Source organism: Schistocerca gregaria, chromosome X (genome assembly GCF_023897955.1).
Source record: "Schistocerca gregaria isolate iqSchGreg1 chromosome X, iqSchGreg1.2, whole genome shotgun sequence".
Classification (NCBI taxonomy): Eukaryota; Metazoa; Arthropoda; class Insecta; order Orthoptera; family Acrididae; genus Schistocerca; species Schistocerca gregaria.
The window spans coordinates 629995912-630057292 of NC_064931.1; the positions used below are offsets into that span (position 1 = coordinate 629995912).

At 40.2% G+C, this 61381-nt stretch overlaps 1 protein-coding gene across 1 annotated transcript; it reads left to right on the forward strand.

The window, feature by feature from the left end:
• Nucleotides 1–15562: 15562 nt before the first annotated feature.
• On the forward strand, nucleotides 15563–40162 carry LOC126298737 (uncharacterized). Its single transcript, XM_049990175.1, has 6 exons — nucleotides 15563–16076; nucleotides 16392–16624; nucleotides 17677–17895; nucleotides 32427–32612; nucleotides 38351–38591; nucleotides 39341–40162. The coding sequence occupies exons 1-6, from the start codon at nucleotides 15973–15975 to the stop codon at nucleotides 39438–39440; spliced, it is 1083 nt and encodes a 360-aa protein (XP_049846132.1). The 5' UTR covers nucleotides 15563–15972; the 3' UTR covers nucleotides 39441–40162.
• The last annotated feature ends 21219 nt before the right edge of the window (nucleotides 40163–61381 follow it).

Sequence of the window (61381 nt, forward strand, 5' to 3'; positions counted from 1 at the left end):
TTGAGTGCAATGTCTGCCACCAGGAATATTCAGAAGGAAAGTTTCACAGGATTGGAAACAGAACCCATTATACTCTGTTGTGGAATTCTGCAGTAGTGACTGGACAAAGTAATATTGTTTTTTGTGTTTTGTATATTCTTGGTATAAATAATTTCTTTTATGTTATGTGATAAAAATTGTTATAAATGACTTCTTTATATTTAACATGATAAAGAATGAAATTCTCACATGGTCTGTCTAGTCACAACTGGTAAATGACACAGACCTAGTAATAAAATAATTAGTATTATCCCTGATATCAGATCTTTGAAGTAGCCAAGACCTCAGAAGTGTTCATACACTTACCACATCATGTTGCTCCAGGTAATCAATATAGCTTATGTTGCAAATATGAGTACACAGGTTTATGGTTTACTGAATGGGAACTCCATAATAGTAGGTGATGTATTCACATGAGAACCAGTAACCTGTGTGTTGATGCATTAGCCGTGTTGACGTAGACTACCACAATATCTAGTTTTTGAAACCCACTTGATATCTGAAGATGTGGCTCCCACTGTTTTATAAATATACTAGCTCAGTACCCAGCATTACCTGTGTATGTATTTATTCCATTCTTCTATTACTCCATCTCCTCTTTTTTTTTTTCCCCTTTCTCGGTCCATATCCTCAAACCCCTGTCCAAATGCTCCTTCTCCCCTATCAATCTCCTTCCCCTCCCCCTCTCTTTTTACATCTCCTCCACTCCCCTCTCTCTGTCCATCTCCTCCACCCCCTTCTCTCTGTCCATCTCCTCCTCTCCCCTTTCTCTGCCCATCTTCTCCTCTTCTTTTTTTTGCCCATTTGTCCTCTTCCCTTTCTCTGCCCATCTCCTTGTTTTCTGTACATGTATCCATATCCTCCTCCCACCTCACTGTCTGTCCATCTCCTCCACCTCCCCTCACTCTCCACATTATCAGCCCACCTCAGTAGGAGGATGGTGATAATTACCCCCACAGTGTGTCTTTCTAGATTGTAACAAACATGTGCATCAAATTTGGTTGGAATCAGTCCAGGGGCCTTAGGATGAGCTTCTTACCCTTATCTTTGCCATGTACAAACATATCAAATGTATTTCATATATATTTAACTTGTTTCCCACATATTTGTTTGCATTTTTCACCTGCATCTCTTGCAAATTTCACCCTATAGTGTCATTGTCATTCAGCTTCATGTTTATGATGTTATAACTCTGGATCTATGTGTCATACAAAGATACAATTTTGCTGGTACAGTCAGTGCTATACGTCAATACCGTCTGCAAAATATATTGGGAATACATTTACAAGTACAGAGTTCGCAGCTCATAGTCTTGCGGTTGCGTTCGCGCTACCCGCGCACGGGGTCCTGGGCTCGATTCCCAGTGGGGTCAGGGACTTTTTCCTTCCTCTAGATGACTGGGTGGTGTTGTGTCGTCTTCATTCTCATCATTCATTCCCATTATGGTCGGAGGAAGGCAATGGCAAACCACCTCCACTAGGACCTTGCCTAGTACAGCAGTGCGGGTCTCCCACATCATCTCCTACTCTCCTCACAGTATGAGATCACATCATCATTACAAGTACAGAAATAATAAATTAAAATGTCATGCTTCATGTGAGAGTTTTATTGCATGAACAGTGTAACATGTAGTAAGCAATAAACTTTTTTACATTCATCATTGTGTGAGATTTGTTAGTGAGAAAAAATTTCATTAAGGTTTGAAATTATGTGTAAAATTTGTTGCAACAGTAAGTACTCTCATTCTCAATAATGGGTGACTTAAAGTATGGGCATCAGTGTGTCATAGGCTATACTGTTTTCTCTGTCCCATCCCTTTAATAGGTTGATGGTTCTGAACCCCACATTGATTCTTCGTAGACAGTAAGTGATATGTGTACCAAGATTGGTTGAAATTGTCCAATGGTTTAGAAGGAGATTTGGAGCATACCTATATTTTTATACTTATAATATATATGGATGCAGAGAGCAGCCATGAAATTGATAGTTGATTATTGCAACATGCTCTTTTATCTTCATCCTGTGGATCTGAATACAGTGTTGGATAGTGTGACTGACAGTCTCTACTGTCAACAGCCAGCACAGACTCTACTGCCTATATTCAGTTCATTGCACAACCTTGCTCTCTTTTGGAGAGGGTTGATGCTGTCATATTCCACCAGTATCAGTTACTTACCTGTGTTGACCTGATGTTCAACCAGATGAAGTGAGCAATTACCCATGAGCACAACTGTATTGTCGTTGTGCCACATTCTGTACCACAGTTGTGCTGTCGTTGTGCCTCAGCAGCTGCTACTGAACATTGAGAAATTGTTGTCAAGTGCTACTCCATTCCACGTATGTCATAACCTTCTGATAGACTCTACTCTTCACTGTTTTGAAGGAAAGCAGACACTCGAATGAGCTTAGCTGCAGGATATTGGACTAGGCCACTGAGCAGAGGGACCACCAATCTCCAGTCTCACTCTTCTTGAATATTGGTACATCAAAGTACAACCGGAAGGCCAAAGACATTAAAGACTAGAGACCACTCCACTGTATCCAGTAGCTCGAGTGCACCCATACAGAAGTACAACATATCAAAGCTGCTGTAAAGACAAGAGAAAATAAATCTTTGAAGGTACATAGTTCCTGCTGTGGTTTGATAGATATGGACAATGATTTTCAGTTACATCTAGGCTGAAATGGTCACATGCACAATTTTGATAACTATAGGCTGAGATACTTGAAGGTACAACCTAAGTGCAGAGGTATTTCAGCCACATATCTAACTTGTGATGATAACTAGCTATCACCATGTTTATTGATATCATAAAGAGGACAAGAAATAGAAGATGCCCCTTCTCAAAACCAGTAGAGAAAAGGCCATTCCCAGTTCCTCGTTTTCCATCAATTCAGGTAATTTTGTTGATCCAATGACTGATAGAACTGTCTCACATGGGTAATCGCAAGATCAAGGAGGATGCTGTTTTCCAGCATCCTCTCCTAGGAGATCAGAACTTACTGATGCTTGTCCAAATCACGGAGTCACATAGAGCATCCCAAAAACACCTAGTAACAGGTGTAGACTCGGACCAAGTAGACTATGTCTGAGTGAAAGCCTGTGGGATGTGCCAGATCTGCTCTCATGAGGACCAGGATGGAGCCTGTGAAGAATCAGGAAGACACTCAGTGGCTTCAGAAGGACAACCTTGGGTAGGTAGCACAGCTAAGATGCTTTTAGCCTATTTGGGCCTAGTGCTGGAGACCATAGTTGAAAGGCAGCTGTGTTTTCTTCATCAGTGATGGGCTTCCATAGCGCTTGTAAAGTGAGGGTGTCGAACTCAAAAGCTACCACGGGCCAAATAAACAGTTTCAAATTTGGTCTTCATAGCAATGTAAATTTAATTAGAAAAATATAGTACAAAACACAAGTAATTAATATAACCCCAGTGGGTCAGGAATAGGTTCATCACTAATTGCTTTGTTAATTAATATTGTTTACTCATTCACCAAGCAGCTACAATAGCTTAACTGTTTGAACACTGCTGCTGGCACCAATGGAAAACATCATGATGTCATAGTCACAAAAACTACTGACTTGTATCAATATGTATCAAGCAGACATAGGAAGTAAACTGACACAGCTACAATGACAAAGATTTTGGTCAATATTGAACTATTGTTTGTGCGTGAACCCACAGCAGGTTTTTTTCAGTTTTCCAAAACAAACACAGTTGCTCCACAGTCTGACAGCAGTGTGTACTGAATGGAGGAGTCTGCAGAACACCTGAGTGGGATCTTCTTTTATATTTGTTGTGTTGTCAGGTGCCCAGTGGACACATTCATTTCAATAACACAATATATCAACAGAGTACCTCGGCATCATCTTCAGGTGATACGTGAAGAATGAGCATCTATGCTACATATTGCCTCCTTTATGGTCTTATCGGTCTTCACCCCTTCCTCCATCGCCAACCTCACGCCCAAATGGGTGGATAAGTGGGGGCCATGCCGCCACCGGAAGCTGGGTGTGAGGTCTGGACTCTTAGTACCCCTGGCTGTGTTGGGCGCAGAAAGTCTCTCTTGATGACACTGTGATTTTAGTTGGCTGTGTGCTAGGACCCAAGCTTTGTTGGGAGTGAATGCAATGTCTCATTTGATCAGCCTGTCAGCCACTCATATCTCAATTGTTTCATTCAGAACACCGTCCAAGAACGACCTAAGTCTGTCATAGCAATTACGTATTTTCATACTTCGTGGAGTCCCCTGCAGCCTTGCAGTGTTCTGCAACTGCAGATTTTGTTGGTTGCTCGAATTTAGTGCATCTTCTGTGTTCGTGCATCTTTCTTCGATTGTTCATACAGCCTTCCCGATATATGCCTTACCACATTTACATGGAATACGGACAGTAAACACATGGTTTATGGCGCCCCAAGTAATCTTTCACTGTACCTAACCATCGAGTCAGGATTCTGCTGATTTTGTTTGATACTCTGCCAGTGTATGGCAGATACACCTTTTTCTTTTTCTCCTTGTTTCCTGTCTGCTCATCTTGTACTTTCTGCCTGAAAGCACGTCGGATTTGTCTCTTGTCTTATCCATTCTTCTTGAAAATGTGTTTAAGGTGGTTAAGCTTCCTTGACAAACTTTCTTCCTCTGATATTGGACGCACCCTGTGTACATAGCACACCCTCACCTGTGAAGGATTGTGGCAGATGGCAGTGTGGAGATACAAATCAGTGTGGGTGGCTTTCCTTTACACACTGTGTTCTATAGTGTCATTCATTCTCCTCTTTACTAAGACGTCGAAAGGAGAGTTCGCCATACTCTTCCACTTCCGAGATGAATTTGATACTGGACTGCAGGGAGTTCAGATATTGAGGAACTCCTCAAATCTTTCACTCCCATGTGGCCATATAACAAATACGTCATCAACATATCTGAAAAAAGTATGTACGTGACAGTGAAGCTGTTTCCAGAGATTTCTCTTCAAAGTCTTCCATAAACAAATTTGCCACAACTGATATCAGATGACCCCCATGTTGATGCCATTCATTTGTCATTAATAGACACCCACTGAAGAGAAAGAATGTTGATATAAGGACAAAGGGAAAGAGATCAGTTATTGTTGGGTTGAAATTCTTCTTGATCAAATTGAGGGAATCAACAAGTGGCATAGTTCTTGCACCTGTTGAATGAAATGTACAGAGTTCCCAATGTGATGCTGTCATTTACTGACGTTGGGGCTTAATACTGCTGTTAGATGTTTAGCCAGTTGTTACATTCATGTGCTTATGTTGTTCACAGTAGGACATAGAGGAACATCCCATTTGTGAACCTTTGGTATGCTCTAGGCTCTAGCCTTCATGGTGCAGCAGCTCGTGGCCAAAGCTTCTTGACAATTTTCTTCAGCAGGGACCCTACACAGGAGCTCAACAGTCTTCTTCTTCACTCTGTTGGTCGGATCTCCCTTCAATTTTCTGTATAGCGAATCCTCGAGAAGGTCATACATTTTGCAGTTGTACTCTGACAATTGTATTAGTACAGTGGCATTTCTTCTGTTCTAGACTGACTGTTTCAGGATCGTTATACGACAGCTCTTTCCACTTTTGTGATGTTCGTCTTCAGTGGGATGGTTCTAGTGATTGCATGGAACATTTCCTAACATATCTCTTTCACATTGTCGCTAGGGAAGGTGGAAATTACTTGTTCTATACGACTGATGAAATCTGCCACAGGTATAGCAAGCAGTGTTGGTGCAAAGTTAAGTCTCTTTTCCAGAACTGATTTTGCTGCAGAGTCAAAGTCTTTCCGCATGATGTTGATTACTGTTTGTCATTGTAGTTCAACTTGCAGCTGTTGTTCTCTTGGTGCCACATGTTTAAACTTGGAGACTTGTTTGGTAGTGGCACTGTGTCGAGATCAGTCCAAATGAGCCCAAGAAACAGCGTCAGCCCACTCCCAGGAAGCAACATGTGTACCGGATCCTTTCCTTTACAAGTGCCAGACTAGCTCTTCTTGTGATCCTGTGGGTGGTCGCTGTTTTTATATAGTGGGCAATCCTTGTGAATGTTGGTATTATGCTGTGACCACCACAGCTCGTCGGCAAGGTGAGAGAAACTGAGTAGACACGAAGTTTATCTTACTTTTTAAGTCTCTGATGCATCTGTGTGTGACCTTAGGCTTTCCAGGCGAATCAGCTATTGTCGGGTTTACTGCCGTGTGCAGTTGTTTTCATAAAACGATATTTTGGCAGCGTATCTACTCACTATTTTCAGGTGATACCTGTAGAATGAGCGTCTTTGCTACATCCTACCTCCTTTATACTCTTATTGCCCGCCACCCCTTCCACTATTGAAAGCCACACGCCGTGATGGGTGGAATGGTGGAGAGGAGGAGGGGGGGGGGGAGACCCCTCCGGCAGCTAGGCCTGAACCTCTGATCTCTCAGTACTCCTGTGGCCTGCATCAGGGAGCTGAAGTCCCTCTCAACCGACACTGTGATTTGAATTGGCTGAGTGCTGGATCCAAAGATTTGCTGAGAGTGAGCTCGGTGTCTCTGTTGATCAGCCCATCAGCGACTCATATTTCAATTGCCTCCTTTGGAACACAGTTCCAAAATGACGAGGTCTGTCTTATCATATCCGATTCTTCATACTTCACGGAGTTCCCTGCAGCCATGCAGTCTTCTGCAACGGCAGCTTTTGTTGGTTGCTCGAGTCTGGTTTGTCTCCTGTGTTCCTTACATCTATCTTTGATTGTTCATACAGTCTCACCGATACAAGCCTTACCACATTGACATTGAATGCAGGCGATAAACGTCTGATTTATGGAGTCCCAAGTCAATTCACTGTACATAATAGGGCACACACTTTTGAAGATGGACGGAAAATTCATTTAATCTTACAACGAGCCAGGATTCTGCCAATTTTGTTCGATACTAGCCAGCGTACAGCAGATACGCCATTGCCTTCTCCTCCTCGTCGTTATCTGTCTGCTGGGCTTGTACTTTCTGACTGAAAGCACGTCAGCTTTGTCTCTCGTTGCATACATTCTTCTTGAAAACGTGCTTAAGGTGTTTAAGCTCCCTTGGTAGGCTTTCTTCATCTGATATTGTACCTTCACACTGTGATATCACATTACGAAAACGACTACACACTGCTGGACGCACGACAACAGTACAAACAGTTGATTCACGGGGAAAGCCTAAGATCAAACATCAGATTCCTCTATGGGGAGGAAATGCATCAGAGACTAAAGAAGATGGATAAACTTCGCGACAGGAGAGAGCGTCTACTCACTTTGAGATATGTGGACCAATCTCGGTGGAGTGCTGCTACCAAACAAGTCTCCAAGTCTGACCTCTGGCAGCAAGAGAACAACAGCCGCAAGATGAGCAACAATTATGAAACATAATCAACCTCATGGGGAAATACATTGATGATACGGCAAAATCAGTTCTGAAAAAAGGACTCAACTACACACTAACACCGAGTGCTATACATGTTGCAGATTTCATCAGTGGTATAGGACAAGTAATTTCCACACTCCGTAGCGACAATGTGAAACAGATAAGTCGGAAAACGTTCCGCGCGCTCACTAGAGTCACAGTCTAAAATACAGGATGTTAAAAAAAGGTACGGCCAAACTTCCAGGAAACATGCCTCACACACAAATAAAGAAAAGATGTTATGTGGACATGTGTCCGGAAACACTTAATCTCCATGTTAGCGCTCATTTTAGTTTCGTCCACCTACGCTCAATGGAGCATGTTATCATGATTTCATATGGGATACTCTACCTGTGCTGCTAGAACATGTGCCTTTACAAGTACAACACAACATATGGTTCATGCGCGATGGAGCTCCTGCACATTTCAGTCGAAGTGTTCGTACATTTCTCAGCAACAGATTCGGTGACCGATGGAATGGTAGAGGCGGACCAATTCCATGGCCTCCACGCTCTCCGGACCTCAACCCTCCTGACTTTCATTTATGGGGGCATTTGAAAACTCTTGTCTACGCAACCCCGGTACCAAATGTAGAGATTCTTCGTGCTCGTATTGTGGACGGCTATGATACAATACCCCATTCTCCATGGCTGCATCAGCGCATCAGAGATTCCATGCGACGGAGGGTGGATGCATGTATTCTCGCTAACGGAGGACATTTTGAACATTTCCTGTAACAAAGTGTTTGAAGTCACGCTGGTACGTTGTGTTGCTGTGTGTTTCCATTCCATGATTAATGTGATTTGAAGAGAAGTAATAAAATGAGCTCTAACATGGAAAGTAAGCGTTGCCGAACACATGTCCACATAACATATTTTCTTTCTTTGTGTGTGAGGAATGTTTCCTGGAAGTTTGGCCGTACCTTTTTGTAACACCCTGTGTATATTAGACTTTGCTATAGTCGTCCCACCAAAGACGATAGTTACGAAAGTGGAAATAGTTGCCATTCGAGAACTGTGGAACGATCCCGAAATAGTCATTCTGCCTGCGGACAAAGGAAATGCCGCTGTACTACTTCCGCTGTCAGAGTACAGTCGGAAAATGTATGACTTTCTCAAGAACGCAGCATACAGAAAATTGAAGGGAGACACAACCAACAGAGTGAAGAAGACTACTGGAGCTTCTGTGCCAGTCCCTGCTGAAGGAAACCATCAAGAAGCTTCGGCTACGAGCTGCTGCACACCAATGCTCTATGACATACCAAAGGTTTACAAATCAGATGTTCTCCTGCATCCTGTTGAAGCAACACAGACACACCTGTGTACTGGCTGGCTAAACATGTAATGGCAGTATAGAGCCCCCTACATTGGTAAATGTCAGCACCACATCAGAAACTTTGAAGATGTCATTCAACAGGTGCAAGAACTACGCCTCTGGACCAGGACCTTATGGTGAGCTTTGGTGTGGTATCCCTCTTCACCAGGGTGCCACTTACTGATTCCCTCAAGGTGATGGAGCATAATATCAACCCAACAATGTCTAATCTCTTTAAATTTGTCCTCACATCAACATTCTTTCCCTTCAGTTGCGACTATTATGAACAAACAAATGGTGATGTCATTGGGTGCCCTCTGTCACCGATTGTGGCAAACTGGAAGCAGCTTCAATGTCACGCACATGCTTTTTAGATATGTTGATGGCACGTTTGTAGTGTGCCCACATGGGAGTGATAGCATTCAGGAGTTCCTCCAACATTTGAACTCTCTGCAGCCTAGTATCAAATTCACAATGGAGGTAGAAGAGAGTGGCTTACTCCTCTTTTGGGCGTCTTAGTCAAGCGAGAACAAATGGCACTATAGGACACAGTGTGTACAGAAACGCGACCCTCACTGATTTGTATCTCCACTCTGCCACCTGCCATCATCCTTCACAGTTTGAAGATGCACTACTTACACTGGTACACAGGGCCCGCCCAATAGTGGACGAAGATAGCCTACTAAGGGAACTTAACCACCTTACACACGTTTTCAAGAAGAATGGATGCAACGAGAGACAATGCCAACGTGCTATCAGGCAGAAAGTACAAGCCCAGCAGATAAATAATGATAAGGAGGAAAGTACAATGGCGATCTGCTGTACGTTGGTAAAATATCAAACAAAATCGGCAGAATCGTGGCTCAACATGGCATTGAATGTGTTTTCCATCCATCTCCGAAAATGCATGTCCTATTATGTATGGTGAAAGATGACTTTAGGCTCCATAAATCAGGCAATTACCGTCCGTATTCCATGTAAATGCAGTAAGGCTTATGTCAGGGGGACTGTATGGACAATCAAAGAAAGATGCAAGGAACACAGAAGACACACCAAACTTGAGCAGCCATCAAACTCTGTGGTTGCAGAACACTGCATGGCTGCATGGGACTCCATGAAGTATGAAGAAACAGAAGCGCTAAGATAGACCTCGTCATTTTGGAACTGTGTTCTGAAGGAGGCAATTGAAAGATGAGCCGCTGATGGGCTGATCAACAGAGACTCTCAACAAAGCTTGGAACCCACCACTCAGCCAATAGAATCACAGCGTTGGCCAAGAGTGACTTCCGCATCCGACACAGGGACCAGAGTTCACAGGCGGCCTTCAGTAGGATTGTCCCCCTCAGCACTCCACCCGGCGCAGTGTGTGGCCAGCAATACAGGAAGGGGTGGTTGGCGATAAGAGTATAAAGGAGGTGGTGGCGAAGATGCTCTTTCTGCAGGTATCAGTAAAACCTAACATCTGTCATTTTTTTATTTTTTGGGTCCCATGTGTGGTAGTCGCTTGTCATAATATTCACTGCTAATTGAGGTTTGTATGCCTGTGTGTAAGGTGATGCAACATTAACATACCATTATACTGGCACGATGGGTCACATAAATAATCTTTAAGGGCCATATACAGCCCACAGGTTGTGAATTATATACCCTTTCTGTAGAGGAAGCAACTCATCACTGGTACACTGGTATGACCATGATGTATTGCAGGCCTTTTGGGAAAGAAATTCAACAAGTTGCTGAAGCCTGTAGCAACAGTGGGCTCTAACTAGGTCATGTCTTCCAGAAAAACCATGCAAACACCAAGTGTGGTCCTCATTGTGGACCTGCAAACACTTCGTAAACTGCAGCTGCTTTTGTTGATTCCATTGTCTTGGTGGTTCCATAGGAAAGTGAAATGATGTAGGTTATACCTTTTTGTAGCCTTTGCATTCTGTCAGATGTCTTCTTTATGCAGTCCTGGATGCAGCATTACATAGATGAACTGCAGCTGGTTCCAAACTTCTGTCAAAGATGGCATCTTGTTGCTGATATTGGAACACAGATTACAGTAGTACCAAGAGGTACAGTAGCACCTAGGTGTCCTTATCATGCGTCAATGCATTTGGCTCCTCTTCAGGTACTGTAGTGGAATCTTTGGACATAACGGCACATTGTACAACCGAGCAGACACTCTGGGGAGAGCTTGTACAGTTAAATTGTATATGGAACAATGCGTAAAATTTCATCCATTCCTTATATACCTAAGTGGTGTATGTTCTATCAGACATGTCTGACGGGTCATACATCACTCAGATGTATACATTTCTGCAAGAGCTTGACCTCTCCTTGACTTTGGTTTCATGGGGATGCACTAATATCGACCAAACTTCTACAGGAAACAGCAATCTGCAAGTAGGAGGTTAACAGACGAGGGACAATATGTTGCAACATGTGATTATGTTGAGGATTTTGGTCGGACAGAAAATGTGTCCAGATGGCCAGGGCAGTTAAGGCAATCGTTCTAGAGAACTGGAGCAACCGGATTTGTGTCCCAGTCCAGCACAAAGTTTCAACTTCAGTCGTTGTATTACCACAATACCCATGTGGCTGGAAGTCATAAGTTTCCCACCCATTCTTTCCCTTTACTTCCCGATCTTCTATTTCGTATTAATTAGTCTGTTTCTTAGCATTTCTCAGTGATTTAAATGTTTGTTGCCATCTAGATTTTTTATTATTCGCTAAACTTTTCCTGTTTTTGCACGCCCATCCAGCTTTCTTTCATGTTGAAGCATTTTTTCTTTGATATATTTTTATTCTTTATAAGTTCAAATGGAAATGACATTTCTAAGATGATACATTTTCTCAGTTCAGCTAAGCTTGGGAGCAGTAATCAGGAGAAACTTTGTCCAAGAAATCATTCCAGCAACATCCAATGAGTTTAGAATAATCACAGAAAATTTATCAAGGTGAAATATGAAATGCAGTACTTCCTGATTAGTACTGTCTTCTTCCTCCATAACTGCATAAGTTCACGACATAATAATTTCTATACAATTTTCTAAAATGTATTCTAATCAATTTGACCTGTAATCTTATTTTTAATTGAAACACCACATTTGTATTTGTTTTCCAAAATCAGCTACATGTAATAACAGTTACGAATTTAAAAATAGTGAATGCACATGCCTGTAGGCTGTAATTGAAGGAGAAGTATGGAGGATGCTTTAGTCCACTGTCGATGTAGAATGGGTGATGATACAAAAAATATACAAGGTATTTAAGAACTCTCTTGTACAGAACCCCAACGAAAATATGTTAAAACTGAAAATACTGTTCTTCTTATAACCATTCAGTTTACTGGTTTAATTTGTTACTGGAACTAATATCAACAAATAGACATGACTGCTTTGAGGACATCTATGACCATGAGGTAGCTGTAGCAACAATTATTGCCAAAGTACAAAGGGTAACTAAAACAAATATAAAGATGTATAACTTTAGTAAACTGGATGAAGAGGCGTAAGTAGTGTTGTATCTCAGTAAGGAGCTTGAAACGTTTATTTTGGGAGAGGAGGATGTAGAACTGTGGCTCAGGTTTAGAAGAATAGCTTACCATGCACTGGCTAGAAGTGTAGGAATCCCTAGTAGAACAGTTCATGCTAGAAAGGACCCTCCATAGTATACAGTCACTGCAAAAATAAATTTATTCACAGAGACTACTACATAATAGGTGTAAAACAAAGCATGAGGCTACAGATAAGGAGATCTACATCAACATGGATATTCTGCAAATCAATCGAACCACCTTCACAATTCCCTATTATTCCAATCTCGTATAGCGCGCGGAAAGAACGAACACCTATATCTTTCCGTACAAACTCTGATTTCCCTTATTTTATCGTGATGATCGTTTCTCCATATATAGGTCGGTGTCAACATAATATTTTCGCATTCGGAGGAGAAAGTTGGTTATTGGAATTTCGTGAGAAGATTCTGTCGAACGAAAAACGCCTTTCTTTTAGTAATGTCCAGCCCAAATCCTGTATAATTTCAGTGTCACTATCTCCCATATTACGCGATAATACAAAACGTGCAGTCCTTCTTTGAACTTTTTCGATGTACTTCGTCAGTCCTATCTGGCAAGGATCCCACACCGCGCAGCAGTATTCTAAAAGACGACGGACAAGCGTAGTGTAGGCAGTCTCCTTAGATGTGTTACATTTTCGAAGTAACTGCCAATAAAACGCAGTCTTTGGTTAGCCTTCTCCACAGCATTTTCTATATGTTCCTTCCAATTTAAGTTGTTCGTAATTGTAATTCCTAGGTATTTAGTTGAATTTACGGCCTTTATATTTGACTGATTTGTCGTGTAACCAAAGTTTAACGGATTCCTTTTAGCACTCATGTGGATGACCTCTAACTTTTCGTTATTTAGGGTCAACTGCCAATTTCCGCACCATACAGACATCTTTTCTAATTCGTTTTGCAGTTTATTTTGATCTTCTAATGACTTTATTAGTCGATAAACGACAGCGTCATCTGCAAACAACATAAGACGGCTGCTCAGATTGTCTCCCAAATATTTCATAAAGATAAGGAACAGCAAACTGCCTATAACACTACCTAGGCTAACGCCAGAAATCACTTCTGTTTTACTCGATGACTTTCCGTCAGTTACTGCAAACTGTGACCTCTCTGACAGGAAGTCACAAATCTAGTCACATAACTGAGACGATATTCCATAAGCACGCAATTTCACTATAAGCCGCTTATGCAGTACAGTGTCAAAAGACTTCTGGAAATCCGGAAATACGGAGTCGATTTGAAATCCCTTGTCAATAGCTCTCAACACTTCATGCGAAGAAAGAGTTAGTTGTGTTTCACAAGAACGATGTTTTCTTCGAGGTAATTCATACTGTTCGAACACAATATATGTTCCAGAATCCTGCTGCATATCGACGTTAATGGTATGAGCCTGTAATGATGTGGATTACTCATACTACCTTTCTTGAATATTGGTGTGACCTGTGAAACTTTCCAGTCCTTGGGTGCGCATCTTTCGTCGAGCGAACAGTTGTATATGATTGTCAAGTATGGAGTTAATGTATGAGCATACTCTGAAAGGAACCTAACTGGTCTGGACCAGAAAAGTTGCTTTTATTTAATGATTTAAATTTCTTCACTACTCCGAGGATATTTAGTTCCACGTTACTCATGTTGGTATCTGTTCTTGGTTCGAATTCTGGTATATTTACTCCGTCTTCTGTTGTGAAGGCATTTCGTAAGGCTGTGTTTAGTAACTCTGCTTTTGCACCACTGTCTTCGATAGTATCTCCATTGCTATCGTACAGAGAAGGCATTGATTGTTTCTTGCCGCTAACATACTTCCCATATGACCAGAATCTCTTTGGATTTTCTGTCAGGTTTCGAGACAAAGTTTCATTGTGGAAACTGTTATAAACATCTCGCATTGAAGTCTGCGCTTGCCGGCCGGGGTGACCGAGCGGTTCTGGCCGCTATAGTCTGAAACCGCGTGACCGCTAGGGCCGCAGGTTCGAGTCCTGCCTCGGGCATGGATGTTTGTGATGTCCTTAGTTTAGTTCGGTTTAAGTAGTTCTAAGTTCTAGGGGACTTATGACCCCAGCAGTTGAGTCTCGTAGTGCTCAGAGCCATTTTTTTGAAGTCCGCGCTAAATTTCAAGCTTCTGTAAAAGACCGCTAATCTTATGGATTTTGCGTCTGTTTAAATTTGGCATGTTTGTTTCCTTGTTTCTGCAACAGTGTTCTGCCCTGTTTTGTGTACCAAGGAGGATCAGCTCCGTCGTTTAGTAATTTATTTGGTATAACTCTCTAAATTGTTGCCGATACTATTTCTCTGAATTCAAGCCACATCTGGTCTACATTAATTTGGAAGGAGTGTCTCTCAGGAAGGCGTCAAGTGAATTTTTATCTGCTTTTTTGAATAGGTATATTTTTCGTTTACTTTGGCGGATTTGGGGGTCACAATATTCAATCTCGCTGCGACAACCCTGTGTTCACTAATCCCTGTATCCGTTCTGATGCTCATTATTAACTCAGGATTATTTGTTGCTAAGAGGTCAAGTGTGTTTTCATGCTGCATGAAACACATTTGGCTGTCAAGAAAGCATTGCCTGAAGCCTTCGATTACTGTATCAGAATATAGTCAAAGGATCTCTCAGAAAATCCAAAGATATTGCTGTCATATATAAATGCTTTTAATGGTACCAGTGTCCAGCGATTCATGGATGGGACAGTAACTGAAATTGAGGTTACAAAGCAAAAATGCTGAACTCCATTTACAAATGTTCCTATAAAATGGAAAATCCAGGATACTAACATAACTTAATTCTAACATGATGGACAATTTTGGAGTTAGTGGTGTTGAAGAAACAGCTGAAATCGTTAAAATTGAACAAAGCTCCAGGACGTGACGAATTTCTCTAGTATTCTATACTGAATTTCCAGTTGTAGTCAATCCCTCTTTCAACCATAATCTACTTTAGATTACTCGAACAAAAACTATACCCAGTAGTTGAAAGAAAGACAGACGACAAACACGGTGGTCACGTGGTCACGGAGGTGCCGAAAAATCTGAATTGGCAACGCTTGAAGGTAGTCGCAAACTATCCCGAGAAAGCCTAACAATGTTTCGAGAAGCAACTTAAAATGACAAATCTAGAAATATACCAGATCCCCTATATATCACTCCCATAGTGTTCGCGAAGACAAGATTAGGGTAATTACAGTGCGATAACAGAGGCTTTTGAACAGTCATTCTTCTCTCGCTCCATAGGTGAATTGAACGGGAAGTGCCCTCTGGCATGAACTTCATAGTAGTTTGCAGAGTATGGATGTGAAACTGTACATGTTTCATCTCCCGTTTCCCAATTGGGTTTCTATCGTCTCGCGTTTGAACGTGGCCAAGGATTTACTATCGACAATGTAATGTATCGATAGTATTCGAGAGTTGTCGATTTCTAACAATGTGATTAGCTAGTATCCGATTATATCGATAATCCTATAAGTTCTTTGTTTAAGATTAATCACCCGCGTCTCAGTAAGTCCCGAAAAGAAATAATGGGTTGGGTGGTGGTGGGAAAGTGAGGGGAGGGAGAGAGACAGGGACTCCATACATTTGTGCAGTTTTGTAACGTAATGAGTGTGTTGCATTTGAAGGGAATGATAATGCATGAAGAACGATGATTGGCATCAAATTGCGTACCATAGGACCGAGAAGGTTACATTGTTGCGGGTATTAAGGAGGATGGATAAAGCTAGTAAAGCTTTGCGAAGGTACATTAGGCTCTTAAATATATTTCTCTGGTAGAGAATACATGAGAAACTCTGTGTTACACATTAGCAGTAATTAATTATAAATAACCAAGTCGTCACTATTTTGGTATGTCTTAATTCCTTCATTGCAAGTGCGTACCTCACATTTTAATTTCTTGTTCCTTGCAGTTTTGTTGGTGGTTAAATATCAAATTTATTTTGTAGTTCCGTTTGAATCGTCATTCATTTAGATAAGTAGCCTAATGATGATTATAATTCTGTAGAGTTTCCATACTCTGTACCACAGAAATAAGATAAAAATATACGATGTTATAGGAGCAGTGTTTGTATAAAATCAATGGGAATGGGCCATCGTGATCTGAATATGGTAATCTCAGAGCTTAAAGCCGTGCGATCTACAGCAAAAGCCTTTATTGTGGCGCAGAATACAGCTGTTATGGAATTGATGAAATGGGCATCTGGTGATGAGAATGAAGCAATAAAAAATACGTTCATTTATATAGCAGAACTGAATTCTTTGTGGACTGAAGTGCAGAAGGAATTTTCAGGTAACCTGTTTACATTTACTGTTCAGATTTACACATAAGAAACCATAAGTATGCAAGGTATTGGTTTTTCCTTTATCCTGTTTTTTGCATTTACAGATATGTTAGCTGTGGGGCTGCTTTTGGCTTGTAGTTGTTGCAGGGTAACTTGGTATCTTTCAATTTAACAGTTTGCTTAATGCCTCTTATTTCCTGTAGTTGGGGAGTTCATGATGGTATATGAGAAAGTTAGTCATGAAAGACGAATCTTGGTCTCTCAGTATTTATTTATTGGTCCCCTGAATCATTCTTGTACAAGACATGCATATGATATTTTTAAAAAATTCATTGCGGTATAAGAAAAGTCATAGTATTGCTGTGGTTGATTTTACGAAGAAATATAATGAAAACTACATTATATGATTTTTTGTAAGTACACACAGTAATGTTGTATTAATAGACTTCTTTTAAATTTGGAGTGGAAGACTAGTCTGTACATCTGAGGTATTAATATTGTGATGGGCAGTTATGTTGGAAATTGTAAACTGATCTCAGTGCCTAGTATGATTAGGTTATTGAAATTCTGTATATTTGTCCTTAGTTAAAAATGAGACATGGCCATGGAATAAACTGGTGTTCCCTTTTAAGTTTCATTCTTGCAGTCACTAAAATTTAAAGTTACACAAATATTCTTTGAATTGTAGATGTCTGAACTTTTATAATGTGTGTTAATGCCCTGATTAGTAGATCCATTACTAGAACATGAAATGGGAATGAATTCAAACCTTTTGTCAGCTTGCTATGTAAAAAAAAACCTTCTTAAGCATCATCTGGAGTAGATCCAATTATAATTATTGGTATATGAGATTCTGTTACACCTTGATCTCCGCATGCACAAATATGTGAATGTCTATTAGAACTGAATGCTTCCTCTATATCACTAACTTTTCCCCTCTTGTTGCAAGTCATGTATTAATTAACAGAATGGAACTTCATACTGTTGATTATGAAAGTTGTATACTTTGAGTTTTTGTGTGATTTCACTTGCTAAGATTATATAATTTTCTTTTCATCAGAAAATCTGAAGGAGTTTAGCCATCAGTTTGAAATGATTCTGGAGGGTGAGCAGCACATGGATCAAGTTAGAAATCGGTTGAGTGTATGTGAGAATAAGGAGCAAAAAATTAGAAAGGAAATACAGAAATCAGCAAGAAAGAGCACAGCAGAAGAACTACAGCAGCTAGAAGCAAAGTTAGTGCAGGCTAAGCAATCTAAAGAACTTGCACAATATGAAGGTAATTTTGATTCTTCCTTTTCCTCACCGGCTTTGTGTTGATTGTATTATGGGTTCATGACATTATTGTATTTTAATTATTTTTGTATGATTCTGATGTTGAAAAATGCATTGAAGTGAGAGTGTGCTTATGTGTGTAAGTCGTCATCCAATGCCTAATGAGTTAGAGCTGGCATTATATTTTGTTCACTTCAAAGTACTTTTATATGAAACTTCAGCCTGAACTGCACCTCTCTTGCTAAATATTTATTACAGCACTTTCAAAGGTAGATTAATTGTATATCACTAAATTTGCATTAGCCAGAAGCTGAGTTCAGATCCAATTCAAGTCCTTTATGCATTAGAAAATGCGTGGTTTCATGTAACACAACTGGCAAATGCCAGCCGAGTTCCTTCTAGAATACAGCTGACTCTTCCATTCTTTTTGATATCATAACAGAGACTATTTTTCAATCCCATGGACTAAATTGATGATGTAGTGTTACAGTTTGAAAGGGAAACGGTAACTTGCCAGATGAGCTCTGTAACATGACTATCTGAGATGAGCATACTTTTTAAACTGTAAGTTAATATTGTAATCAGTCACTAGTTTTTCTAATAGGCTATATGCATATATTTCTGATTTAAGCAGTGTTTTCATGAACTGATAGCATCACAGCTGTTTCCACTTCCGTGGCCTAGACAGACATATTAAATTGATTCCTCACCCAAGGGCTTGCTTTCCTCAAAATATTAAAACTAAAAGAGGGAGGAATTGATGTAAAGCATTTTAAAGTTTACAGACATAGCGTGTGGCATAGACTTGGCTAGCTGAAGTAAAAATGAGAGCTGTTAGTCCCATCTGCTGTAAACAATGAAACTTTGAAGTGTTTGTGAGAATTTGTTTGGTATAAAAATTGCAAACCAGTGCACTTTTATTGTAGATGTGTGTGGAAATGTGAAAACCATGTCCAGATTAGTCAGTTTCATTGGTTTGTTGGTGGCTCACAATGGCCATTGCTGTCAGTAAGGCATTAAATTCTAAGTTCTTGAAATTGGAAAGTTGATGTAATTTATTCTACCCGTGTCACGAGTATTAGTTTAGATAAATGAACTGAAGACATATAGCTATCATTCATAGAATGCACAGGCAAAAATTACAAAATTGCAGTCCATTGGGAAACACCTGAGAACATGCAGATAATTCCTAGTCCTACTGGTTATCTTATAAGAGTGGCCATCTACCTTTAGTGTTCAGAGTAAGAGAAAATATGTTTACTACTTCTGGGAAATAAAGCTATACTCTGCACATGAGCATGAATTCCTTGCTTATTCATGAGGGCTGTTTTCTATTTGTTCTCATCTCTTGCCATCATAAATGACATTCACCTCATACTGTGTCTGTAGAGTGTGTGCATACAGTGACTGCAGTCACTCCTCTGTATAGATCCTGTTTGACTATATTAGCATTACATAACATTAAGTTATTTCATTTCTGCCTTGGAATGGTTCAGAACACATGAAATGAGCCATAACTACCAAGTGGCAAATCGGTACAAATTCAGAATGACTGTACTGCAGCTTCAATACAGTCACTAGAAAATACAAGTTTGTAAACACTTGTGGACTCAGTTCTGATAGCGTTGGCACATAGACACATTTCGCAAGAGACGGAAGTCTCTTCACTCCCCAATGGTTGAGACGGGCTGTGTCATGGTGAGTAGGCAGCACAACGATGTTACCCTGACAAGAACTACCTGGAAGTTAGCAGGATCCAACCTCAAACAAAACTGGCCTCCTGCGATGCTGCTTCATGGCAGAGGTGAGCCGGTGGTGCCTTGGAACTATAAGCCTTCCTAGCATCTCATTGGCACCTTGTGATACCGTTTTGCTATGCAGTATCTCTGCAGTGGTTGATATTTCTTGTGCCGCTCTCGACACTGCAAAACATATTAGCCATTATTGAAAAATTAGTATGTTGACTAGCAATCGAGATATTTGACACCCCCCCCCCCCCTCTGGCTGTCTCTCTCTCTCTCTCTGTCTTTCTTTCTTTCTCTTCATTATTGGGCCTGTCAATGTTTCAGCATCCCTAGTATACAGTAAGCTATTACCTTTACTCCTAAATTATTTACATTGTACCAGGACTTTGCAGTACTATGTTAGTTGAAAATCATGGGGACCACAAAAATTTTGTTTTGTGGCTTTAACTGGATTGCCATTCTCTTCCTATCAAATCAAAATAACCCACTTTCCTGGAGCTTGGGTATATGGGGGAAAATGGTTGGCTTATTTTGATAAATATTAAACTGTTGCGTCAATTGTCGGGGGACAAAAGTCATCTCCTCATCTTGGCACTGATGATTTGGAAAATGTAAAATAAAATCTGTGTACTGTCTTTTACTGTATGTTAACTATGTCAATGTACATGGAAGTCAGTATTTTATGTAAGGACCTTCATTACAATGTCAACATGCCAAAAACAGGAATCTGCAAATTTTGTTGACTTCTTTTGTGAATGATATCACAATGAAGTAACTCCTATTTGTTAAACATAGACAGTTTTCAGAGATGACAGTACAAAAAAAAAATTAATAAATAAATAAAATGCGATAAATGTTTAAATTTCCTTAACGTCATTACAGTTGACATTTTTTCTTATGATGAGGACATGAAATTCAGTGGATAATCTGTCTCAGTTACTTAAGGTAAACTCTATATATCCCACACTTTGCTGAAACCATTCCCATGTCTGCAAACTGCATTTTAATACTGCATGACGACCAGTCTCCAGGTTGGTGGAAGTGACACAAGCAGGAATTTCACACATTTGTTAGTACACTGACATGACAAAAAATTCATGGGATAGCAGTATGCTCGTTTACAGATGGCGGTAGTATCATGTACACAAGGTATAAACGGGCAGCGCATTGATGGAGCTGTCATTTGTATTCTGGTGATTCATGTGGAAAGATTTGCGACATGATTATGACCACATGACAAGAGTTAACAGGCTTTGAATGCGGAATGTAAGGTGGAGCTAGACAGGAGCACGAGACATTCCATTCTGAAAATCGTTGGGGAATTTAATGTTCTGAACTCCACAGTGTCAAGAGTGTGCCGAGAATGCCAAATTTCAGGTATTACCTCTCACTACGTGCAACACAGTAGCCGACAGCCCACTTAATGACTGAGAGCAATGGTGTTTGTGTAGAGTTGTCAGTGCTAACAGAGCTTTTCCATTTACTTGTTGAGTCCGTGCCATGTTGAGCTGCTGCACTAAGACAGGCAAAAGGAGGTGCCACATATTAGGAGGTATCCCATGACTTTTGGCACCTCAGTGTATAAGAACTGTTGAAAGATGATGATAGCTCTGACGACACCAACAAGGAGCTGTTGATACAGTAACTTGCTGGACAGTGTGCTAACTACAAGAAAGCATTGTATTTCTGCATTGATCAGAATTATAAGATGTGTATGTGACAAATCTATTTTCGTATAACATTCACCTTCTTTGAGACCAGAAAAAAATCTTCTGTAGGTCAGATTGGGTCAGTGACAGATTGATCACTGTTTACCTTAAAAACCCCACATAATGTGCGAAGTCTACTTGTTTTGCAAATCACTGTGAAGAATGCTGTCTGGTGCTCAGATTAGAATCAATGTTGGACCTGAGTTTCTCCGGGCGTATACAACTTTCAAATAACTAATGGGAATTCAGCCTGGTAACACTTTCAGCGACCGCCAATGTTTCGGCAGGAGAACACCCTGCCATTTTCAAGGCAAACTGCAATGGACAGGCAATGTACAAGCAAATTTAAAACCTCGGTTCTTGGACTGATGCAGGAAAGATAACACACACATTGAACACTAGTGCCACCAAAGATGACCAAAGTCAGAGCTATCGATAGTGAGGCTGTGATAACTTTCATAGCATTCATAGTCTCACTATCGATAGCTCTGACTTTGGTCATCTTTTGTGGCACTAGTGTTCAAGGTGTGTGTTATTTTTCCTGAGTCAGTCTGAGAACCGAGGTTTTAAATTTGCTTGTACGTCGCCTGTCCGTTGCAGTTTGTCTTGAAAATGGAGGGGTGTTCTCCCACCGAAATATCGGCGGCAGCTGAAAGTGTTACCTGGCTGAATTCCCGGAAGTTATTTGATAGAATCAATGTTGTCCTAGATGGCCTAGTTCAGCTATGATACCTTCATGTAAGGCATGACAGTGAGACAAGCCTGAACCAAATATGGGTGAGCAGGGACAAATATTTCAGAAAATTCCATGTATAAATTCTCCACTGTCTCAATCAGTATTGTCACAGAAATTAGATTAACCTGCTCGTGTACCAAGTAACCAATATTATTGAATGTGCCTAGCTCAAATAAGGTTTGAATGCCGGAACACAGTACTAACAAAACGGTTATGCCTCTAAATGTGTTTGTCAATAACTGGGACTGTGAATTGACCTTTGATTGGAACCAAGCACCCTTTGCTTGAGAATAAGTAATTACTGTGAGATTCCAACTTTTAACGTGAGATAAGTTTGCCAATTCATCAGTGAGCCAGATGGTCCCAAATCAAAATGAAACTTGTCCTGTCAGACAAGTCTGTAGGAAATTTTTGATATCTGCCAATTTCTGGATGCCACTGTATGTGTGTATGATGCACAACATTGTCCTGTTACAAATGAGGTTGTCAGTGAATGGTGTGTGGTTGACAAATACTTCTAACATCAAATTGTTGCCATCAAAAACACAAATTCAGCTTTTGGTTTACTGTATGGTGTGTGTGTGTGTGAGAGAGAGAGAGATTAAAAACTGGGGGTGGGATGGAAGGCAATTGCAGTATATGCTTGCGGAAATGGGGCTTATGAATGTACTTGCTGCCGGTGATGTGTAAGACACCTGAGCTGTGCTGGAGGAGTATGACTTCTGAGGAAAAGGGGAGTGGTAGAAAGAGGTACCAGAGTTGTCTGTGGCATGATTACAACACAGTCATTCATTCAATACAGAGACATATTAACTGCATTGAAGATGCCACGCCGTACTGCTGTCTGAACTAACTCAGAACTTTGTGCTATTAACAAAACTTTAAATAATGATGGGTTTGGCTTGTTTAATTTCTGCATTCCAACCTCTTTTATCAGGTCTAATTGTACACTGCAATCATGGATCAAGGAGTCTGTATGAGATTACCCACAATGAGGATGCTCATAAACAAATTCACAATATCGATTTAATCAGTTCAGTTCTGCTCGCCAATGTGAGCAGGATCGTGGGGGAGCTTTTGTAACCAAAGTAATGCAGCTGATCTACACGGGTCCATTTGCTATGTTATTTTTACTTGAAAATACAGCAAATGTACGGAATATTGGGTCTATTGAGGAGACTGACGTTTCCTGAGAACACTAAGCAAAAACTCAACAGCTGAACTGTGAACTCTGTTACCTAATTTGGTGCAAAATGATGCAAAAGAGATTTTGGGAAAACTTCCCACTCATCAACACACTTGTTCTAAGAGAGAGAAACAGAGGTTTCTAATGACATTGAATGCGCTGCTGTGAGCTTAGACACCTGTTGTTTTAGGTTTTCTTGGTGGTTTTCTAGAATTTCCAACAGTACATGTTCTATGGTGATATCAAATGGATTTGTTGCTTCGTCAGCAATTTTGTGATATTGTATGTGAAACTAAGTTTATTGTACACAAGACAAGACTCACTTGAATCAATGATAAATGCATACCAGCACTGATGACTGTAGAAAAGCCAAGTCGTTTACAGATTCTGCAGACAAATCTATCCAAAATTAATGTCTGGCTTGTTAACAATTTCACAGCAATATTCGCAGTAAGAATTGCTTTTTGGTTTCATCCAAATAGCTTTTGGTTGGTGAGAGCAGACTGGATCTGTAGCCTTAGGCCACAATCATTATAGGGCACTGTTTTACAGGTGATGCAATGTGTGACCCAAGATTTCTAGTAATGGCAGAAAGCAGTGTCACTGGTGGTGGCCTCAATTCTGTGACTGGTGAAGCTGAATGAGCATATCCATTATTGCCACTGCCAGTATCAGATGCAGCCGCAACACAGTGTCCGTATTTGCTTCTTACAAACATTATTGTGGTATTTGTTTACTACCATAGTAGTAGGCCCCAGTACTATAACACCATTTCATCATACAGCTCTTGAACATAAAAAACACACATCTGAGCTGATTTAATGAAAATGATAAATATTTTGATGATAATTGTTCCGCAACTATAAAGCTGATATACAGCACACATAAACAGAGATATGCCATCCTCAGCCAACCAGCAGCTTTAGATTTGTTAAATGTAGGACTTTCATGTAGGCTGTCTAAGCAGAACTTCTCAACTTCTGCAGTACACGGTTCATTGTTTGATGTTTGCCTTCAGATTTTTGTAGTGTTTATAAAATGTTAGTGTTCTGTCCTATTTGATTTCCAAGTACTTTGAATTAGATCATTGCTTAGCATTCATACTCATCTCTGTATCAGTGTAGTCTTTTCTTTCCTTCGTGTTTCATGCACAGAATCTGCATACTTGTGTCTTGTGAAGCTGTGTCCTAACTAGACATGCAGCACCGCACAAAAATGCACGGTGCAGAGGAGCACAGAACCGCATAGAATGGAACAGAGTTTTCGCAGGTGCCGATGACTCCATCCAACATAACATGCTGTGTGCTCTCTACCAAGGTGCCGATGACTCCATCCAACATAACACGCTGTGTCCACCCTACCAAGAAACCTCAATCTAGTAACTTTGAGTGTACTGAGGGAAGCGTGTTGGGTCCCTTGCTGTTCATGTTGTATATTAATGACCTTGTGGACAAAATTAATAATAACCTCAGTTGTTTTGCAGATGGTAAAGTTATATACAGTGAAATACAGTCTGAATGAAGCTGTACAAATGTTCAGTCAGATCTTGATAAGTGGTGCACAACATTGGCAACTTGCTTTACATGTCAAAAAAGTAACACTGTGCACTTCACAAAAATAACAAAGTAATCTATGAATATGAATTCAGTTGGTATTTATAAACTCATGCAAATACTTGGGTGTAACATTAGTAGAGACATGAAGTAGGATGATTATGTAGGCTCAATTGTAAGTAAAGCAGGTAGCAGACCTTGGTTTATTCATAGAATACTAGGAAAAAGTAATCAGTATACAAAGGAGATTGCTTACAAGTCATTCATATGACCTGTGTGGGACCCGTACCAAATAGGACTGGCAGGAGATATTGAATGTGTACAGAGAAGGGCAGCACAAATGGTTTCAAGTTTGTTTGACCCACTGGGAAGTTTCACTGAATGTTGAAAGAACTGAACTGGCAGACTCTTCAATATAGACAGAGCCTACTCTGAGAAAGTCTACAAGTTTCAAGAATTGGCTTTAAGCGATGACTAGCAACATACAACCACCCCTTACACATCACTTCCATAGGGATCATGAAGGTAAGATTCGATTAATTACAGCACACACAGAGGCATTTAAATAATCATTTTTCCTGCATTCCTCACATGAATGGAATGGAAAAAGTTCTAATAACCAGTACAGTGGGGCATACCCTCTGCCATACAGTTCAATGTGATTCACAGAGTTTGGATGTAGATGTAGATTAGTGGAGAACCTTATCAACAAAATTGGGAGCCATGAAGTAGACAAAGTGAAGGACTTTTGCTGTCTTGAAAGCAAAGTGACACATGATGGATTTAGCAAGGATGACATAATAAGCAGATTAGCACAGACAAAGAAAACATTCCTGTCCAAAACAAGCCTATGAGTATCAAACATCGGCCTTAATTTGAGGAATACATTTCTGAGGTTGTATAACTGGAGCACAGCATTGTATGGGACTGAATCGTGGACTGTATGAAAACCAGAAAAGAAGAGAATTGAAGCATTTGAGATATGGTGGTATAGAAGGATACTGAAAATTAAGTGGACTGATAAGACATGAGAAGGTTCTCCACAGAACCGGTGAGGAGAAAAATGTGGAAAACATTGAGAAGAAGAAGGGACAGGATGATTGGTCATGCGTTAAGACATAAGGTAATAAACTCCATACTTCTACAGGGAGCTGTAGACACTAAAAACTGTAACGGAAGACAGACATTAGAATATATCCAGCAAATAATTGAGGACATAGGATAAGGTTACTACTCTTTAGGTGAAGCAGTTGACACAGGAGAGGAACTTGTGGTGGGCCGTATCAAACCAGTCAGAAGATGGATGACCCCAAATAAAAGTGATGGAAAGTTTGGGCATCTTTATCACATGTTGTCAGAAAACTTCAAACACTTTGATTGAATCCATAAGATGTCCCTCCTGAAATCTGCAGTGCTGAGTTTTATATTCATGACAGAATTCTTGTGTACCATGGCTTACCATCAATTCTCTTGGGTATACTTTTTTGTGTCACCTATGACAGGATACATCACGAAACCGACCAGCTCATTTATACAAAAGATGGCAATTTTAGATTCTAGATCACAGTTACATTCCATCATAGGTTGAAAGGGTTTATTTTTTAAATAAAATGATTTGACAAAAATGTGTTGACCGTAGCAAATTATTATCCAGCATGAAGTGTACAACAGTACACATAATGTGGTTAAGTTTTGTTTTCTACTAACCAAATTGTTTGGTATCCTAACATTATATACGTACTGAATTGAACATATTTTTTGACATTTTGCACTATGTCATTGAAAACTGCCATTTTTGCATGATGTATTGTGTTAAGGCGGGTTCACAAATGCAACGAAAGTGTTGGCACAGCTAATGGCGTACTGCAGTTGGATGTGTGAACTCCCGGTTTTTGTGGCACAACTTAAAAGATGCAACTTTTGTCACGCCACAAAAATTTCGTCTTGGTTGTACTTTGTTGCACCACTTTCCTACCACCACTGCTCCCTGGCCACAATATTGTGAAACATGAGCATTCTGTCACAGTTATTGTGCAGTAATTGCTGCTGTACTCCATTTGATTTCAGTTCGTTTTTATTTTATTTCTGAAGAAAATGAAAACAATGGCTAGCAGGTACACTTTTGCATCTTCTAGAAATACAAGGACAGCAACCTGTGTTTGATTTTCTTCAGCAATATGTGTGTGTGTGTGTGTGTGTGTGTACAATATTTGGAAATCATTGACATATCCCACAAAGGGATAAATAAATAAAGTTAATATATGTAACCAAAAAAGTAAGTCATATAAATTTCATAATTTGTGAGACCAGGCATTGTATAAATTGTGGATTATATGCAGGAAATAGCTCCAGAGTGTGACTTGGCAGCTGTAAAACTAAAAATTATTTATTCTAAATGCCTATATCAATGAAAACAATAAGATTCTCAAATCTTGGAAGAGTGACATGTCTGTAAATGATATTTATATACCAGCTGTTGGTTAGTTTGCCATTGCAGAGAGCATTTTTGCCTCTGAGTTTTATTTATTTTACAAATATGTTTGTTTCACTTGATTTATCCCTATGCAGAAACTCTTTTCACATCCAGCATTTGCGTTTCGTCTTCCTTGTATTCAACTCTTATCACAGCTCTATCGCCATAACCTGCACTATAACTTTTATACCTGCCCATCTGGTTTCAGTTGATACCATATTCAAAGCTGTGCAATCACCTAGAATTTGTGGCCTCCTGTGGGAACAGTAGCTCACGATGCCACTACAGCAAACCACAAGCTGTGGTGCCACGTTAGATGTATGTGTGAACCTGGCTTTATTGTTTAAATGAAATTTTTATGTGTCTTGATGCAGCTTGTGGTGTTTAGTGACAATTGACATTTCATCTGCTACTTGATACTCAATCACTGGAAGTAATGTAGAGAGATGGAAACCCTTAGATGTCAGCAGTTAAAGAAGGCAGGGAAGTGAGTGTGACAGAAATGAGAGTGTGGTCTGGCATTGGCAGCCAGAGACAGTGATCATGCGTGTATGAGCTGCATTTGTGTTAATATGTGTGTGTGTGTGTGTGTGTGTGTGTGTGTGTGTGTGTGTGTATTTCAGATGAATGCCTTCTGGCTGAAAGCTGACGTGTTTAGTAGTCTCTTCATTGTGCCTGTCTGTGACTCAATATCTCTGCTACATGATGAGTAGCAATCCATCCTTTTCATAATATTGTCATTATTCCATCCTGAATAGAGTGTGAAGGGAGTTTCATGAACAGTCATGCATTAACAGGGTGTATACGCTCCGGGACAACTGGGAAATCCAGGAAAATCCTGGGAATTTTTTATCTGGAAGAAACCCAGGAAAAATCTGGGAATTTTCTAGAATTCCAGGAATTTTTCATTGTTTTAGTCTTTAGTTAAATCTGTAATTTTGACTGGTAAGAACTGATGAACAGCAAAAGTGTCAGGGGCTTTAGGGCAAAGACTATAGAGTACTTCGTAGCAGCAAACTGCTTCCGATGAGCATGACATCACAACTGTTTACATTAAGTTTGTTTCGAGCAGTTGCCAGCGAGTGCATGCACAGGTGAAGTCTGGCTGTAGCAGTAGCAAGAAGCAGTCATGCTACATAGAAAAATTTTTATGGTGCGCCCAAGCTGCCAGATTCACACATATGCAGAACGGTCTGTATTTAGTGGGGACGGGGATAGTCACCCGTGTTTACTTTTACAGATTTCGCTGTTTCCTTATCTCCTATTTCCTCTCTGTTTACAGTTCACAAGTCAAATGGAACCAAAACAGTTTTCTGGGGCTGGGAGCTATCAAGTGAATTAAAATACATTCACATAATTACTGAAGACTGTTATTAGTTCCGGTTTTCTGATTTAATTTTATTTGCACGACTTTGCAGGCAAGCATTAATCACCTTGCACAACAATGGAGTTATTTTTGTCGGTCTGCTAAAGAAATGTGGCTTTTGTTAATCTTTTCCACAGATGCAGTCAATTTATAAGAAATAAAGTGTTTCATTCCACAATATTGGCTAGTTTCAACTGTTCACTGAATTTCAAGTGCACATTTTCATCTTCTGGCATGTATAGCATTATGCCACAATATAGAATCAAACATGAGACAATACAATACTGCCTTTTTATTTTATGATATCATGTAAGATGCCTTAATGTGTATGAACATATGGGCTTCCTACGTCATTGTAGCTGCCTACATGCAGTAATACCTGTTTTCTGGTACTCTTTGGCAGCTGCTGAAATGAACCCATGTCTAAGAGGCCGCGAGAAAATATTGTGAATGGTTCTTCGAAAAGTGTTATTTTCAAAAGAAATTTTCTTTTACGCAGTATGAACTATTTTACATGTGGGAATGTGCAATGAATTTCTAAAATCATTGTGCGTTTGACTCTCATTTAAAACTTAAAACTTTCATGACTAGCCACTTAGAATAATCTCGAGCCCAGAAGACCAGACATTAGTGTCATTGTTTAAATTTTGCTGCACATTTGTGTATTGTATCTTAAAGTGTAAAACACGCTAAAAAGACCAATGTTACACATGAAAGCTTAACTTTTCTTGTGGCATATTAATCTTCAAGACCAGCATTATATGTGAAAACTGAGCTTTTCTTGTAGTAATACCATGTACATTAATTTAAATCATTAACTTTTCCTATTTGTGCGTTCATGCTACTTAACAGTGATGCTATTGGCTGACTAAATCACGTGTCCTATGCTCTGAATATCTGCTGTGATTAGCTGATGAGATCATGTGTCATGAGCTATGATTGACTTACGATAGCGCATTGAGATCTCTGTTTCAATGCTTTGAAAACTAACATGCTGTGTTTGGTGGAATTCAGATTTATACTTGAATATGAAAGTATGCAGCGTACATGTTGCTGCACATCAAAAATCTTACCAAAATGCGTTTCTCTTCCCTGACTTCCCCTCCCCCCGCCCCCATACCTCCCCTGAGTTTCGTTTTCTAAAGTTCCAGGGCGTTCTCGCTAGTGTATAAAACCATTACCATTCAAAGCATTGATGTTTTTACAACTCCAAGGGAAAGTACTCTGTCACTTATTATGGAAAAAGTGTATTTTCACCTTGGAAGAAGTGTATTTTCAAGTGGGTAAAAGCGTGTTTTTAACCGGGAGATCCGGGAAAAATCTGGGAAATTTTGTTTCTTGTCCACGTATACACCCTGATTAAGTCCTACAAGATGCCACTATTACAGGTGCTTACAGCATTAGACAATGTGAAAAGGCCTGAGTTCAGTATAGAATTATAGCCGTAAATGGAGAAAGGTGATTTTATGGAAGGAGTAATTTTTTCTGATGAATGGCATCTGTAACAGAGGTGCATTCCAAGCAGAGAGCTGTCATTGAGTTTCTTTTGGCAGAGAACCAGAACATGGCTGATATTCATAGGCCCTTGCAGTATGTCTATGGAAACCTGGCAGTGAACAAAAGCATACTGAGTTCGTGGGTGTAGCATCTGTCATCACTGCAAGGAGGTTGTGCAGACCTGTCTGATCTTCTGTTTGTTGGCGAGCTGCACACAGCTGTGACTCCTGCAATGTTTGAATGTGCGGACACACTCATATGATGTGCGGATACACACTTGTGATGTGATTGACAAATCACAGTCAAACACCTTGCTGCTCAACTGGACGTCTCCTTTGCCATTGCTTACATACTTACCCATCGGTTGGGGTAATCAAAGCTGTATGTTCGCTAGGTTCCGCACTGCCTAGGAGAAAACTGTAAAGAGCAACGAAGAACCATCTGTGCAGAATTGCTTGCATGTTACAAGGATGATAATGCCAATTGTATTTCAAACATCTTCACAGATGATGAAAAGGGTTTATCACTACAAACTGTAAACAAACAGCAATCCCTGAAGTGGTGCCATGTCACCTCTCCTCTAAAGAAAAATTTTGAAGCCACACCCTCAGCCAGTATAAGGTCACATTGATGGTCTTCTGTTCTCAGAAGGGGTTATTCCATTTGATGTTTTTCCCCGTGGTGCAACAATCAACTCTGAAGTGTATTGTGCTACACCCAGGAAATTGAAGAAACGACTTCAGCGTTTTCATTAGCCAATAAATGCAAATGAACTCCTCATTTTCCATGACAATGCAAGGCCTCACACAACTCCGGTCACCTAAGGGGAGCTCAAAAAACTTCATTACACTGTTCTTTCTCATTTAATATACAGCCTGGATCTTCCTCCTTCCGACTTCTGTCTGTTTGGCCCAATGAAGGATGCACTCCATGGGAAGCTGTACATCAATGATGGGGAGGTTATTGATGCAGCAAGATGATGGCTCTGACATTGACCAGTAGAGTGGTGCCATGTGAGCATACAAGTCCTCCCCGTAAGGTGGTGTAAGACTGTCACATTGAACAGAGATTATGTTGAAAAATTAGCCAAAAGAGTGGCGAGTAATATGGTGTTGTGGAACTTTGAAATACAACCAATCTGCTTTCAGAAAGAAAAAAAGTGTTGCATTTCTTATTGAATGGCTCTTGTGTGATTTCTGAACTTGTTAGGAAACTTGTTGTTACCTGAATGCAGTAGCAATTGCATTGATTGTGTTATATAGTCGAAATGAGCTTTTTTCCCCTTTACACAGGAATACATGAGGGATTTTAAATTGTGTTCATGCAGCACCGAATTGTATGTACAGTTTTTCTTACGTCATACTCTTCACTAAATCTTTCACCATACAGTTCATTTCTCTAGACATTTGTTAAAGATGAAGCTTGTCCATTATTGTGTACATCCACATAGCAGCATCATGGTAGCACATTCACAGCAAGTCATTCTAACAGACATTCTAAACAGCTTCTGGAGATAGTTTATTGCTGGATAGATGTGTGTTGTGTGAGCCAGGAAGCAACTGATGTAAGATGGTAGATTTCAGAAATTTGAGTAGTTTCTGCCTCTTTTGATGTTTGCTACAACTGATACGAGATGTTATTTATCTGTTTTTGAAAGTGCAGCTATCTTATTTGTACGAGCCAAACAAAAATAAACACAGTAAACAAAAACCATTCCCATGCAGGTGTGTGTGTGTGTGTGTGTGTGTGTGTGTGTGTGTGTGTGGGTGGGTGGGTGGGTGGGTGGGTGTATGTATAGACAAAGCTCAACAACTAGCCATACTAACCATAACAATATTGGTGTGCAGATGAAGTTACTTATGTGTTAGCAGTATTATTTGTATTCAGTAACATTAGAGCTTTTTCAGAATATTGTTGATTTTGTGCATTCAGCACTTACAATGTTTTATTTTGGATGGTGCCGGCATGTTATTCATCTCAGTTTATATCCTTCCAGAAAATCTTCATTTGTATGCAGTACAATCTGTAAATATGTGGTATGATTTTTGGGCCAGTCCAAACACCACAGCAGTCAGTGTTTGAAGCACCTTGTAGTGGCTCTTAGCAATGTTTTAATATAGTTGATTTGCTAAAAATTGTTTTTGATAGTATCAGAAGTTGCAGAATAAATGTGTGGAAGAAGCAAAGTATCATGTTAAATTTAGTTTTAAGCCTGTAATTGCATAATGCAGACATGGCGCATTTCACATGGTGATATAATTCTATTTCAGCAATGGAGTGCATGAAAGAGAAAGAAGCAGTCAAGCTTATTAGAATAAAAGAAGGCATGCTGAAGCTGTCAGAATCATATTTAGAATTGGCTCACAAATGTCATGTAATATTTGAGGCCCAGCGTGATGTTGCCTCAGAAATTCCAGATGTGCAGGACCAAAATATTCATGAAATCACATATACTGGTAAGTAAATACTTCTTAAGTAGCATGGAGAAACCACATTTAGACTTATAGCTGAATTTGAGATAAAGTAACAGGGACATAAATAAACAGAAATTGTCATTACTTTTAAAGTTTGTGTAACCTGACAATTCCTGAATGAAAAACGTGAACTGTTACTCTCCAATGACAGAGGAACATGGTACAGTAGTTAACCCTTGATCGGATGTGCCTGTGTATAAAGTGCGCCAATCACAAGTAACATTGTACCATTGTTGTTTTACAATGTGAGCCTATACATATTCATTAATTATTACTTCAGCTAACACAGTAATAAGATGTGCTGTCGTATGTCCAGATGACCAGCAATAATATATAATAAACAGTGAGCTAGGTGAGAAAAAAATTACAATCTGTCTAAGAAAATAACCCAGATTCTGAGCTAGTAGCACAATCCCACAATGAGGGAGATATCTATGAGATAATTAGTAATAAAATAAGCGAATGGTAGGAATCCGATGCAACTGCGCTGTTTAATGTTTCGAAAGGGTCCTTATTGTGGGGTAACATGGCGACAACAGAGTCATACAATGAAAGGTTTATTTTATTATTGTTTAATTAAACAGTGATTTAGCTCATATAATGCCAGTTTATTTTATCATTGTTTCATTAAACTAAGATTAAACTCTAATTTTGTTCTTACACGTTTACCTTGGTAACATAAAGACAGCTATTCTTTACATGTGTTCAAAGTGTGCCACATGTCCGCTCGTGTTATGAAAAATGGTGTGCCTGCTCGAGGGCTAAGTGGGATTCAGTCCTCATGTGACCATCGTGATTTATGTTTTCCGTTTCTCCTTTAAACTCTTGAAAGTGTGTGCCATAATAGACACAACCTGTTTCCTTTCCAGTTCTTGCCTATTCTAATTTTGTGCACCATATTTAATAACCTTGTCATGTTAATACGTATGGTGATGCACACCAATTACAGTACAGTTATTTAATGGTATGTGCACAGATTTCTATTTCATTAGTTGTAATACAAACTGTACATTAGAAAAATAAAGAATTTTTCAGCTCTGTTCAGTGCACCTCTTTATTGCTTGGAACTCCCTGTTTGCAGTGTGTGTGCTACTCTTATCATTCCTGTGGTTGTGTGCCATTTGACATTTGTTTCTTATTGGCTCTTAGGGTAAAGCAGATTGAGGACTCCTTATTTGATTCCTGGGGAAGTAAATGATGTCCAGACATACTGATCACAGAAGAATGTTTTGTTTTGAAAGCTGAAGGAATAAAAGATATTGTGTATGTGTGTGTTTGAACTATTTAACTGTTTATATGTTGTATAATATAAAAGATTTTTGCAATGTCATACTGAAAACTGTATCAGAATATACAGAAAAATACTTCCAAACCATAGTTCGGTTCTGACAGTGTATGAACCACCAAAACTCCGATAGCAATCTACTGTTTGCTCTTGGGCACTATTTCGACAAAATTTGGGAAAGGCAGATGCAATTTCTCACAGGCAGATTTTCAATTCCATGAATTGCCTTGAAATTCTAATGACACACTTTGTCATGTGTGAATTCTGTTAACTGCTTTGAAATAATGTGTGTTGTCATAGAAGCTGTTCAAAAAATTCAAATCTCCTAGTGACACAGTGTGTCACATGTGAATACTTTGTGTTCCTTTTCCTTCTTGGTGCAAGTATTGTATAAATCTGAATGCGGGCTTTTCAGCAGACGACAAAGTGCCACGGTGTGTGAGATTCTTGTGTACTATGTATACAGGCAGTCGAATCAAAGGCATCTTCTTAGCAACATATGGCAGATCCTTTGGCGCTAATGATGGGAATTACATGGTATGGAATGTACTGCACAATACGCTGAAAGTATTACGAAGTCATTGTGATCCATAAGTTTTCTACTTCCATCCACAACTAACAGAGATGATTTGAAACTAAATCCAAGATGCACACACCACACTCAGTGGCATTCCATATGTGCTCAGTATGTTTGAGATAGGATGATAGGAGTAGTAGGACTTGTTGCTGTTATAATGTCAAGTTGAACAAATATATTTCAAATGACACAACACATATAAGTCACAGAGCAAGTTGATAAGCAAGACATGTTAACACGGTAACATTCGAATGAGCACTGAATCCAAGTATAGTGGCCGCTGGCTGGCTGGCCGCTTAGGTGGCGCAGCTGCTGCATGGCTGGCAGACAGCGCCGCATGTAGAGGACGCGCGTAATTGCGCGGCGGCACTTTGAATGATCGGTGAGGCACAACAGTTGCAGTTTTCAGTTTGAAGACTGGTGTGATGCTACTTTCCATGCTACTCTATCTTGTGCAAGCCTCTTCAGCTTCAAATAACTACTGCAACTTATATCCTTCTGAATTTGGATACTGTAGTCATCTCTTGGACTTCCTCTATGATTCCGCACACCCCCCTCCACCCCTGCTTTCCCTTCACTATTAAAGTGGTGATCCCTTGATGTCTCAGAATGTGTCCTATCAACCACTCCCTTCTTCTAGTCAGGTTGTGCCACAGATGGCATTTTTCCCAAATCCTGTTCAGTACCTCATCATTAGTTACATGATCTATCCATCTAATCTTCAGCACTCTTCTGTAGCATCACATTTCAAAAGCTTCTATTCTCTTCTTGTTTAAACTGTTCATTGTCCATATTTCACTTCTATACATGGCTACACTCCATACAAATATTTTCAGAAAAGACTTCCTAACACTGACATCTATATTCAGTGCTAACAAATCCCTCGTCACACTTTTCTTGTCGCAGTCAGTCTACATTTTATATCCTCTCTACTTCAGCCATGATCAGTTATTTTGCTATCCAAATTGCAAAACTCATCAACTATGTTAAGTTTCTTGTTTCTTAATCTAATTCCCACAGCATCACCTGATCTAATTCAACTACGTTCCATCATCGTTGTTTTTCTTTCATTCATGTTCATCTTCCTTTCAAGACTGTCCATTCTATTCACCTGCTATTCCAAGTCCTTTGCTGTCTCTGACAGAATTACAGTATCATTGGTAAACCTAAAAGTTTTTATTTCTTCGTCCAGAACTTTAATTCCTGCTCCAAATTTTTCTTTGGCTTTCTTTACTGCTTGCTTGATGTACAGATTGAATAAGATCGAGGATAGGCTATAACCATGTCTCACTCCCTTTTCAAACACTGCTTCCCTTTCATGCCCCTCAGTTATTATTACTGTTGGCTGATTTCTGTACTAGTTTTAAATAGCCTTTCACTCCCTGAATTTTACTCCTGCTACATTCAGAATTTCAAAGAGTGTATTTCAGTCAACAATCGTCAAAAGCTTCTAAGTTCACAGATGCTATAAATATAGGTTTGCCTTTCCTTAATCTGTCTTCTAAGATAAGTCGTAGTGCCAGTATTGCCTCAAGTGTTCCTACATTTCTCTGGAATCCAAACTGATTTTCCCCAAGGACAGCTTCTACTAGTTTTTCCATTCTTCTGTGAAGAATCCATGTTAGTATTTTGCAACCATGATTTATTAAACTGATAGTTCGGTTACTTTCACTCCTATGAACAACTGCTTTCTTTGGAATTGGAATTGTTACATTCTTTCTGAAGTCTGTTTCATACATCTTGCGCACCAGATGGAATAGTTTTGTCATGACTGGCTCTCGCAAAGATATCAGTAGTTCAGATGGAATGTTATCTACTCCAGAGGCTGTTTTGACTGAGGTCTTTTAGTGCTCTGTCAAATTCATCTCGGAGTATCCATCATATCTTTATCTACTTCCTCTTCCCACTCTATAATACTATCTTCAAGTTCATTGCCCTAGCATAATCGCTCTACATATTTCCTTCCACCTTCCAGCTTTCCCTTGTTTGCTTAGGACTGGTTTTACATCTGAGCTCTTGGTACTCCTACAGCTGCTTCTCTTGTCTCCAAAGGCCTCTTTAATTTTCCTGTTGGTGGTCTTTATCTTTCCTGTAGTGAAATGTGCTGCTAAATCCTTACACTTGTCCTCCAGCCATTCCTGCTTAACCATTTTGCACTTCTTGTCAGCACATAACCACTTCCATACCTGAGGAGTTTTCCTCAAATCATCCTGTCAAAATTCAGGAATAATAATGTGGTGCATCATTTGTCTGTAATTACAGGTTGACTGCAGGGTGCTTTAAGTAAACAAACAGATGCACTTGTTCAGACAGTAGATTCCTGCACCACTTTCCAATGAGAGGCACATAAGGGGCCCCAATTCATCCCTTGCATGCAACATCCACAAGAGAATATCTCCACCACCTGCTGCAATAGTGATTTGCTACACTGTGGCTTGTCAGTCTGCTGTTACGCTCTGTAACTGTCATCAGCGACCTATCATTAGCACATTGTTTGTGGCAGTTGACTTTAGCAGAGATGTTTTACCCAAACCAAGGTAATCGTGCTACACACTTGACACATAAAAATTCTAGTGGCTGCACAACATTGAAGTGAGAGTGCCCCTTGTGCCAAGTATCGACAATCTGGTCACATTCAAATTCACTGATATTAGGTGACTTGACTCCTCTGTGGCTGATTGTCAAGTCAGTGCCTAAAATGAAGTCTGACAACATTCCAGTCATGGGACACACTGAACTCTTTTTCATATAAAATGACAACAGGAGCACTGCATAACCAACACAGCAATTATCTGTAGTTTGTTCACAATGAGTTTATTTATCAAGCCTGCTTTTGGTTTTCTGTGGTTTAAGTAATTAATTTCATATAAATGGTGAGATGATCCCCTTAGATCAAAGTCAACCTCACTGTTGCATGCTTCAACTTCTCACAGAAAAGGCTGTAATGATAACTTGATTTATACATTAGGTTATGTAGCAGTTTGTCAGTGATGTTTAAATTAGAGACCAGTATAGTGAGTGAATATGGTCAGCCTCATATTTTTAATACTGAAAGCAGTCTGAGTATGATTATGCCATTATTGATCTGTAGCACAAGGAGAGAGGGAACGGAGAGGTGTTAATGAGCAGCAGGCATCACATTGAATTTTTTTTGTATTTTTGTAATGTTTTATAGAGTATATCTCCACTTGTGACTTGAAATTAATTTCTTTTTCCTTGATTCATAGTGTGATGTACTTTTTCTGAGTATTATTAGTTATAAACTGTTACTATGAACAGAAGTCAAGTTTGTGCCATTCCATCATTGCATTGGTATAAGGAGCAGCAACTCAATATATTTATTATGTATTTAGGTTTCCATCACAGTTGTTATGTTGCCCTGGAGTATGAACAAGTCTTTTGAATGTGCCATTGGAATTATGCCACAGTCAAACCACATTTGTTATGTTGACCTGATGTATGACCAAGTCTTTTGAATGTTTCATTGGAATTGTTACAGTCAAACATTATAGAGATGCAGGTAATGATTTGAAAATGACTACAAATGTTTGAAACTAGTCAGCATTAAAAATTAGTCTGCAAATGTGACAGGAACATAAATAAACAATAAAAGAAGTCTAGTTGTTTCTATTTGTTTCTTTCTTTCTCAAATGTTGTTTACTTTGTTCACTCAGTTCGTTTTGTTCAGTTAATAGTTTTTATTGGCTCAATTTATTATGTGTTCGGCAAATCATTTTTAGTAATTTGTGAGAAACTGTGCACATTACACACAGTAATTTTAACATTTTTGTAGAGCTAACTGTGTGTATTATCATCAGCGAACATAACCAGAATTAAAATGTGTAACTTCTCTGATAGGTAATGAAGCAGCAAGGCAATCTGTGACAAGAGCAAAGGAACAAGTGCAGCGATACCAAAGACGTTCTTATCATTTACTGCCTCGTGCTCCACCATTGATGGATGATTGTGGTCCACCTCCTCCATACTCACCAGTCCTTTCACAGGAAGTGCACAGGCATTCACATGGCTCAGACCGTACTAACCTGCATCATAGATCACACACTGGTGGTTATCCAGACAGAAGACTGACTGATCAACGGTGAGATATTTTAATAAAAGGCTCTGAATTTTTTATAGTGGCTCTGTTATAAGAGCTAATTTTCAAAGTGCAGTTGTTGTTGTAATATTGGATAGTCATGCTTATGTTAAAAGCCCCAAATAAGTATAACTAAAAGAAGAACATACCAATAAGGTAATAAGTATTCATAAGACTGATAGCTTTCACTATTTACACTGCACTTATTTTAGCATGTTGTCAGACACATCCCATAAATCTGTGCAGTTCGTTAATTATTTCATTTTCTCCATGTGCCACAAATTTCATTTTCTTTAAATCTGCGTGGGTCGGACTTGACAGCTTTTATTGTATCTCAGATGGGAAACATTGTGTCTTTGAGAGTATCCACACCATTTAGTTAGCTGGAGGAGTAATATAGTTATTTCATTGAACTAAAAATCCTCAACTTCGAGAAAGTTAAATAATGTATGTGAAATATTATGAAGATAACCAGTACCATGAAGTTAAGGTACTGAGTTGTGGATAGGCACATAAACAAGAACTAGAACTTTGTATTTAGTTTACAAGCAGTAAACACACACACACACACACACACACACACACTCTGTCTTTTGGAAGCTAAGCTACCATGTTCCAATTCCTGTTTATGCGCCTGTCTACCGCTAAACACCCCCAATTTATGGTGAGTGGTTACATATTACATTTGCATTTTGTGGATATAAAGTTCGTAAATGTAACCACAATGTTATTTTCTATTTTCTCTGTAACAGGTATTCTGTTGGTTCATTGAGTGGTACAGATGTGCGATGGAACCAGAACTATGAAGAGGAGTTGGCTGGAGCTGTGAGCAGATTCAGAATTGGAGAATGATCTGTTAAAAACTTTTTAATGTGTTATCTTGTAAATGGCTTGTATTTTATAACATAAGCCTCCATTAAGTGACAGAAGAAGGGAATTTTCTACTGTGTGTGGAAGACGTATTGGAAAACTCAAAATAAAGTTTCAGAAGAGTGGCTTTTGTGATTATAGGCTCAGTATACTGGTATACTAAATGTTATATGCACAAATTGACCACTATGTATATTGCTGAGCACAGGGAGGATCAGTCCCTTCATGTTGGCAGTGTGTGAGGTGGTTTAATGGTTTGCTAATTCCCTGGAAGCTTTACTATCTTTGCGTTAAACTGTGAACAGAATGAAATTCTGCAGCACAGATTGGTGATATGACAGGCATGTGTAAATGTAGTATGGCACAACTTCTTTTGCACTATGACAGTGGTAGTGCTAATCATACTGATTATTCACTTATAAAAATGTATTTGAAAGCTTAGGTTCTTACAGGAGACAGACTGAATACAATATCTTTGTTTACACATGACAAATCCATTTTCTCAATCAATATCTATCTTTTTTTTGCCAAATATGTGTCACTCCTGTAGAGTAAAGATAAGACAGAAATAATTATTAATCAGATTTTTGATGTTGGATAAGGTCCAGTCCATGTGGCATTATAGTAATATTGATTGTATGCATATGTTGCTTGAACAGTGAATGTAACGTACCACAATTCTAATTAAATACCCTGAGAAAAATTGTCTTTGTTATCATTTCAGGAAACAGGCAATATTTCTGAGAGAGATTGACCTTATGTAATGTAACATAATATTTTACTACTTTATCTAAAAGAATCATCAACTTGTTATACAACAGCACTGATAATTGTAATTAGCATTTATTGGTGTGAGTTAACAGACCAGTAATCTCATATTATCAAATGAGATGGTGCAGTAGTGATATGTTGTCCTGTATTAATTTGTCAACTGTCAGTAACATTCTGTGGTCATTAATGAGAAGGAATCGTCCATTATTGCCCTGGGCAAAGTGGTGGAGGTGATTTGCCAATGCCTGATTTTTGAGTTAATGATGAAGGATTATCTTTGTGTGAATGACTCTCATGACCATTTGTGCAGTGTAATTCCTTGTTTTTCCCCTTTTTTGTGGTTGAGTGGAATTGTAAGCAGAGAGAGGCTGGGACTTGGTGGTAGTAGTTAGTGTACTCCCCTTATAATATCATCAAATGTGCCATTGAATTTAATGTTACTGTCCTACAGATGAATCACCAGCAACATTGTTTTGTACCTTCACACTTTTAGATATTGCTAGCAGGTTTGAAATCTAACATAGAACACAGTCTTATAATCAGATTTGTATGCTGCCCTCATCAATCCAGCTTATAACTACAGTAAATTATAGCAATGGAAAATTTTTCCACCATCATTTCAACTAGCTACCTTCAAGTTGAGTGCCAGCGTGGTGTAATGCCAGCAATCTCAACTGTGAGGTAGGGATGAGACATCAAAAGATAAGTATCGATATTCGATATAATTGAATCTCAACTGTGGGGTAGGGACGAGACATCGAAAGATAAGTATTGATATTTGATATAATTGAATATTGCCACACTAAAAATCAATATTGTCGAATAATCATATAAAAATGTCCATATTCTGGTACATCAGTGCCAAAATTTAGATATGGAATTCAAATTATAACTTGTGATGTCATTGTTATTTAGAACTTTGAAGAGTGGGTTTAATGAATTAAAATAAGGAAAACCAAATTTGATACTAAATTATTTTACATATAAAAAGAGAAAAGTCTTAGAGAAAAATAAAAGAAGTTATACTAGAGCATATGAAATAATAGAGAGGAAAAACAATAAAATATGGATCGTATTTGTTGGCATGGTGTGCTCTTAATCTACTTCTCTGACTGGAAATCACTTCACCAGCTTTTGAAAATAGTCTTCCTGCCGGAACTGAAGTCCCTTCAACTGATAAATATTTCCTAGCTGTATAATACAGGATGGAACTAGGTTGAGATATTTCCCTTCAGATTGCGAATGGATTATCTCCTAACTGTCCAGGGAAGGGAATCCGTAAATACCTGATAATTCTGGAGCAGTGTTTTCAATGTCTTGAGTTACTATTTTTTAATTTTGTTATTCTTATTTTTATTTTTATCTTCCATGTTTCGAGATTTACACTTCAAACTTTTCTACCAACCTTACTTTCGAGTGAGAGGAGGTTACCAAAACACGCAACTGACAACAATCAAAAGTTCTGTAGGAACTTCAAAGCAAATAACTGTAGGTACAGTTCCTATGTTGTAATTATTTCAGTATCAAAAAGATGGCAGAGTTACGTTTTCTCTGTTATGAGTCAGATGACAAAATAATATTATCCAATTATATTAGAACAAAACATCAATGTTACTTATATATAGGCTAGGTAAATATTGATTAAAAATATTGTGTAACTGATTCAGATGAATCAATACGTTGATATATCCTTGTCTGATATCCCAGTCCTACTGTGGAAACAGACATTTGATAAATGCTATACATATGTTTCAGACTAATGCTCTTGGCTGCTAATGCTCTTCCCCCCCCCCCCCCCCCCCCCATTTTATTTTATTATTATTATTATTTTTCCCCCCAAAATCCCAGTTATCTGCATATAGGAATATTGTGGTGGTTCCATCAACGTTTCCATCTTATTACTTCTTTCATCCTAATCAAAATTAACCAGTGCTCAACCTTCAGTGATGCAACTGTCAGTAGAACAGTAAACCACAAAAGATAAATGTTAACCCTCAGCCGTACTCAATGAGCTGAGCTCAGCACCCATTTCGGTACTGGCACTGTGCATGGCAAACTGGGGTTGGGCAGCCTTTTTGTCTCAGTGTGCATGCTCATCAAATGTAAATCAGCCCGCCTGGCCACACTGCTCTGCGTGTTCAGTGAACAGTACTCAGGTGCACCATTGGCCACATTTGGCGGGCTCTATGAAATGTATTTCAATATCTATATCAGCTGCTAGGGTTGCCCTACCTAGTTTAAAAGTTTTCAGACAGATGCCACTCGTATTCTGTTGTGTGAAACATTTATTTTGTTCGGCAGTAGACACACAAGTGTAAACATATATACGTGTGCATCTTCTTTGACGTTTAGTGATGATGACATTAAACGGAAGTTATAATGAGTGGTCTAGCAATAGTTTATTGAGTAGTAGCGAAGACTGACGATGTTAACTATAATGACTGTAACCCAGAGACATAGAGTCATGAAAGGGACATCAAAGAAGTGATGATTGCTGACTATGACTCTACTTCTGTAAGGTTGTGGTCTGTTAATGGGTATTGTACATAGGAGTTAATTTCCTTTCACAGGAACCATATATATAAAAATTTCTTCTTTAGATTTTCCAAATCCAGTTGATACTTTCACCTTTTTTCATAATAGCTTGCTACAAAGGTAACTAGCGAGACGAACAAATATGCTGGACAGTTCATAAAATCATAGGCTGATTAATAGAAAAAGCAATTATATGTGCACAAAAGGCTAGAAACAAACAATGGAGAACTGTATTCTTTATTTGCAGTGTTATTCCTCCAAGGATTATTCAAAAACTGGACTTTGAAATGTATTATTCTAAGAAAGAAGTCTGTGAAACACTAATTTTCTGTAAAGTTATGCCAGAAGGCTGATTAGTCTGCTCTGAAAGTTCTTTCATTTTAATACTAGCAGATTTATTCAAAAGACTGAGATATTCTTGCTAAATTGTATAAATTAAAACCTGTCATTGATTGTCAGAGAGAGAGAAAGGTAGAATTGAAGAGGGTTATGCTCATGAACGAGAATTACCTGTTGATGAAACACTTATTGTGGAAAGGGCAGCTGTCTATCAAGCAGCATATATTAATGCAACATGCTCGGTTTGGTATTAAATCATTTTGCTTGTGTGAAACAAATAGCAGGTATTCCTGTCATTTTATAATTTACACTGGCAAAGACACTGTATTTGAGTCACAATATAGTGTGTATCCTCTAGTGTATTTGCTTCATGGATATTTTAACTAGGGATGTACTGTGTTTACTGTCAGGTTTTATACAGGTCCTCAACTGTTTGATTGTCTCATTTATAAAAGAATTAACTGTACTGAAACTGCTGTGATAACAGGAAATAAATGCCTACAGCTGTGGTGGAGGCAAAATACGAGGAAGGTTAAGGGGGGAAATTGATGGTAATGATAAGGAAGGTGTGTACATCCTTTCCACTGTTTACTATGACGAGCCACAGGAAACTGAGGAATAACTAGTGAAAATGAAACCTGAAGTCATATTGAAAGACATTGACTGAACGGGTGGCATTGATTTATCTGACCAGTACATGACAAATTATTCAACCACAAGGCAATGTCTTTGAAAATATTATATGAAACAATTTTGATAGATGTAACAGCTATGAATTCGTACCTGTTGTACAAGAAAGTTGGTGATAAATTCGTGATACTTGACTTTTAAATTAATTTCATTTAAAGGTTCCTAGAAAAATACGGTGTAGATGTCAGTTCGTCCTCACAGCGTAGAAAAGTTGGACGATCTCCTCAGGTATCAGCTTCAACACATTTGGTTGGACAACATTTTGTGAAACACATTATATGTACTGGGAACAAGTAGGTCCCAAACCAAAAATACAGTGTGTTGCAGCAAAAAGGATGCCCATGAGAAAAAAGTAAGAAGAGAAGTGCCTGTGTATTGTGAAGAGTGTGATGCTGGACTATGTGCTATACTACTCTTTTAATTGTACCATAGAAAAATAAATTTCTAATAAATTTGTTCAAGAGAACTGTGTATGCATTGACTTCACCAATAAAATCTTTCCTCAGAATAACATACCAAATAAAAAAATAATTTTATTTTCATAAAAACATCGCTATTTTGAAAATTTTTAAATTGTTATCTAATTTCAGTCGCAACAGTCACTCAGTTTGAAAAATGTGCATCAGGGTCACAGAGCACTGCAAAATAAGTGGTGCAAGGCACAAAAATAATTACCTGCATGCAACTCAATGTGGTAGCGGAACTCTGTTCAGCGCAACTCCATATGGCAGCCGCCAACAATAACCCGAAACTGGCTGCTTATTGATGCAACAGACAGTACAGTCATGGGGTTATAATAAAATGCTCTTTTGGTTACTGCAATAACACCACAAAGTAATGGCCAATAATATCAACAACTTCCACCTCAGTGGTCATGTTCTTCAGTTCTGCATTTGCTTACTGAGAGAAATTACTAATGACTTATACAAACTGGATTTGGTGATTCTCAATGGATAACATATTTTACCTCTTGAAGCTTCAGTTATATTTTACTGTTTATTGGAGGTGTATGTGGCTCAGGCGTCGTCTTTTTAACATCTCAGCTCTGAATATCTCTCACAGATGTTTCCAGATTTGTCATTATTTCACCAGTCACCATCTAAAAAGATATGTAACTTAACCTTGGTTGATTTGAGTTATGCGAAGTAATTTTGGTTCTCAGCAGACTTGCCTTTACTAAAATATTAAGGATGTAAAATACGCTCTGGATTTGAAGCTGAGTCAGCACATTGATAGAAATCACTTTCACCTCAGTTGTACTGTTCGTATACTTTGAGTTACTTCAACTTATAAGATTAATAATAAATAGTTTTACTGTTTCAGATCCTTCATGCTGAATTCAGTTTATTTTTCTTACATTATCACAAGTAATTACATGTTTTGGGAGTACTACTGCTGCTGTTACAAAGCTATCCAGAGAGTAAGTTCCATTTGCGGCTTATAACTCGTCTTCATTCCAATTGCAATAGTATGTGGACTAGTGGGAAACAACAATATGACAGTGATGTCACTACTGGATGTAAACAAAGGCACTTGATATGGGTTTCAGTAATTGTTCAAGAATGTCAATATACATAGTGTATCTTAAGAGCAGTCTGCCAAACAGATTCTGAATGTATGGAATCTTGTCAGCCAGTCACATTTGTCAAGTGTGTGGTGAACAGATATTGAGTGTGTCAGTAGTATGGACAGTAGTTGACAGTTCTAGTTAAAGATAGAGCAGTGTACTAGAATCCAAATCCAGCGGGCAGCTGTTTGTGATGACAGACAAATTGGTCCATTCTGTGTAATGGAAGATAAAGGAGAATCAATGACTTATCATGACAACTCTGTTACATTTTTCACAAAAAAAAGACCTCAGAAATCAATGAATGGGGGCAGTGGATTTCTGTTTTCAAGAGAGGTCTGTGAAGATAGCAATGAATTTTTGAATAGCATTGTGACAGGGGACAGGGCATAAATGTTATATAATACAAGGTGACTCTTTCAAACCTCCCTCATTTCAAAGTCCCAGAAGAAAAACTACGGTAGGTATGATAATGAATTGCACCATATGGTAGAACATCTCAGAGAATTTATTTAATAATCTTCAGTACATGACTACATGGGAATATTTGTAGCTCAAAGAATATCGAGTATGTATCCAGTTTCTTGCCATGTCCTTCGTAGCATGCCCTCTGTCTGTTGCAATCACATCACTGGTACTAACATAGGAATATTATCTACTTTGATCACTGATCTCTGCGGAGGTTCGAGTCCTCCCTTGGGCATGGGTGTGTGTGTTTGTCCATAGGATAATTTAGGTTAAGTAGTGTGTACGCTTAGGGACTGATGACCTTAGCAGTTAAGTCCCATAAGATTTCATGCACACACACATCTTCTTTGATTATATAATGCGGTCCTTCACAAATCCCCACAAGAAGAAATCCAGTGGGGTAACATGATGCCCAGGCACTGCGTCCTCTGCATCTGGTCCAATGATTGGGAAATTTTGTATCCAGGAACTTGGGAACAGCCATCGACTAATGTGGCAGAGCTCCATCTTATTGAAAGCATACAAACTCTTCCAAAATGGCCAGATACACTAACTCATTCACTGTGTTTGCTGTAAAGAACAGTACAGCAATCCAGTTGTGCTTCAGCCCACGTCAAACATTCAGTTTAGGGCTGTCAAGATGTTCTACGATAGCATGTGGATGTTGTGAGCACAAAATCCAAACATTATGCTGATTAAACTTTCATGTTACATGAAAGGTTGCCTCATCTGAAGAATATTTTCAGGAAGCTTGTATGGATGTCAATATAGTGCTGCATATCTGTAGCAAATTTTTGTCAGCATGATTTGTTGTTCAGCATCAGATGTTGCAGAATTTGCATTTTGTAAGCGTGCAAATGCAGATGCTGATGTACTACATGATGCAATGTTGGTCGGGGTACATTAAGTTGCCAAACTGACTTACATGTGCTTCTGAGCCATGCCTGTCTGATATCCTCCAATATCTCTTCCAAAACACTATGGTGTGCACTGTCAGAATCTTTTAGAACACTTCCAGTTGCCAGAATGTTGTGAGACCATTTCTTAATTGTTTCCCCATCAGGTGAATCACATCACTACAACCTGGAGTAAATTCTTTGCACAGTAATTGGTGATTTTGTTTCTGCAAACCACACTACTGTTTGTGTGCACTGCTGTGGAGACTTCTGGTAACACCTTCATGTGATAATGTTCCACTCTGATGACAATAGTTGGCACATCTGACAAGAAAATTGAACTCTTTGAGATGCTCTATCAGATGCTGCAAATTTCGTTATCATGTCTAATGTTTTTTTTTTTATGGACCTTTGAAATGTGAATTTTTGAAAGGGATACCCTGAATGTTGGAACAAATCGACAGATACAGAAACCTGACTGGTTCTGACCATTAAAAAACTCCTCTGGATGATATTTTCAAATGGGTAGTGTATATTGCTGACAGACCTTCTGAAATGATGTGCAGCAATCAATGCCAATATCTGTTGTAAAACTATAATTTCCATTGTGCAATCCAAAACTAGTATATGTTCAGGTGCAGTGTCATTTTCATCCTCTACAATGCTGCTTCTGCCATAGCAACTGCAACATAAAAATCTGTAAAACACTATGGTTGGCAACATTTCATCATTCCTTCATTTTCCTGAACTGACCACATTTGGTTTTCATCACATTTTGCAGCAGAAAACTTTCACTGTGTGCAAGATGTTCCAGAATGACACTGCTGTCAGACAAATGTTTATCCTCCGTCCTCATTAAAGGTAGCATCACACTTCATTAAGGGTACACAAAACCAAAATATGGCATCATATGAAAAGTGTCTCAATGTAGCAAGTTGTTACGCTAAAATATATTCCAGAACCCCTATGAACCACGGGCATTGCTGAGGTGTCAGGGCTCACATGCCACAACAATACAGATAGCTGTACCGTAGGTGCAACTATCAGACAAGGGTGTCTGTGCAGAGGCTAGACTGACTACAGTGGTGTGCGCATAAGATGGGGTGATGTACGTTGCAAAGGATCAATATACCACATGTCATCCAGCCAGTTGCGTCATTCTGTTGTGTCTGCGTATAGCATATGCTTCAGTGTACACAAAGCACATTTATCATTGATTTTGATGTTAGGTATGGTGAGGTAGCTTAGAACACCACAGTGTTCAGTGCAAATCACATAAAGCGAACCCATTAAGAAACAACAGAATATAAATTCTGATAGGGAGGGAGTCAGACATGGAAATAGTGGCCCACTGTAGCAATGAAGACGACCTCAGCATTGCCATTTACCAGGGTAGGAAATAGCTGGAGCATGAGATGTGAGACAGAGGCAGGGAGCACATTGGTGCCAATGCAAAGTATTCTCCATCTCTTGGTGCAGAACACACCATGCTGCTGTCTTCTTACATGCATGCTGCTATAAACTATAGTTTCTGAAGAGGGGCAGCAGTCTGGATGGTTCACTGATATGGCCATGTAACATAACCCCCAGGGGGGCTCACATCTCTTTTGTGTGTGCGTGTGCTTGACTTCCGTGGTGCTTCAGCTGCAGCAGTGCTAATTTCCTCTCCATGCTGCAAGTCTATCCTTCTACTATTCTTTTTTTCCCTTGTGGCTTTCCATTGAATTGTCTTCTTGATGTCCATTGTGCTTGGATCTGGTTTCTGATTTTGGACACTCGTTTACTTCCATTCTGCTATTCTACAGTTTTTCATTCTTAACGGTCCCTATTGTTGCGATTGACTTGCTATCTCTTCTCAAAATTTTATATAAGTGCAGATCATAAGGGAAGGTTGTCCAATATGGCATATATTCCGCCTATTTCACCTTTCTCTCTTTGCATCATTCCTTTCTTGGACATGTACTATGCCCAAAGCCCAGAACGATAGCCATTCCAATGTGGATGGGGTGTGTCTTCCAGTACCAGCATGGTAGTAGCCCCCTACGCCTGCAGAAATCGCTCTGTTGGTGACTGAGCTGGAACCTCCACATGCATGCCAAGGAATATGTGGCCATTGTGACTGGGGCATGGGGGCCCTGGACAGTGGTTTACTGGCTATGCAAACATTGCTGTGGCTGGATGGTGCCAATGGGGAGAGCCCCCTTTTGGAGTGTGTGGCACTGTGACGGAAGACTTGCATATTACACGAATTAAACTTCCTTGTGGTTATGGCCACATGGCCCCACAACATTGGGCGCTTTTGACCTTTGTTGCGGTGCCTTTATGATAGAGACATGCACTGGAAATGCCAAATGGCGGCTCCATTCCATTCATGACCAGTAGACCACTTTTTCAGAGTTTAACTGTCAGTGCAACGTGACTGCTGTATGTTTCTTGATGTGTAAAAAGTAGTTTGCCACTGAGATTCAAGTAATTTGCCCTTTTGCAGAAAGTGACAATGGGTTTCAAAATATGTCATGAACTTTGAGATATGTAACTGTTCTGATTTTTGTGTTAGTGCTTATACACCAGTATGCTTCTAAAAGTGAGGAAAATAAGAGCATTAACCTCCCTGATGCTGGCAGCAGATATAAACTAAACTTACTCAGCGTTTCCAAAGTGCGATCAGAATGTTTAAGTGCTGCAATTGTTTAAATATTCCATGCTGCGATCGATTTCCTAACAAATTCTTTAAATAAACTGTATTCCATGCACCATCCCACCCTGTAAATTGCTTAAATAAACAGTATTTCATACAGTGGTCAGTTTCCCCAGAAATTCATTAACTGTTTCAAATTGCAATATTCCACACATTGTCTAAATTGTTTAAACAGTACTCCATACACTGCAATCGAATTCCTCCAAATGACCGATCAACTAAGTCTTTTTCCCACCAATTTCTGGGAGGGGGAAGGCTGTTTGGTTTTCCAGCCGATGGATGTTATAAATTGTTTCTATTTAATTAATTAGTCAATCAAATTGATATCAAAAGTGTGCTTGTATCAGCAAGGGGTGTTCCCAGAGGGATAGGGGAGGAGGGGGGAAACAATGGGTTAAGGACCTGTCAATCAAAAGGGTGGGCTATCTCCAGGAGGTGTTAATCCTCTTAGCAGAACAATAGGTCAACTACCTGTGGATCAAAGGAGAACAATAGGTTTGCCACTGAATATATACTTGCCCCTGATGTAGGCAATCCGCAATTTGTTCTGGAATGAAGTTTTCCCTATTACTGGCAGCATGCTTCCCAGTTTCTGAATCAGCACCAAACCGCCTCTCTACTAATTATGAGGGCCACACACTTGATTGCAAACGTAGATAGATGGCTGTGCAGTACATCCATTCATTGTTAATTCTGGAACATATACCCTGTAGTATGCCAGACAGTGATTTACATATTTCTAGTACTTCGATCATAGTGCATAATTTACGGTATTTCCCTATCTGGATAAGGGTTTCAGAGCATTCTTACACTTGTAGGATAATGCTAGAGATTGAGAGATCTCCTCGCATCGTCTTTGCCCAACCCTCCCTACAGTGCTGTCACCGATTTAATCTACAGCTGACCAGAAGTAGGTTGCTACATTCCACGTCTCATGAAGCAACAGAGCGAGCCAAGTCCGTAACTCCTGTTCCGCACCAGTCTTGCTCACGGTGCCCAACCAAGGGCTCAAGATTTCTCCAGATGTGCACATGTTGAGGAGGTTAGTACCCCATATCAGTGTATAGTAGTAGATATGTAAGTGTTGTGATATAATAGCAGATGGTTAAGAAGAAGAATAAATGGGTCGTTTTTATGTATGGTGGAGCTCTATACTGACAGAGTTTGGAGCATTTTATGAATATCAAATGTGCTATCAATTCTGAAGTATTGTTCTATTGTTGGGATCAGTACCATGAAGGTATTGGTAAGAGAGAACACATATACATGCAATCCTAAACTACACGGTTCTGTACTTGAAACACTATAATGTTACAGTAGTGCGGTTTCAAACCAATTAGTCATGTGAAACGGAACGCTGGTAATATCCCACGTAAGAAATATATTTCCAGCGCTTGACACACATTCTCCTTGCATATTTCTCTACGATAAACTGTGCTGACAAATTGTAAATGAAAAAACTAGCTTCTTTAAAACATCGATTCTTTGTTATACTAGCACGATATAGCTTTCCAGAGGTGTGTAGCCCCCACTCTTCACATCCGATCATGGTTCAGACATCATAGTATGCTTGCATCAGTCCTATATAAAATGATCGTTAGTAACGGAGAGTGCCTCTTACAAAGAAACAGGCAAACTCATATCAGCGGTGTTTGACATGTGAAATTACACTCCATGCCTTCACTAACTGCATAAACAGGACATCTGTCAAGCAGGTGTATATATGGGAATTGCAGAGTTGGTTTACGTAAAATGCTTCAAATTCCGTCCGTATAGAGCTCCATCATGCATATAAACCACTAATTTCTTCTTTTTCTTCTTCTTAACTGCCTGCTATTACATCGCAACACTTTCATATCTACTACCATACGCTGATAGGGAGTGCTAACCTCCTCGACTTGCACCCATCTGGAGAAATCTTGTGCACTTGGTTGGGTACCATGAGCAAGATTGCTGCAGAATAGCAATTATGAACTCGGCTTGCTCTGTTCCTTCACGAGATGCAGAATATAGCAGCTGTGGATTAAATCGGTGCCGGACGCGGTGGTCTTGCGGTTCTAGGCGCTGCAGTCCGGAACCGCGGGACTGCTACGGTCGCAGGTTCGAATCCTGCCTCGGGCATGGATGTGTGTGATGTCCTTAGGTTAGTTAGGTTTAAGTAGTTCTAAGTTCTAGGGGACTGATGACCTAAGATGTTAAGTCCCATAGTGCTCAGTGCCATTTGAACCTTTTTTTTTATTAAATCGGTGACAGTGCTGCAGAGAGGGATGGTCAAAGACAATACGAGGAGATCTCTCAATCTCTAACTTTATCCTAAGAATACGAAAATACTCTGGGACCTCCATCTGTATAGGAAAAGATCGTAAATTACCCACTACAAGTGACGCGCTAGAAACATGTAGATTGCTGTCTGGTATACATTGGTGTGTATGTTTGAGAATTAACAATGAATGGATGTACTGCACAGTCACCTATCTACATTCACAATCAAATATGTGGTCCTCACAAAGTGTTGGAGGGCAGTTTGGCGATGATACAGAAACTGGGAAGCATGCTGCCACACCATTGGTTGGTGTGAAATTATGGTAAAATTGTAAAATTGATTGCACTATCAACTGTGATGCTATTCTTCAGTTTCTCCCGACGTATTTCTTGCTCAAACAGTTGACGAGTGTACTGCCAGTCCATGGTGTCCAACGGGCACAATATTTCCGCGATCAGACATGTCGCCATCGTCAGGTGCGCTGACGAACTGAGTTTCTGAGGGTACGCGCCCGTCTTTAATCCCTTCCTCTCGCGAGGAGTTCTCTCGGCGGTCCGCACCCGTTCGTCAGCGGTCGGTGAGACGCTGGCGTCGGCGTCTGTGATGGCGTCGGTGTAATTGCCTCATCCACCCTAGTCGCCCCTTCGTTTCCTTTGGTGAGCGTCTTTTTAATTAGATTCAGTGCTGGGTCCCATGCCCTGCTGAGGCTGTAGCCGCAATCTCGGTTGATGAGTCCGTCCCTGGTACGAGTTTCGACAGCCTCTCTAACGACGCTGTCCCAGTATTTAGATGTCTGTGCCGAGACCGTGGTATGTTGATGGTCCATTTCGTGATTTTCGGACAAACAGTGATCTGCGACCGCCGACTTGTTGGGGTACCCAAGTCGACTGTGCCTCTGATTTTCTCGGTAACGATCTTCGATGGTTCGCACTGTCTGTCCAATACAAGTCTTCCCACATTGACATGGAATTGGTATATGCCGGCCTTCCGCAAACCGAGATCGTATTTGACACTTCTCAAAAACACTCGCATTTTGTTTGGTCGGCAAAAGACAGTTCCTACTCGGTGTTTGCTCAATATTCGTCCTATTTTCCCCGATATTGCTCCAATATACGGTTATAGGCAGTGGCTATATCTTTCTCCGTGACTTCTTCCGTCTCCACACGCTGTACTGTAGAGGAAGGCGGAGAGAGCGTCTGATCTGCCATTCCGAGTACCCGTTATCATGAATAAAGTTTTGAGGTGTTCCAGCTCTTGGGGCAGACTCTCTGCGTCAGAGGTGGTGTACGCCCTGTGCACCAGTGTTTTTAGCACCCCATTCCACTGCACAGGGTAGTGGCAGCTATCTGCTTGCAAATACAGGTCGATGTGCGTTTTCTTCCTGTATACCCTGTGGCCCAGGGTGCAATCCTCTCTTCTTTTGACCATGATGCCCAGGAACGGTAATCTCCCTTCTGCTTCGGCCTCCATCGTGAATTTGATGTTCGGATGTATGGAGTTCAGGTGTGTAAGGAAGTCTAGGAGCTTGTCCCTCCCATGGGGCCAGATCACGAACGTGTCATCTACATAAGGTAGAAAACAAGTCGGTTTCCATTTGGGTGACGCCAAAGCTTCCTCCTCGAAGTACACGATATAGAAATTCGCTATCAAAGGCGAGAGTGGGCTCCCAATTGCGACTCCTTTTGTTTGTTCATAGTATTCTCCAATAAAGACAAAATACGTGGAGGTCAGAACGTGCTTGAAAAGGTCGGACATGTTCTCGTCAAATTTCTGTACAATAAGCTCAAGTGGCTCTCGAGGAGGCACCCTGGTGAATAATGAAAGAACGTTAAAACTCACCAGGATATCTGAGTCTTTCAGCTTGAAGTTGTCGAGACGTTTTACGAAATCCACAGAATTACGAACGTGATGAGGGCATTGACCCACGTAAGGACTTAGTAATTCTGCCAGGTACTTGGCCAGCAAGTATGTAGGTGCCCTAATGTTGCTGAAAATTGGGCGTAACGGCACCCCTTATTTGTGGAATTTACTGAGTCCATAAAGTCTTGGTGGTAGAGATCCTTGAGGTGTCAATTTCTTCGTGACACCCTCTGCTAAATCTGCGTCCTTGAGAAGAGCTCTAGTCTTGTTCTCCATCTTCATTATGGGGTCAGCGTTGATCTTCCTGTAAGATTCGTCATTTAGCAGGCTTTGTATCTTCTCAATGTAGTCCTTATGGGAAAGAACAACCATAGCATTGCTTTTGTCAGCCGGTATGACAACAGCATCAGGGCTCTGTCTCAGGTCTCGAATGGCTGCCCTCTCCTTGCTGGTAATATTCGACTTGATCGGTTTAGTTCTTTTCAGAGCACGACAGGTTTCCCAGGGTACTACTTCAGCTGCTTCAGGTGGTAGTAGCAACCTGTTCAACTGCACTGACAATGTCCGCTACCGGTGTGAACCTAGGTGTGGGAGCAAAATTAAGTCCTTCGCCGAAACAGCAACTGCATCCCCAGTCAGCTCAAGGTCTGTGAGATTGATGACCGCCTTGCGTGGAGCCTCCAGCGATGGTTTGTCAGAGAGACGAGAGAATTTAGATATCTGACGTCCCAAGGTCTTCTTATGTGCAGAATCGGCGGTCACTCAGGTAACGCCATCAATATAGTCCCAGGTCCTGGAATTAAAATGATTGGCTAGTTGTAGATGTAGTTTAAGTAGTTCCTGGGAGTTGTACTCGAGGCTGCGTCTGGTAAAGTATACCCTCTCCCGAACCAAGACGAGGCTAGCATGCTTCATAATTCTCGTAGCTACTGCAGAATCGATGTGATGCGTGACCTTAGCAAAGTTTGGCACAATCTGATCGGCACCACATCTCTTCAGAAAAGCAAGAGCACTCAGCAAACGGCTCCCTTGGTGGCGCAGCTTGTGCAATTTCTTCATGATGCGATAAATCTCCTACCCGTTGAGGTATATGATGTGATTCTTCAGTTTCTCCCATCGTATTTCTTTCTTGAACAGTCCACAGGTGTACTGCCGGTCCGTAGTGTCCAAAGTGCACGATATTTCGGCGATCAGACATGTCACCATCGTCAGATGCGCTGACGGACTGAGCTACTGAGCCGGCCGGGGTGGCCGAGCGGTTCTAGGTGCTACCGCTACGGTCGCAGGTTCGAATCCTGCCTCGGGCATGGATGTGTGTGATGTCCTTGGGTTAGTTAGGTTTAAGTAGTTCTAAGTTCTAGGGGACTGATGACCTCAGAAGTTAAGTCCCATAGTGCTCAGAGCCATTTGAACCATTTTTTGAGCTCCTGAGGGTACGCAGCCGTCTTAAATCCCCTCCCCTCGTGAAGTGTTCTTTCCGCGCTCCGCACCCGCGCGCGTCAGCGGTCGGTGAGACGCTGGCATCGGCGTCTGTGGTGGCGTCGGTGTAATTGCTTTGTCCGCCCTAGTCTCCCATTCGTTTCCTATGCTGAGCATCTTTTTAATTAGACTCAATGCTAGTTCCCATGCCCTGCTGAGGTTGTAGCCGCAATCTCGGTTGATGAGTCTGTCCCTGGTACGAATTTAGATAGCCTCTCTAACGATGCTGTCCCAGTATTGTGCCAAGACCATGGTATGTTGGTAGTCCATTCCATGATTTTCGGACAAACAACCTCAGCAGGGCATGGGAACCAGCATTGATTCTAATTAAAAAGATGCGCAGCAAAGGAAACGAACGGGCGACTAGGGCATATGAGGCAGTTACACCGGCGCCACCACAGACACCGACGCCAGCGTCTCACTGACCGCTGACGCATGGGAGCGGACCATGGAGAGAACGCGTCGCAAGGGGAGCGGATATACGACGGCCACCCACACTCAGGAGCAGGAGCACAGTCCGCCAGCACACCTGATGATGGATACATGTCTGATCACCGAAATATCGGGCCCTTTGGACACTATGGACTGGCAGAACACCCGTGGACTGTTCGAACTGTGATGCTTATCATTACAGTACACCGACAGTGTCTTTTCCATCCCATCCATCCAACAAAACACTGTTGATTATCACATAAATGTTGACTGACATCACTGGTTTGAGATGGAGAAAGAGTCTTGGTGGAGGGGCAACACCTCTGGGGGATGGCTAGCACCAAAACTGTGATTGCGTTCATGACTACAATACCAGGAATCAATTGAAATGGAACACTGGACCATCAGCTGCCCCGTCACTGTGAAAGATGAGTTTAAATGTAGAGGCCGTCAATCACCTTTGGACAGCTTTTTGGAAATGCTCCACAATGCCACAAAATTCTTCAAGTTTGCATATGTTGTGACTGTCTTTTATTTCAAATCATCTAGTGTGTGTGATGTGAGGGCAGCAGCAACATAATTTATACCGTGCAATGTCTAGTTTTCTGTGAGACCCAATGCCTCAAAACATGTTAATGTAAGGTTAGAACCAGACACAGACCTCCAAGTCGTGGAAGGAAGAAAATTGTATGGCAGGTTACAAAGCTGTATCATACGCTGTCTACTGACTGGTTCGATGCGGCCCGCCACGAATTCCTTTCCTGTGCTAACCCCTTCATCTCAGAGTAGCACTTGCAACCTACGTCCTCAATTATTTGCTTGACGTATTCCAATCTCTGTCTTCCTCTACAGTTTTCGCCCTCTACAGCTCCCTCTAGTACCATGGAAGTCATTCCCTCATGTCTTAGCAGATGTCCTATCATCCTGTCCCTTCTCCTTATCAGTGTTTTCCACATATTCCTTTCCTCTCCGATTCTGCGTAGAACCTCCTCCTTCCTTACCTTATCAGTCCACCTAATTTTCAACATTCGTCTATAGCACCACATCTCAAATGCTTCGATTCTCTTCTGTTCCGGTTTTTCCACAGTCCATGTTTCACAATGCTGTACTCCAGATGTACATCCTCAGAAATTTCTTCCTCAAATTAAGGCCGGTATTTGATATTAGTAGACTTCTCTTGGCCAGAAATGCCTTTTTTGCCATAGCGAGTCTGCTTTTGATGTCCTCCTTGCTCCGTCCGTCATTGGTTATTTTACTGCCTAGGTAGCAGAATTCCTTAACTTCATTGACTTCGTGACCATCAATCCTGATGTTAAGTTTCTCGCTGTTCTCATTTCTACTACTTCTCATTACCTTCGTCTTTCTCCGATTTACTCTCAAACCATACTGTGTACTCATTAGACTGTTCATTCCGTTCAGTAGATCATTTAATTCTTCTTCACTTTCACTCAGGATAGCAATGTCATCAGCGAATCGTATCATTGATATCCTTTCACCTTGTATTTTAATTCCACTCCTGAACCTTTCTTTTATTTCCATCATTGTTTCCGCGATGTACAGATTGAAGAGTAGGGGCGAAAGGCTACAGCTTTATCTTACCCCCTTCTTAATACGAGCACTTCGTTCTTGATCGTCCACTCTTATTATTGCCTCTTGGTTGTTGCACATATTGTATATGACCCGTCTCTCCCTATAGCTTACCCCTACTTTTTTCAGAATCTTGAACAGCTTGCACCATTTTATATTGTCGAACGCTTTTTGCAGGTCGACAAATCCTATGAACGTGTCTTGATTTTTCTTTAGCCTTGCTTCCATTATTAGCCGTAACGTCAGAATTGCCTCTCTCGTGCCTTTACTTTTCCTAAAGCCAAACTGGTCGTCACCTAGCGCATTCTCAATTTTCTTTTCCATTCTTCTGTATATTATTCTTGTAAGCAGCTTCGATGCATGAGCTGTTAAGCTGATTGTGCGATAATTCTCGCACTTGTCAGCTCTTGCCGTCTTCGGAATTGTGTGAATGATGCTTTTCCGAAAGTCAGATGGTATGTCGCCAGACTCATATATTCTACACACCAACGTGAACAATCGTTTTGTTGCCACTTCCCCTAATTATTTTAGAAATTCTGATGGAATGTTATCTATCCCTTCTGCCTTATTTGACCGTAAGTCCTCCAAAGCTCTTTTAAATTCCGATTCTAATACTGGATCCCCTATCTCTTCTAAATCGACTCCTGTTTCTTCTTCTATCACATCAGACAAATCTTCACCCTCATAGAGGCTTTCAATGTATTCTTCCTACCTATCTGCTCTCTCCTCTGCATTTAACAGTGGAATTCCCGTTGCACTCTTAATGTTACCACCGTTGCTTTTAATGTCACCAAAGGTTGTTTTGACTTTCCTGTATGCTGAGTCTGTCCTTCCGACAATCATATCTTTTTCGATGTCTTCACATTTTTCCTGCACCCATTTCGTCTTAGCTTCCCTGCACTTCCTATTTATTTCATTCCTCAGCCACTTGTATTTCTGTCTTCCTGATTTTCCCGGAACATGTTTGTACTTCCTCCTTTCATCAATCAACTGAAGTATTTCTTCTGTTACCCATGGTTTCTTCGCAGCTACCTTCTTTGTACCTATGTTTTCCTTCCCAACTTCTGTGATGGCCCTTGTTAGAGACGTCCATTCCTCTTCAACTGTGTTGCCTACTGCGCTATTCCTTATTGCTGTATCTATAGCGCTAGAGAACGTCAAACGTATCTCGTCATTCCTTAGACCTTCCGTATCCCACTTCTTAGCGTATTGATTCTTGTTGTGTTATAGCAGAAAAAAACAATGTTTCAAACAACAGCAATAATGGGCACAGGAACCTTCTCTTGCGGCGGATAACATACAGTACAGTACAGGCAATGAGCTCTTACACTAGTCTGTGCAGGACCTGTGGATCAACACCTGTGTATTTAATGGTAGTCGATGCATATGCTTGATGCCAGCACATAGATGATATTTTTTCGATATATATATCGAAAGACAGGAACGTGGTGAAAATATTATCGAGTTCTCTATCAGATGACGTTAGCAGATATTTATAGTTCGTAGGGTTTCTTTTTCTCTGTTGGATGATACAAAATAACGATGATAGACAGAATTTATGGGTGACAGACATGAACACACCCTGAGGGATGCAGATCTTCGGACTGCAGTATAGGTATTCAATTTGAAGACGCACTGTAATGTGGTAGCAAAATCCTCGTTCTTTGGAAACGTTCCATAATGCTGCAAAACTCTTGCAGTTTCCATATATTGTGGCTGTCTTTATTTAAAGTCATCCAGTGTGTGTGTTGTGAGGAGAAAGTTTCATTTGGTGTTGGCCTTACACATTGTTCACTATTGGCAGAGCTACAACAACATCTTCCCATTTCCACCAAATGGTCAATACGCCATTCTGTTGCACGAACTCGGCTCATTCTGTTTCTACACGGGTTGCAGAAGGTGATGGATATAGCGCTCTCCAACTTCTGCTCAGTTCCGACTTAAATTGGAACAATCACTTGTACAAAGCTGCAGAGACTGAGGAACAGTTACAAGATGCATGGGGGCTGCCTAAAAAACCACAAAAAGTTTTACTATAGCGAATTGGTTCGAAAAAGGTGTGTCGTTTTGAAATATGAGAGTGCTACGAATATGATTCACTAGTGGGAGTAATCATTAAAAGATTCCTCCATAGGATCCTACACAGGTATGTGGTTGAATGAAAAGGCTTCATTCCAACACCATAGATCTAAATAATTGGTCATAGGATTTTGTACATTTCCTTCGACCATAATCAAGTGTTGCATTTTTTAAAGTGATTCACCATATAGCACACTATCTACTGTATGTGATCATTCTCAATCAGCAATCACCTTAACTCAGTCGATATATCACAGAACCTGTGACATAGCATCAGGATAGAATGTGTTACAAATACTGGAGAAATATTTAGTGGTGTCAAGAGGCAGTTCCAAATACTGGCTTCATACGACATTCCTTAGCCAAACCATTTTCTAAATTCAGTGATTTTATTCCGAGCATATACCGCCGGCGGCGTGTACCTACACTGTCGGACTGTTAATACACACCCAGGCGATCACTGTCTATATTCAAAGTCATGGTATTTGTGTGGAAAACCATTTAATTCGAAAGCCATACCATACCTCAATTTATAAAGCTTGTATATTTTTTAACATGGATATCGTTAGTGATACTTTTGTGTGCCTGTAGAACGAAGACCACTTGCGATAGTAACATAGCCATTGTGATCATCTTTTTAACATCTGGTGGCTTGTAAGACGATTACGTCTCTCTTTCTAAGACACACTGGTACCACTTGCAAGAAAAACTTACGAGACATGTTCATCCATCCCGGATTATCGCTCAGTATTGTTTGCTAGCGCCAGCATTCAGTTATTGGTGAAGTATTATACTTAGTCATAGGGGATGCATGATAGATTTGCTGTGATCAGCGGACTTGTAATGTATGTGTACTGTGATCAGTGTTCTGACAAGTAAAAGAAAATGACTTTGGCCTGTCGCCTGGAAGGCATGGATTTGATGTGGAAAACTCGGATAGCTGTAATGGGAATGAAAGATTTTTTTTTTTACTTGGAAAATTATGTCCAGTCATAAGAACGCCAGAGCCACCGTCATCAGGGGGGAGTATTTCCAATACTTCGCTCATTGTCGAATGTTGCCATATTGAGGCTGCAATCGTAATATTTATTTGTAAGTGTTCTCATTGGAAATTTGAGAAGATTCAATATGGATGTGTGTTTTCGCTGGGCCATTATATTCCCATATAAATTGTCCGGTTGACTGCTTCTACATATGGCTCGTATTTATTTGGTTGTGAGAATATCGATTGTGGTGTGTGTTCTCTACATCTAGATGGTGACAGTTGGAAGAAACGTTTGCTGGTTCTCTATACATGAGAAACACCTTAGTTGCCTTTGTAAACTATAAGGATGATTTGGAAACTGTTATATCACTGACATTGGCATTCGCGAGTGGAACTACCGGTTTCCTCCATTTTTTCGAGTTTTCATATAACGATGTTGCAGACGAGATAAGCTTCTAGTCACTCAGTGGTTTGCAGCACGTTCCACCTCACTGCATCTCACTAAAGTTTCAGGTTTCTAGAGAAATAATTTTCACTCATTATCTTCAGTATTATACTGTGCAAGTGATTCTGCTATGCATGTGATACCACGAACTATCGTGTAAACGGTATGATGTTGAGGCATACCACATGAAAATACATGTGTTCTTGTAATCTCAGAGCATGGAGCTGGTTGTAGAAAGCAAGCCAGATGGTTGGAGCCAGAAAGAGTAATGACTTTGTGTTGTTGGAGGCTTTCCCGATGGACATGTTGTATACAGACGTCGGATGTCATACTGAAAACTCCATAATATTTCTTCAGCGCAACTGGCCGACATCTTCAGGTGCGACGAACAAACTGCTGAGGCATGTTTTTTTTTCTTTATTGTGATTTCATTCCCCTGCCCCATAAGGGCAGGGGAGGGCTGTCAGCGGCACAATCCGCCGCTCTTCAGCCGAGTAGGAGGGGGAAACCGCTCAGGAGGAGGGAGGGGGTGGAAAGGGAACCCAGAGGAGGAGGCAGCAGGAAGAAGGGGTTAGAGTTGGTAGGAAGGGTAGATGTCAGGGCGAAGCTCACCATCCAGGAGTGGTAGACGGTGGAAGTTGTGTTGGGAAAGGAGATGGAGGGTGTGGATATGGAGAGAGGGTGGGACACAACGGCAAAGGCGCGGCAACTGGTTGAGGGTTGAGAGGATGGGAGAAACCAGAGGGTGAGGGGGATCAAGGCGGCGGACAATATAGAGTGCGCGGATGTGTTCAAGGAAAAGGAGAAGGTGGGGGAAGGGGATGAGGTT

Excerpts from the sequence above, each read along its gene's own strand:
- LOC126298737 (XM_049990175.1), top strand. The coding sequence starts at position 15,973 with ATGAAGAACGATGATTGGCATCAAATTGCGTACCATAGGACCGAGAAG. Across the intron at positions 16,077-16,391 it reads GCTAGTAAAGCTTTGCGAAG|GAGCAGTGTTTGTATAAAAT; the intron begins GTACATTAGGCT and ends ACGATGTTATAG. Across the intron at positions 38,592-39,340 it reads AGAAGACTGACTGATCAACG|GTATTCTGTTGGTTCATTGA; the intron begins GTGAGATATTTT and ends TCTCTGTAACAG.